The following is a 67,421-nucleotide window of genomic DNA, read 5'->3' as shown; positions in this document are numbered from 1 at the left end:
ACTAAACGAAGTCTAAGTTTTCGCGACGAATCTAATGACAATAATAATCGATGATTTGTACAGTAATTATCTTCTAATCACGCGGTCAAATACCTCATTAGATTCTTTAGGGTTCCTAGCACTGGGATTCTAAAGTTGATTTTGTAATCTGCCTTCATTTATTATCTCTAATTAGCGATCAGTATGTTCTAATTCATTCTATGGAAAAACCAAACAAGGCTGAGGAGCCGCGCGGCGCGGGCACTCTGGTGGGCACTGCAGCGGGGAGCGGGTGCCGTCGGCAGCCAGCAGCCACTAGCATGAGCACGAGCTGACCACAGAGCAGGGAGGGTAGTAATATGATATGAAATGATATGCTTAATAATACACTCGTAAAACTTTTTTCGATAAGGTAAATACACTAGTAGAAATGGGGGAAAAGTCATATACTATACTACATCTCCAAAGTCCTCCTATGACCTCTCTTGGCTTCCCTTCTGTTCTTGTTTGCGCTGTTTTATTTTAATTGGTGGCAAATCCAGCGCATGCCTTGGTTTACAAGTACGAGCGCTGGTGCTGGCTGATGACTGGCAGGTGCCCCTTCTGCTGCATGCACACCACAGCCTCGTACAAGCTCTTCTTCAGCGGAGTGAACTCCAAGCCCAACTCCCTGGCCCTCTGGTTGGAAAACTTGTACGGCTTCGCCATCGGCTTGCCGTCGTCTTCACACCTACACACCAAGACACGCACGAGATCTCCACGAGTCAGCAACAACGGCATCCACACTGCAAGCACGGGTCGATTGCTTGGCGACATCACAGAATCGAAGCTTACTTGGCCGTGACGGGGTACTGCGGGAAGAGCTCCCTGAGCATGCCGACGAGCTGGGCGCGGTGGAGCACGGCGCCGATGCAGAGGTAGCGGCCGCTGGCGCTGGGGCGCTCGTACGCTAGGACGTGCGCGCGCGCGACGTCGCGGACGTCGACGTAGGCGGCGACGGCGTTGGGGTAGGACCTCTTGGTGCCCATGAGGTAGCGCGCCACGTGGTTGCTGCTGAAGTTGAGCGTTTGCTGCAGCAACGGGCCCGTCGTGACGCACGGCACCACCACCGCCAGCGGCAGCCCTCGAGCCTCCGCCGCCATCATCTTGGCGCAACAGTACAGGTTCTGCGCGTTGTTTTCAATTTCGACGCAGGCACGGACGAATAAGATCTATCTGCGACTGAAACGATGGATTAGAGACAAATCAGGTGAAGAGAGAGGTAGTACGTTTGTCTGCTCGCAGAATTCGTAGTCGCTCCAGCAGGTCACGTCGAGGACCGCGTCGGGGCTCCGGTTGGGGTCCATGTGCACGGCGCCGTACGAGGAGGTGAAGACCACGCGGCGAACGCCCTCGTCCGCCGCGGCGTCGATCGCGTTCCTGGTGCCCTCCCCGGCCACCGGGACGAGCTCCTGCAACATGATCGCGCGTAAGCATACATGATCGATGTGCTGTAGCTAGGAGTACTAGAGGGTTTGTGAACACTAGCTACTGAAAACTAACAGGGTCGTTGGACACCGGGGAGGCGACGTGGAAGACGCCATGGCATCCGCTGAACGCGGCGCGGAGGGACTCATAGTCCAGGACGTCGGCGCGGCAGAGGGTGAGCCTCTCCCTGGCCCCCTCCAGAGAAAGCAAGTGCGCGTTCTTGCTGTCAGCTGTGCAGATGCAAACGTTCAGGTACAGGAATGAGGAGCGTTATTCTGAATTTGTGATGGTAGAAACTAGCAAGAAATAGACTTCACTCACCAGGGTCCCTCGCAGTTCCCCTGACACGGTACCCTCGCTGGAGGAGCTCCTTCACCACCCACGACCCGATGAAGCCGCCTGCTCCGGTCACGCAGACCAGCTGCTCACCACCATTGCTGGCGTTGGAATAGGACGACGACGACATGGCTCTGTACGCTTGCTAGTGGAATGTGTTTGGAATCGGGTCAGTATCTGTCACTCTGCTGCTTCAAGTCTCCGACCGAGCTCGTGTGATCTCGGCCCTGTATGGGTGGTGCCCCGTATTTATACGGGCAGGGCAATGGATCGCTAGAGCTACGTGCTGCCGCGAGACGTAGCACGGCGCCGCGCCGCCGCCGACGGTGTGCTCATTCAGCGGCGGTCGGCGGGGGGAGGGCGCGCCGCCGGTGGGTTTCGGCAAATTCGGGGGCGACGAGAGCGCACTGATTTCCCGTACCCTCGAGAAGGAATAACGAAGGCAACTCTGGCACGTCGCGGAGTCCAAAACCTTGAGAAATCTTGGCTCCCCGTACGTCTCCTCCATCACTGCCGTTGAACTGGTGGTAAACAGTGGCCATGATGTTTTGTCCTCAAGCAATTTCATATAATCATCGCTACTACAAAAACGATTTGTAGCAACACCTCAATTTTTTCTTAAGGACGGACCAAAATCTCACCCATCCCTACAAATAATGCACGGTTACTGTAGCAATATGACCGCCCCTAAACATACATCAGTAGGGACGGATGACACCATCAGCCGTCTCTAAAAATGGGTCCGTCCCTACAAATATTATTTTAAGGGCGGGTGAGGCTGTCACCCGACTCTAAAAATAGGCGTCCATTTTCAGAGGTGGGTGACAGCCTCACCTGCCCCTACAAAAATTAAAAAGATTCGGCGCCAGAGTGATTTTCTCTTACTCTCTTTATTATATGTGCAGCAGATTCCCCACTCTCTTATCTCTCCTCTCCACCGCCCACTATCTTCTCCCCATCTCTCCTCTCTCCCACGCCATGGAGGACACCAGCGGCGGAGCCCCCTCCTCCCTCCATAGGCTGGGGGCACAGAGGAGGGCAGCGGCTCGCGGGGCTGCGCCACCTCGGCGGGCGGCGAGCTCTGGCCTCCCATCGAGCGCCGGCGGCAGGGCATCCGCGAGCGGGCGTGCTCCGCGTCGCCGTAAGCGGACGAGCAGCGCCGCCACAGGCGAGCTCCGGCCTCCCCTGCCCTCGAGCACCGGCAGTCAGGCATCCGACAATGGATCTGCGACGACGAGCAAGGAGCGGCGGCGGATCTACGATGAGCAAGGAGCGGCAGCGGCCATGGCGGATCTGGGCTGCGGCGGCACGTTGCAGCGCGGATGCGGCTGGCGGCTTTTTTTATTTTTTAATCAATTACTAGAGGCAGGTGATGGGGTGACCCGCCCCTAGAAATTTATTTTTAGGGACGAGTGATGGGGTGACCCGCCCCTAAAAATATATATTTAGGGGCGGATAACGTACCCGCCTCTGCAAACAGATATTTTTAGCTGCGAAAATGCTATTTCACCTGCCCCTACAAACCTATTTTTTTGTAATAGTGCCTCCTCGCGTGGAATGTGTTGATAGCAAATATGTTGATTAGTTACATGGGTTGAGCTTAGAATTGTTCGGCTAATCAGCAATTTAGTTTTTTTGGAGGGGGATTTGCAATTTAGTTGGATCAATAACTATTTGGGCCGGCCTTTCTCGGCCGGGCTTCACACACACGCTGGGCTGGGCTAAGTTTGCCAAGGTCGAAGCTATTCCCTAAATTCTTAATCCTAAATTATTGCGCTGTACTTGTTCCTCTTCATGTCTCATTCTCATGCTTTCATATCTATATCCATACTGTAGTCTCTGTTTGCAGGTTACGTTTGCGACTAATGGTATCATGTTGTGATGATGTAGAGTAGTTTCCCGCACCCCAACTTTTTTAAATGGTACTTTTGCAGTACTTGGAGTGTAATTTTCTTGGTTGTACATGTAAGCACGACACACTACTACAGAAAATCCTATCCCAAACGCCTCATCACCGCCGGTTCTATTCTAACTAGCGGTGATAGCCGTCATCACCGCCGGGTCTTATTACGACCCGGTGGTGATAGATATAACGGGCATCACCGCCGGTTCGTAACACGACCCGGCGGTGATAGACGTTACGAACCGGCGGTGACAGACGTTATGAACTGGCGGTGATGCGAACACCACCCCATATTATCCTCTCCCTCTCATTTTATTTTTTCCCAATCTTATCCTCTCACTCACCTCCTCCTCCGGTCCAACTCCCCACCGCTAACTCCCAGGCCGCCTTTGGTCGCCGCCTCCGCCTCCGCCTCCGCCCCCAGGCCGCCTCCAATGGCCGCCGGCGGCGGCGGCGGCGACGATGCAGGCAGTGACAGCCGCCTGTTCGCCCCTCCCACACCCTCCCACCTCTCTCTTCCCCCCAGCCTCCCACCTCCTCTAGGCGGGAAATCTTGTCGCCCCTTCACCGCCGCCGGCCACCGGGGATGGATCCGGCCTTCTCCTCGCCGGATCCGAGGTACGCTTAGCCGGATATCAGGGGTCGCCGCTGTCGCTTGCCCCGAGGCGTGTGCTCCTGGTGGTCCCGGTGGCCGCAGGTCCGTGGCCGCCGCCGCCACTCACCCCGGGAGCTGTGTCTCCGGCGGCCGGGGACCTTGGGCCGCCGCTCCCCTCGGGGCGCCGTGCCTCCGATGGCTCGGATGGACGAGGTGTCGTGGCCGCCACTGCTTGTCATGTGAACTAATCTGAGATGCCGCTTGTCTCATTCATGTCAGTTTCATGTTATTGTTTGACTTTCCTTGTGCCCTCTTTCAGTGTTCTCAGCTTGCAAACCAGAATTGTCAAGAGGGAGGATCTGTTCATCACAACCAAGGTTATCTAAATTTCAAAGCCCTACTCTCTGTACTAGGAAACCACCACTTCCTAATTGTGCATGATGACAACTAATGTTTCTTTTTTTCATTCCACTGAAACATCTCTGTTTGTTATGACTGTAGCTATGGAATTCAGATCACGGTCATGTGATTGAAGCGTGTAGGGACAGCTTGAAGAAGCTGCAGCTAGGTTATCTTGATCCCTATCTTGTTCACTTCCCAGTAGCTACTAGACATACTGGTAAATTCTAACTCTTAATTTTGCATAGTATTTAGGAAGATTTAATATGTATGTGTCTCACTGAATAGAGCATTTTGATTTCCTTCAGGAGTTGGTACAACTTCTAGTGCTCTTGGTGATGATAGTGTGCTTGACATTGATACCACTGTCTCATTGGAAACAACATGCCATGCGATGGAAGAACTTGTTTCTATGGGATTGGTCCGCGGCATTGGGATCAGGTAAATTGAAATGACATTTTTCTTGTTGCAGTTGTAGTTTTGTCTACATAGAAAGCATGATTGATCATGTGCCTTTTATATGCAGCATCTCTAACAAGGTATGGTTCTTCCAAATCTTTCCAAATTTGCTGTTGCATTGCATATGTAATAGACAGGCACTTAGACAGATAGAAGTAGCATTATAGATATCGTAAAAAAAATGTATGCAAGACTTCAATGCAATTCTTTCTAGACTTGAGTGTGTGGCACTCCTGGGACATGAAAATTTTGGTAAAAGACTAGTGTTTACTGAATTTCAGTTTGTAATACGCATTCTCTGTCCTAAGTTGAAAGGTCTTTTGGTTCAGAACTAGATATGGGCAGCAGGATGAATTGCTAGTTCTATCATTACTAGTTCTTTTCAATTTTGACAACTTCAACATGGCTGCCATCTGATGTATGAGCTCATATGGTTGAATTCTGCTGTTATAATTATATATTATATATGTTGTACAAATGATGCAATATTATTATATGAAAATATTTTTTATGGAAAAAAGGTCTTCACCACCGGTTCCAGATACGAACCGGCGGTGATGGTGCACATCACCAACAGTTGGCGAACACATCACCGCCGGTTTATAAAAACTCGATCGGGGGGTTGAAACGGTCCCCACCCGTGTTTCATTAAGAGGAAGCGACTGCCTCGGCTCTTAACCCGACCGAGAAACCCCCCGAACCCTGGCCCACCAGCGAGGGGGGTTTTTACCCCGCGGCATCGGAAATTCGCGTCCCCCAGGACTCGAACCCGCGCCGCGGGGGTGCCGCCAGCCCCAGCCGGCCAACTGGTCGTAGGGGCCTTAGGCTCACCGCCGGTTTATGAACCGGCGGTGATGAACCCCCTCTACCACCGCCGGTTCCAGAACTTAAATCCAACGGTACCCAAAATCGTTGGTGATGCACTTTTAGAACCGGCGGTGATAGGGGTGGCTGTAGTAGTGACATGAATAAAAATGTAGACTCTAGCAGATACAGACCTAGAGTGTATAAATATAATACCGGTTCTCTAGTTGTTTCTTGGGTGATTTTCTATTTCTCAAAAAAAATTCTTTTGCAGCATTTGATGTGGGATTTACAGTATTTTGTTGGGCATGCACGTGCACAGAGAAAGCTTGCAAAAAAGCATTTTTATGATACGGCTGAAAATTTCATCTACCTAGCAAGCTTCTCCTTTTTTCCATTACTAGTGGAGATGCGGCCGTGAAGCGAGCCGGCGGAGGGGCGCGCGACGGAGGAGTTGCGACGCTACTGCCGCGCAGGCCGAGATGCGGTGGGTTGCAGGAGCGAAGCGGCGGGGGCCGCGTTGGCGGAGCTTGCGCCAGAGGTCCGAGTCGGGGAGGAGGTTCGCGCCAAGGGGGCGCCGGAGCTGCGCAGCCTCGACGCTGCGCCGACGGGAGGGGGCACTAGAGCTGCGGGCGAACGCGGGAAGAGGAGGGGGAGGACGTGGGAGGGCGTGCAAGCGAGGCGATGGCGAGCCAGGGTCGCTTGGAAAAGAAAGCGACATGGAGAGGAGAGATAGAGAAGAGGATAGGGAGGGGATGGGGATGAAGAGCCTGTTGGAAGATGTTTTTTCTCTCCTTTCTCCAAATTTACATAGCCAAGTTCATATACATAATTTGTTGGAGTTGCTCTAAGAATTAAACTGGATAAAAATGAATATATATACTGGACAAGGTTGTAAGATATAGAGATGAAAATGCCCAGTATGACGGCGTGCCAAAAGGTGATGAACCGTTCACCAATGACGAGTGAAGTTGATACTGCTTCGTACGTCCAAGAGGTGACTACAATGTATTCGATACCCCTTCAGAAGAGGCGAGAGGTCACCTTCCAACCATCATATGCTACATTGGTAATCAATTGATTCAATCATCAATCAATCTATTAATCGATACTAAGGTCGTGTTTGGTTCGGGAGCGGCACGGGAGCGGAGCGATTCTCCCCGGTGAATATTCGCTCTATATTCGGGTTGAGCTCACTCTGCCAAAAATGTCGAACCAGTTCGCTCCCATTAACTCCGTCGCTTCCCGACGCGGCCACGTGCTTCTTCTCCCCCACGAACCTCTGCTACCCGTGAGCTCGGGCGGAGCGCGTCCACCGTCGGAGCTCGGGCAGCGCGGGCGGATCACGGCCACGGGCGGAGCTCGGGTTGGGCGGAGCGAGGCCACCGGCGCAGCGCAGGCCGGGCAGAGCGCGACCGCCGGTGGAGCTCGAGCGGAGCGCGGCCGGGAGGAGCACGGGTGGAGGGCGCCGCAGAGGAGCGCGGGCGGCGTGAGCGGAGCTTGGGGCGGAGGCGAAGCGCGGGCCAGGGCACGAGGGAGGGAGGCCGGCGGCGTGAGGGAGCGCGGGCTCCGGCGGCGGCGCTACGAATCGGGCTGCGGCGCGACGAATCCGGCGGCACGGGCGCGTTGGAGCTCCGGCGGAGCGGGAGCTTCTTCCGCGGGCGCGAGCGGAGCTCGGAGGCGGGCGGCGCGCTCGGAGCTCGGAGGCGGACGATGGCAGGCAGCGGATGCGTCGGGCGCAGAGGCCGTGCCGGCGGCGGGCAGTGGCGCGGCGCGGCCAGCGCGAGCCCGTGGTAGCGGCAGCGAGGCGGCGGCGCCACATGGCGAGTGCGTCGAGCCCGCGTCAACGGTGGGCGGCGGCGCGGTGGGGCATGGAGCCGGCGGCGCCGCCAGGCAGGTGTGCTCATGGAGGGGAGAGGAGAGCAAGGGATGGGGAGGAAGAAGACCAGTGCATGACATGTGGGTCCCACCAATCGGGAGCTAACAGAATAAGAAGTCTGTTAATGCTCATCCTTCCAACCAAACAAAAAATAGAGCCACTCCGTCCCTCCAACCAAACATAAAGACAGAGCCATCCCATTCTTGAAATCTGGAATGGAACCATTCCATCCTATCTCGCTTTCCAACCAAACACACTCTAAATGCATTGCTATATGCATGGCAAACTTATATATATGGTACACATGTGGATCATGGTGATTGCTTTCAATTTTGACTTTGACTTAAGCTAGTTTGAATTATCATTACATCCTTCCATGCATGCAACACATTTCATTCTAAACTATTCTCATGTCACGCGAGAGTTTAATTTATTCCCTTTCTTTTTTCTCCCCTCTCATCACTTGCTTTCCTTGGGTTCTCCTTCCATGCTTACCTTTCCTCCAGTTCTCCATGAGAGGATCCAAATTTAATCCTGTAGAGAGGATAGGATCAACACGTGCCATATCTTATATTAGTAATAAATTGATTCAATCATCAATCAATCAATCAATATTGGTACACATGCGGGATAAGGGTCATTGCCTTCCAATTTTACCTTTGAGTTAGGCTATCTTGAGCTGTCCTTATCTCCTTGCTTGCATGAAACACATTTTCTTCTAAGCTTATTCTCATGTCACATGGGAGTTTAATTTATTTTCTTTCTTTTTCTTCCACGTTTGTCACTTGAGGATCTCCTTTGGTTCTCCTTCCATGCTTATATTTCTTTCAGTTGTCCACGAGAGCACCCAAACCCTCTCCAGCAGAGAGGACATGATCAACACCCGCCCGACGCTCCCAGCTCATCACTCCAATTTGCTCAGAAGCCCAGCTATCCGTGATGATTTATTTTTGTCCATAGCAACGCGCAGCAGCCTTGACGAGCATCCAAAGGGCAAAACGAGGGACCTTCAATTGCACATGCGTATCACAACATTGTTGTTCGTGTCAGATGCCAGTATGACAACTATTTGGAACACTCGCGAACCGTGTTGACACTATATATCACCATGCCGTTGTTTGCACTCCATTCTTATACTGCACTGCCGTGTTATTGTAACACCCCGGTGTTAATTTTAGGCTTAAACCGCTAATCTCAAGCCTAAACAGGTCATTAGTGTTAACTGAGTTGGAATGGTGTACTCCACTTTAGCTAGGTTCAGTCGTGTTTTCCCCCCTAATATAAGCTTCAAATCAAGTTTTACCCGAAACAAAAGTTGTAGATTTTTTTTTCGTCTACAACTTCTATTTTGGCCAAATTTCAAGTTCCAGTATAAATTTTTGAGTTTTGGATCGTCAAATTCGGGTCAAAATCATTCAAATGTGTTCACTGTGCTCCCGTGACCACTGGGCCCGCTTGTCATCTCCTCGTTTCCTCTCGAAGCTCCAAGATCGTTTCCGTCCTCAAGTCGTCCACGGCACCGCTGCTCCTCTCTCTCCCTCGCCTCTCTCTCTCTCACGCGCGAGCGCCGCTCGCTTGCACTGCTGCTGCCGCGGCGCCGAGCCCGCGCGCCCTGCGCCGTCGCCCCTCGCGTCGCCGATGCACGCCACGCGCCGTGCGCGCCCGAGCCACGCCGTTGCCGCCATGGCCGTCGTGGCCGCGAGCCGAACTCGCCGCGTGCCGCTCCGCCCCGCTCGCCCCGCCTTCCAGCGCCGAGCAATGGCCGCCACGGCCACGGGCCGAGCTCGCCGCCGCCGCCAGCTACCGCCGCCACCCGCCATAGTCGCCGCCGAGCGGAGCTCGCCATGGAGCCCCTACCTCCGGCCTCCTTCCTCCCCAAACGACCACCCAGCCGCGTTCCCTACCTCCCAAGGAAGCTCATCGACCAAGCCGCGTCCTCCCTTACTTGCCGGAGCGCCGCCGCCGCGACCTAGCGCCGCCGCCGGCCGCCTGCTCGCATGGCGCCGCCACCACGAGCCACCCCAATGCCGGCCAAGTCCCTCTACAGGTTCGCCTAGACCCCGTCTAGCTTTCCCCCAAGGCCCCCCTCGCCGCTGGCGATCACCGGCGCCGGAAAACGGGCCGCCGCCGCCTCCCCTGTCTCCAACCCCGGCCAAGGGCCATTTTGTAATATCTTTTAAGTTTCCAGGGGCCTGTTTGCAAAGTTCCTTTTCCTTTTATTTTTAAAAGCAATGAACTTCTAAATTCAATCAAAAATCATAGAAAAAATAGAAAAATACAAACTAAATTTTGTTAGGTTTCTTAAATCAAGATCTACAGAGGAAAAATACCCATGCTTGTGAAATGTCAATTTTACCCCTGCTAAAATTTTGGGTTGTGTTTAATCTAGTTTATTTTGTATCTGTTGTTCTATTTGTCTAAAAATATTGAAAATTTTGTGGTAGCCTACTCTTTGCATGTGTAGTTCACTGGAAAATTTTCAGGTGCATAGCCTAGGTGCATGTTTGTGGATTTATTATTGTTGGATTTCCATCCTAGGGCTAAAATAAATGCTTTGGGTCATCAATAAATGTGGGAAAAATTATGTTGCATGTTTTATCATTAGCTTGTCTTGCTGGTAACTTTTTGTTACTAAATCATGGCTGCAAGTTAAGTTTTTGCATTGTTTAGTTCCAACTCTAGTTTTCTTTTATGTTGTTAAGTAAATCCTTTATCTGCATGTGTACTTTTCATAAATGTATTTTGCTTAGTTGTAAATCTTTCCAAATCTGTTATGATCAATCGTAGGTTGCTTTTGTTGGGCTTGCTGAAGTTGCTTGCTGGTTAAATAAATTGTCCTAATTGTTCTTTCTTGCTTTATATCCTTGCTTAGCTTTTTATAAGCAAGCTAGCAATGCTTTTTAGTAGGAAACACTTCAGGCTAAAATAATTGAATGAACTCTCGTGTTGTAGCACCAACCCAGTTTGTCTTGGTGAGTGTGTATGCAGTGCTTGCTCGATAAATGATTGCCCAGTCATGTCTTTCTTTTAATCGCGTTACATTGCTTTGCATCATCAGCGCCCACGCAATTGTGACCTTATACTTGCCTCTGTGTGCTTTTTAAATGCATCGTGTGGTGTTTCCTTAAGTTCGTGTGCTTACATCGTTGCATTTCATCTAGGTATGCTAGATGTGCAACGCGTGGAACTAAAGGATAAAGTCGGAGCCAGGCCAGAAGAGGGTGCACTGGTGGACGCATCTAGAAGATGGACGGATGGATCCCGATGTGCATGACCAAAGGAAGCTGCTCGCCAAGCGAGTATCATCTAACCAACACTGACTTAGTGTTACTCCCAGGCAAGCCCCGGAGCATAACCTCTAGTTTCAGTATTCAATGTTATTATTTAAGTATTGTGCATTAAGTTTTCTAGGAGTTGAATGAAACCCTAGTATGCATGTTTCTCCCTAAGTACCTATGAGTCTCTACTAGTATACAGACACCGTTAGAAATGCTTTGCTAATTAGGACCCGGTAGAAGTCGAGTGATTCCTGTCACTCGCGAGATATAGGTCTTGTTACTTATGGAAAAGTTACTGGAGAATGAAGCTTTAAGAAAAGAAAGGAAAAATGGAGACTGGGCGGAGGAAAGTTGGTTCTGGATATGGAATGAATGGAAAGTGAGCCTCCGCCTGTGTCGATTGAGGACCGTACCGTTGTTGGCCGTGCTGACCAAGTTTGAATAGTACTAACCACATGCCGGAAGTAGGAGGTAGTCGAAACCGGTAAGCTAATTACCTGATTTGCAACGATACTTTGAATCGCGACCCGCTACTCTGGGAGTGGAATGATGGCGGGTGTTGGAGTGTATGTCGCCTCCGGGTTCTCTGGGAGTTCGCCGTGAGGGGCCCTTCACCCGGGTTTTGGCAGGCGTGGTTCAGACGTCGGGGTAATGATGGGAACGGTTGACATATGTGGTCCGGCGTGGCTGCACGTGTCGTGTGAGTTAGGTCCACCTTGCAAGGTTAAATCGGATCGATTCGCCGTCTCTCTCGGTTAAGAGAACCTTGGTCACTTCGTCACATCGTAGTAAAGGATGAAATGAGAATGAATTGAAGACGTTTGAATGGTTTTAATAGAGGTTTAATGTGATCAACCATGCTTGCTTTAGATGTCAGGCAAATCTAGTTGGTACTTGATAAACTTAAATTGAGCTAAAATATTGAAAGTAAGGATCCAGTATTAGTAGCCTTTCAGCAAAACAAACTCCAGAGCCAAAAAGTTTTGCATGTCTAGATAGTGGGCTAAGTATACCCGTGTCGGGTAAGTCTTGCTGAGTATTAGTATACTCAGGGTTTGTTGTCACCCTGTTTTCAGGTAACTACTGCTGGTTGGAGCTAACCGGGATGCACATTGGTGGGCTCAATGTGACGTCCTCACGTCATCGTAGTTATCGTGGTTTTTAAACTAAACTTCTATTTAAATTTCGCTGCATGTTGAACTCTGATAATTTGTTTAAAACTCATTTTGTAAAGCTCTACTTTGTAAATTAAATTTGAGAAATTTTGTCTGCTTGTAATCATCTGTGCTCGCCTTCGGGTGAGACTTCCGGTGTTTTCGATCCTTAACCCAGCAGGCTGCCGGATTACACCGTTTTAAGTGCGCGGTGGCTTGATTAATACTTAAAATAATAGTTAACGCACTTAAGCCGGTTTAATTTGGGTGGTTCTGTCACAGTTATGGATGGTTAAGGTTTTGCAGCTAGCTTGTTACACAATGCCTTGTGGGTCAGCTATATCATATCGTGAGTTCTTTTGGCGTGTTTTGTAGTATATCCGTCAAAAAATGCTAATCAATGCGAATGCTCCTCATAACCCATCCCAACCTATTAGTTCTAGGACTCATGTGAATCACAAGTCAATGTGCTATTGACTTTGAATTAGAGTTCCAATTTTGTTTCCTAATGTTCCCTGGGGCAGTTTTTTGCCGTTTTAGATGCAGAATTAATTTTGCATGATATAAAGAATTTATTGAGAATTTAATTATCTTACTACTACAATAAGATGTAACAAAGCAATCTGCCACACATTTATAACACATAGTATTAAAGAAAAATTATTTAAAAAATGGATTACATCAAATGGAACTAAATTATTTGTTAATAATGTAGCAATCCAGTCCATTCTAAATATAAACTAGTCCACGTTCTCTAACGAACTTTCTACGGTTATGATTCCTTGAAGGCTATTGAAACATCTCATGTAATCATATACGTATTTCAATGTAGATTTATGGCCTTCAGCATCCAAGCATGACACTTCATGGAATTTCTTTAGCTCTTAAGCTCGAGCCACAAACCGCAAATTTAATTTGCATTATTAAATATCAAATTTTACGTGGCGTCTTTAAAATCATGCTAGCAACTTCTCGATCTCTCAGCCTTCATCCAATGGAAAATTTCCCTCTTTTAGCATTCAGCTAATAAGCTTTCTTTTTTCTCGACTAGAAGCTTGCATACTTTTCCCTTGCCCTTTGGCTTTTAAGTTCCCTGGGATCATTATTTCCTTCACCAGAATCACATTAAGTCGATGATACAAGGTTCCATACAGCAAAACCAGACAAAATACAATATTTATTACCATTATATGGATCAGATTCATCACGGCTTCCATTTATTACGATTCATCATTCATGGTATCTCCAAGTGGTGAACGACCATCAATTTTTTTCCCTCTAGCGAAGCTATTGAATTCAAACCCAATGAATAAATTTAAATATTAATCATTAATTCACAGAAGTATAGGATTTCGACGGAAACATTTGAGAAATGTAATCTTGGTGAAAAATTGTTTCAAACGTTTTAACTTTTATAGTATAAATTTAATAAGAAAATTTTATAATACTTTTTATACTACAATATGCACATGGGATTTTAATTTCACACAGATGCATTTTTAAGCTTTGTGTAACGGGAAGAGACATCCTGAAAGATCCAGTATTTTTAAGCACCTTATTACCCATCACATTAACAGTTTTACATGTAGTATGATATCATACAAGAATGCTTACAGTAAGGAATACCCCTCCTGTTTCACCAAATACTTGTAGATTTTTTTTCAAGAATAACTTAAAAAAATATGTACTAAATTTGCAATGTCCTTGTGTTTTTATTTCATCCAGGAAGTCCCCAGCGCGCCGGGCCGGATTTTACAAGTATGCAGGCTGCTCCCTGATGACTGGCAGGTGCCCCTTCTGCTGCATGCACACCACTGCTTCATACAAGCTTTTCTTCGGCGGAGTGAACTCCAAGCCCAGGTCCTTGAGCCTCTGGTTGGAGAACTTGTACGGTTTCGCCATCGGCTTGCCGTCGTCCTCACACCTAGTGTACATCCAGACACGACGAGATTTCCCGAGTCAGCGACGCATCGACACAACACGTATATAGGTGAAGGAAACCGATCGAGAGGTGTTCGCCATGGCGCGAATATAATGAACGACTCACTTGGCCGTGACGGGGTACTGCGGGAAGAGCTCCCTGAGCATGGCGATGAGCTGAGCGCGATGCAGCACGGTGCCGATGCAGAGGTAGCGGCCGCGCGCGCCGGGGCGCTCGTACGCCAGGACGTGCGCGCGCGCGACGTCGCGGACGTCGACGTAGGCGGCGACGGCGTTGGGGTAGGACCTCTTGGTGCCCATGAGGTAGCGCGCCACGTGGTTGCTGCTGAAGTTGAGCGCCTGCTGCAGCATGGGGCCCATGGTCATGCAGGGGACCACCACCGCCAGCTGGAGCCCGCGCGCCGCCGCCTCCTCCGTCGCCGTGATCTCCGCCATCATCTTGGCGCAGCAGTACAGGTTCTGCGCGCGTTGTTTCCCAGGATGAACATGGATTCGCTCGCCTCCACGGCAGAAATCAGAGCAAGAGAGGAGGCTGGCAATGGCAGCTTACATCTGTCTGCTTGCAGAATTCGTAGTCGCTCCAGCAGGTCTCGTCGAGGACGGCGTCGGGGCTCCGGTTGGGGTCCATGTGGACGGCGCCGTACGAGGAGGTGAAGACCACGCGGCGAACGCCCTCGTCTGCCGCGGCGTCGATCGCGTTCCTGGTGCCCTCCACGGCCACCGGCACGAGCTCCTGCAGCATGATCGCACGTAAGCATACGCGATCGATGTGTTGTATACAAGCTTGGAGTAGTAGAGGGTTTGTGAACACTACTGAAGAAAACTAACAGGGTCGTTGGACACCGGGGAGGCGACGTGGAAGACGCCATGGCATCCGCTGAACGCGGCGCGGAGGGACTCGTAGTCCAGGACGTCGGCGCGGCAGAGGGTGAGCCTCTCCTTGGCCCCCTCCAGCGCAAGCAAGTGCGCGTTCTTGCTGTCAGCTGGGCACGCAGGCATCCAGGGAGAAAAATGAGCAACGTTATTCTGAATCCGTGACAGTAGAAACAAACTCTACTTTCAGTAGGAGGAGTAGTAGTAGCTCACCAGGGTCCCTTGCAGTTCCCCTGACACGGTACCCGCGCAGGAGCAGCTCCTTGACCACCCACGAGCCGATGAAGCCGCCTGCGCCGGTGACGCAGACCAGCTTCCCACCACCATTGCTGGCCTTGGAATAGGACGACATGGTGATTCTGTCAAGTCTGAATTGCTAGTGGAATGTGGAGTCTCTCTGTTGCTCGATCTTGTTTTCTTGTGTGACCTTGGCCTGTATGGTAGCTCCGCCCATATTTATACCACCAGCCAGCGGGCAGAGAGAGGAGTCGAGAAGAGAGGTCTTGGTTGTGGGAGGCGCAAGCGAACCAGACTAGAGGTTTCCGGTGCACTCACTCCTCTGTTTATTTTATTTATTTGATAATACTCCTCTGTTTATTCTTATTCAGCGGCGGGAGCAGCACGAGGCCAGGCCGCGCCGCCGGTGGGCCGGTATGGGCGAATTCAGGGGCGTCGCGGCCGCGTGGAGAGCGCGCCAAAGATTCCGTCGTCTTCGTCCTCGGAAGGGGATCAGCAAGGCAATTTTGGCACCTTCGTCTTCGTCGTGGGGTGGGGTAGGGTACTCGTGTCCAAAACGGCAAAACCTTGAGAATCTTCTGCCTGCGGGCCGGAACAAGTTTTTTTTTTGAAGGGTCAACGGGGGGGGGGTAAATCAGGTAATCAGGAGTGAATATTCTGTTTCTGTAGGAGTACTTGATTCCCAAAGCGGCAAAGAGCTGACTAGAATACGAGCCAGGAATGGCTGGGCGTTGACGGCGGAACTGCTTTTCCTGGAACGGCCGGAAAGTGGTTGCGGTTGCCAGGGTTGTACTTCTGTGGTATAGTGGTGCCCCATGTTTGAGAAATTTGACTACTACGTGGAGTACTCTAGTTGAGAGCCGTGGACCCTTTGGACGTGTTTCTTGTCTTGGCGCGGTCAGTGGGCGCCTGCCAGGCTGACGGCGGCAGAGGCAGAGGCAGAGGCAGAGGCCCGCCGCTGGGTGGGGACGAGGAGGATGAGGCGAGAAGCAACTCGTGCAGCTCCTCCTCTGGCGAATAGAAGAGGGCCACCCACCGGTGGGCTGCGCAACCGGCCCGCGCAGTTTCTTGTGGGCGACAAGTCGGCAGTGGAGTGGAGTGGGGGTAAAGCTGCACACACCCACCCATACGGCGGACCAGTTCCTCTTACCGGCCCAATGTCTTTGCAGTTAGTTTTCTCTAAGGCCCGCCCGACACACACGCACTTCCTCATGGGCCTCTGGCCGGCTACGACGGCCCTTGACCACTCCAAGCTTCAAGGCCCGATTCTGTCTGCTGCAGCTCCCCACCCAGGAAAGACATCGGCCATCCTCTTGAAAAAAAAAGAGGAAAGACATCGGCCCATGTGCACAGCCATTTGCGTTCCAAGAGAGCTTGGAGAGGGATGGCAAAAGCCCCTCTTCAGAGAACGCTCAACACCAGCGAGGCAGCAATCTTCACATGACCAAATCATTCGTATCCATCCATCCTTCTTCTCAAAGCTCTCAGCACGGGCATACTTATTCTACCGTGGCAATCCCAGTTTGCATTGGCGTGCAACAGAGAGAGCCAGGCGCTATAATGCCAACTGGTTCGTGCTGCTTCTTTCTTCTGAAAGCACTGCTCTGCCCGCAACCTCCACCTGCACTGCATGCATGCAGTACTAATTACTACTTTCCTAAACTTTCAGACACCTCTTCGACCCTAACAGTTTACTCAATGATGCTTTGCATTAAAAGATCGTTGGAATCATCCACTCCAGGCTAGACATGCTTGCACTTTGAGACACCAGTGCATGCACCGCCGGCCGCCAGATATCATGATCCCGTGACAGCTCGCGGGACGGGACAACAATCAAGCGGAGGGGAACGACGGGCACAGCTCGAAAGCAACACAGCCTTTCCTTCTTCTTCTCCTGTCCCGGCCCCGTCTCATCGACGCCCGGTGTCGTAGTGTGCAAACCCACAGTCGGGTGGCATAGTACACCTGTCTAAACCCAGAGTGTGAGTACTCGGGGTAGCTAGGATTAGCTCAATCTAGATGCAAGAACACAATGAATACAGCAGGTTTAGAGTGATTCGGGCCACCGGAACGTAATACCCTACGTCCACTGTGTGTTGTATTGTTTGTGCTCTCAAGAGATTGAGAACGAGATTGTTCGGAGTGAATCTGAGCTTGTGTTTTGAGAGTGTAGAGAGAGTCTCCAGAGAGTCCAGAGAGACTTCAGAAAGTCCAGCCTAGAGTGTGAGGCGAGCGAGCCCCTCCCCTTTATATCTCAAGGGAGGCGCGTACATGGCCGTTGAGTCCCCGACAGTTGGGCCCAACGATGTTGTATTTAATATGAATGGCCTAGCGTTATTATAGTGCTATGCTTGGGAAAGATCTTATTCCGGGATTTCCTTGTTTTGCCCGGGGGAATTTTCCGTCCGGCATAGCCATGCTCTGTCTTGTCGAAACGGCGACAGGGCGTAGTTTGCGGCGTAGCCTGCCGTGTAACTGAACAGGCAGTGTAGCTTGCGGCGTAGGCGGTATGATGAAAGGGTGCCGTGCCGTCGTATCCATTTAATGCGGCAGATGGGCTCTGCGCGGATGCGGCGCATGCAGCTGCACTGTGTACCTCGGTAATATGCGTCTACAGTGAGGTCTGACAAAAGCTGCCCCGCGTGCTGCGGCGGCAGAGCACGCCTCAACCATTCGCATTGAATGCGGTGAATGGGCGAGTCTTCCAGCGGAAGACTCACGCCCGCGCTTGCGCCTGCGGGATACGTGGCGCCCCCGGACCCCGCTCCAGCGGTATATGGGTTCTACGCGCGTGGGAGGTCCGGACGGACGCGGGGAGATCCCGGACCCCTATGCGGGGTCCGCGCCCTCGTCTGTTGGCGCGGAGCTTCCCCTCCTCAGGGACACGTGGCGTCACCGTAACCGTCCCAGAGTGGGGAGCGGGTCCGGGGGCGTTGGCCCGGTGAGGTAAGAGACTGACCCCTGGGGTCCGGCTGCTCCGCCCCTTAGTTCGTAGTTATAGATAACCACACGAGTCCTAACTTACTAGTGGTTATTCATGCTGTTAGCACCGACACTGCGTTCAACCTATAGACACCTCACGCAGCCTGCAGCAAGTAGCAACAACCTGAGCACACTACAGTCTCCGAGCAATCAACGGGGATCGATCGGCGATCTCCTATCAGCCCTGCAGAAGCACACAGCACCGTCGCTTTCTGACGAAGCGAGGGGAGTGTCGGCGTCTCTGAGCTGACCTGCAGAAGATACGCCCAGCCAGAGCCCTTTAATGGCACCCCCATGCTTCTCGGCATGCAGTTGCAGCCACCACCATCCCCAACGCACGACGCCGGCTGCCATCTCACATCAGGCACATGAGCACCATCACCAAACAGGATTAATGCCCATGTAACCTGCCAACCAAACGAGTCCGCATTCAATTCCATGCTAAGCTACCGAGAGAGCGCCCCCAACAGGCCGATCGGTGTGAAGGGGGATGGCGAGCCATGCCTTCCCATGTGCCCGTCGCTGCCTTCCCGGGTTCTTGCAGCGCCATGCCTGGTGGATGCAGCTGCCTGCTGGACTCGACAGCTCCAGACCTCAGGTGACTCAAAGAGGAACAGCGCTCGTCTTCCAGTTGCAGCTCCAGTTCAGCTGCTGCCAAGCCAGCCCTGCACTGCACATGGCGAGGATTCTGATCCAAGTTCTGCCGGGGCTCGAGTGCTGATCCCAGACCCAGCCAGGTCGTCATCAGGTGGTAAAAGGCGGCGATAATCCGCACAGGGAAAGGGCACGACGATGGCTGGCTTTGGTCAAAAGCCATGTCGCTGCAGAAGCTAAACATCTTTGCCGAAAAGGGGCGTAGGCAAATGATACATACATGGACATCGAAAGAATGAAAGATCCTCTCGCCGATGCAGGTCATCGGCATCCAAGCTCAACGATGGGATGCGGAAGGAAGCACGCTTGTGCCAAAGCAGAAGCAGGCATGGCGCGGGGATTGCGCGGGAGGTGACAATGGGCGGGAACCAGGCGATGCCCACTGTCGCCTTTCTAGGGGAGAAGTAGGCTACCTGCAACAGAGTGTCATTTCTGAGGACAGAATTTACACATTTATCCCCGCTCAGAACCAGATCTGGCTCAACTAATTTGATGCAGAGAGTAGTTGTTAACAAAGATAGAACATAATAAAATGTGAGGACGATTATCATCGACAAACGCTCACTGACGTATCAAACCAGAAGCAGCTGCATCACCATTTCATCCAAGTTAATTAAAGAGAACAATGACTAAAAAAACTGCAGCACGATGACAACATATGGGATGCAAGTTAAAACAGAACTCTTAACAGCTCATCTGGACGAAAGATTTGGTTTCATGCGTTCAACATACCCACAACCACCGTATCACCACAGTGGCTGAACTTTTACAGCAGCAACACAACCAACATTTGCCTCAGTACATACATGCATAAATACACCAAGCTGATCCCCCGTGATCAGGGCGGGAAATCACGGTAGTTGCCCATGAGGGAGCAGCTAGCTATTGACAAAGAAACAAGATACACGCTCATCACAGAGAGTGCAGAAATACCGAGAGATCACATGGCCAATTAGCCCGCATTGAACCTCTGACATTAATCGATACAGCAACCCCCAAAGAATTAACAAATAGAAGCTGACACCTCAAGATTGTTAACAACTCGACTGGAACTCAACTCTCCAATAATAAGCTAATATAATACTTATCCATTATGTCCACAGACTCTGTATGTACATCTAAGCACACCAAAGAACGTTTTTGCATCATATCATAGACCCAGAACGCCAAACCAAAAAACTCTAGACAATTAAAAAGGAGAGGAAAAAATATAGGTGAATACTAGAGACAATAACGAATCCAACTGACACGGTATTAACGGATATTGACGGGCGACGGATGAAAGAAAATTTGGAAAACTCCTTTGATCCATGGGCGGTGATAGGTAAGGTGAGGTAATCTGTGGTGTTCAATCAAGAGACGGTCGGCTTCACAGCCACCGGCTTCGCGGGCTCTGTGCCGAGTACTGCACCCGCCGCCGACATGCCATTGACAGCAGAAGGATACTGGGGGAGCATGCTGGTGTAGTAGATGGCGCGGCCGTTGCTGTCGTACGCTACCTGCGGGGCTGGGGCGTAGGCCGTCGCATTCGACACCGCGGGCGAAGGGGCGGAGCCGTTCCCGTTGGCGTTGGCATTGGGTGGCGCGACGGCGTACACGGCCGGGAAGGAGGTCGCACCTGGGGAGGCGGTGGCGGCGAAGTAGCCATGGGGCGCCGGGATGAAGAACACGGGGGCATGGTCCGCGCCGGAGCCAGGGGCAACGGATGTATACCTGCCCGGCACCTGCAGGTACGCCGTCGCAGGAGGAGCGGATGACGGCGGTGGAACTGGGGGCTTCTCCGGGAACTTGGGAAGGTAGTACTCCGCGTTGGCGGGTGGGGTGGCGGTCGCGGGAGGGTACGCGCGGGTGAGGGAGTCGTCGCTCCCGTTCCTCGGAAGGGCGGCGGGTGCGGGCACCGGGGCAGGAGCGGGGGCGGCGGCCGGAGCAGGCGCTGGCGCTGGAGGTGGTTGGTGGGTGCCGTTTTCCGCAACCTGCAGCTTCTCGAGCTCCTGGATCTGGCGCTGGAACTCGGCAGGGGAGACGACAGGGGAGACCGCGACGTGCTCGCCCGCGGGGTTGGGATGGCGGTCGTCGTTTTTGGCGGGTAACTCGACGGGGACATTCTCCCTCATCGTCGGAGGCTCGCCGGCCGGGTCCTTCACCTTCACCACCGGGGGAGGCACGAAGCCGTTGTCGAGGCCGAACAGGTAGTCGGGGCTCGCCGCCGCAAGCACCATGTGCGGCTGAGGAGGCGGCGGCATGTGCACCAGCGTCTGTGGTGGAGGCTGCTGAACGAACACCATCTCATGCTTCGCCTGCGGCGGCGACGACTGCTGCGCGAACACCGACTCATGCTTCTGCTGCGGCGGCGACTGCTGCGCGGGGACGGGCGAAGGCGACGTCTCCTGCTTCGGCTGCGGGACGTTGTTGAGCGCCTCGACGAACCAGTGGCGCTCCGGCTTGGGCTCGAGGAGGCCGGCCGGCTGCGGCGGCGGCGGGGGCGACTGGACGGGGAAGAGGAAGACCCTCAGCCGGAGCGTGGATCCGCGGTTGGAGCCGCCGCCGGAGCCCGGCGCGGGGCGGAGCAGGTGGAGGCGGTCGTACTCGAGGACGAGGTGCTCCAGATCCTCGTCGTTAGTGACGGAGACGAGCGCGTCGAGATCCTCCCCTGGCAGCTGGTACTTGACGCAGATGTCCCCCAGGTTCCCGGCGAGCGCGGCGAGGCGTGCGGCGAAGTCGGCGAAGCGGAGCGGCCTCTCGAGCGACAGGATCTTGGTCTCGCCGTTGACGTAGGCGAGCTGGTTGTCGTGGGGCCGCGGCTGGATGCGGCCCCCGTAGCTCACCATCAGCCGCACCTTCGCCGGCGGCAGAGGCGGCGCGTGCCCCGCCGCCGTCGCCGCCGCCGCCGCCGCCGCGGACTCCGAGCCGTCATGGTGCGTGTCGTCCGTGGCCGCGGCGGAGTGCGGGGACGAGTCGCCGGATTCGGCCATGGCGGCGGGCGGCTAGGGTTGGGTGGAGAATTTCAGATTGGAAGGGGGGCGCGGGGGTGGGGGAGAAGGAGGGTGTTATAACGTAGGTGGGGAATGTGATTAGCGACGGGTTAGGGTGGAGGCGATGTGATTAGCGGCCGTCGCTGGGATTCTGGAAGGGTGGCGGTTTCGGAGGAGGGGTTTTAGGGGGTGTTCAGAAATAGGGACTTCAAAAAAGTCCTAGGGACTTTTTAGTATTTAGAAGTATTAAATAAATATGAATTATAAAACTAACTGTAGAACCCTGGGGCTAAACTGCGAGACGAATCTAATGAGGTATCTTAATCTATGATTAGCGAATGGTTACTGTAGCATCAATGTAGCAGATTATGAATTAATTAGGCTCATTAGATTCGTCTCGCGAAAAAGCACTCAGCTGTCAAAAAACATTTATAAACAAATTTTATTTAATACTATAAAATAGTAAAATTCTTTTTAATGTGACAGAGACTTCTGAAAAAAGTCCTGGAGCCTGCCTGGGGTGGCGTGTGGGGTGTGGGGCGCCGGGATTTTGGCGGGCCTCGGCTGCCCTTCCTTGCTTGCGTTGGGAGGGAGGCGTGTGGGGGTGTGTTTAGATGTGAAAAATTTGTGAAAAATGAAGTTGAAAAGTATTGTAGTATTTTTTATTTTATTTGTATGTGGTAAATATTGTCCTACCATGACTTAACTAGGCTTAAAAGATTCATCTCGCAACGTACATCCAAACTGTGCAATAAGTTATTTTGTTTACTAATATTTAGTGTTCCATACATACGTCATTTGCTATATTTAATGTTTCGATGTGACGAAAAATTTGGAAATTTTGGAGGAACTAAACAAGCCTGGGACAGTTGGGATTGAGGTGTCCGTGTCAATTGTGTGTGTTGGTGAGGTGGGCCAGGCTTTTCTTTTCACTTTTCCATTTTCTTTCCATTAATCTGCGCTCTTCTTTGTGGGAGGATCTTTTCCCCAACAACCTGGTTGGGACTTGGATGGAAGGAATTGTTGTGGTTACCCGGAGTAACACCAGCGTATCCGTTAGTTATGGTAAGCAGCAATCATCGTAATTGCAATACTAATATAGCAGAATTCTTAAATATATGCAATATTGACATTCCAATGAAGAGATTCAATGATACATGACCACAACAATTACGCATCCACGCATGCAATGTTGTAGTATACGTACAATTTAAATTATTTTTAGAAAAGGGTACAGTTCAAATTATACTATAGTACAAAGAGATTCAGTGATATATATTGAAATGCATCCGCTGCAATTATATGCATGTACAGTGGTTCTAGTAAAGAAATGAATATACAGTGTATGCTTACGATCAGTGCTAGATGTTAACCACTTATAATTTGGGGAGCCCTGAGTATGGGTAGGCTACTAGCATTAGGTATGACCTACAATATATTAGTATCATAATTTGAGTCAAACCTTTAGGTAGGGGGGGAATCAGCCACCTGAAATGCTCATGTTGTAGAGGACCAAGTTATCTGAAAATAGAAACCGTCACGAGTGACGCCGCATGCGACAAGGACGATAGGTGAAACTGGGCCATTGTCATTTAGATCCATGGAGCCCTCTTCCCAAATTATGCAGACGAAATTCAAATATCCCAAAATCAGCTTATGAATCATATAGAGTCGATGCCACTGTCCCGAAAAACACAGCGTGTGCCGTGTATCTGGATTCTGTAGACGTTGCGATCTTAGCACGGCCGGCTCCGCGTTGTTTTCATGTTTGGTGCCGAGCGCGCATAGTCTTCACCGCTCACGGTGCGATGGCGACAACCGGACCGGCCGGCGGCTGCATCTGGTAGCGCTTTACTATGACACGCTCGCCAGACAGGCTGCTCGCTTGCTTGCTTGCTTGGGTGTGGTGCAACCGTGTGAGCTTTACCAGCAACAGCAAGCGCATGCCTGTCCGTGTGCTGGTGTTTTGCCACTGTAGTACAATCAGGTTTGTGTTTATGCAGATTGTTCCTACTAGCATCTTAGACAGTTCTGGGTCTAAATGCTGACTAAGCCATGATTTTAGATTGGATCCAGTTTTTTCAGAGCTGCACACGCGCCGGATGCAAATAGAGTATATAGTTCAAAAAAACTTAATCTACCTTAACGTTAAGTTAATCGTGTATGTAAGCGTCTACGACTTTATTGGGAAAAAATCAACCAGTTCTGCAAGGCGCGTCATTTTCGAGGACTCGTGCGTTCCATGGGCCATGGCACCCGCCGCACCCAAAGTTGCGCTTCCAACCGACAAGGAGCACTCGGGGGAAGCCGGCGGCCAGGCCGCGCGGGTGCCGCCGTTGCACGATGAGAAGAGACGGCAGTGGCCGTCGGCGTGGGCACTAGCCATGGCGGTCGACGCACCAGCCGCGCGGCCGGCCATGTGAGCGGGCGGGCGGGGCTTCGCTGCAGCGCAGGTCGGCCCCTGACTGCCGCCCGGGCTGGCAACGCGCGGCGGCCCCAGCTGGACCATGCGCTCACGCCGCGGGGGCCGTGGGGCTGTGGCGTGGGCGACGGGCGGGGCAGCAGCCACAGGCCAGTGGGCCGCGCACCCAGGAGTTAATTTTGGCAACGTGTTGGGCGGGCGCAGAACCGATCCGTGTTCGCCGGTCAATGCAAACCTGTGCTCGGTCGCAGGCGCGCCCGTGGCAGTGGCACTGCACTGGCCGCGCCTGCCGGCTCCGGTGGGATATATGGCTCGGCGACGCATCCCCTCGGTCGCCCGCCCCCGGTTGCGGTGGCGCCGAGGGATTCTTCGTCGAACGTACCGACGGATGGATTTATTGCGGGCTCCTTTCCTTTTCGTTTGGGGCACTACCAGTAGCCCGGTCGTACCAGACGATGGCGATTGGCGGCACTGCCACTGCTCAGTCTGTGTTTAGGGCTGTGTTTAGTTCCAAAAAACTCCCCCCCAAACTCCAAACTTTCCATCACATCTCCATCACATCAAAACATTAAATATAGCAAATGACTCATGCATGGAGTACTAAATGTAGTTAAATAAAAAAACTAATTACATAGTTTTGATGTACGTTGCGAGACGAATCTTTTGAGCCTAGTTAGGTCATGATAGGACAATATTTGCCACAAACAAACAAAACGTGCTACAGTGCACTACAGTGACTGATGTGACTTTTCGCATCCACTTTTTACACTCTTTTTACACATCTAAACACACCCTAGATCCCTGGGAAAGGTGGGAGAAAAAGTCACATCGGACACTGTAGCACAATGTATCATTTTTTATTTGTTTGTGGTAAATATTGTCCTACCATGATCTAACTAGACTCAAAAGATTCGTCTCGCAATGTACATCAAAACTATACAATTAGTTTTTTTATTTACCTACATTTAGTACTTCATGTATGTGTCATTTGCTATATTTAATGTTTCGATTATGGAAAGTTTGGATTTTGTGGGGGTTTTTGATCTAAACGGGGCCTCACTGATACTACTGCTGGCCACAGCCCAGAGTCTCACGAGACTTGACGCTCATGGCAGACTGGGTTCCAGATCGGATCACATCCCTAGATGTGCAAATTCGCAGCGCCGTACGATCGCAAGGAGGAACATCAGCACCGGTAATGAAGACAAGACAGACAGGTTCTTATGACGAATCTGATGGCCTTTCGAGTTTCAGCAGCTAACGGACGTTGCTAAACCATCTGGAGATACGAATGTGGTGCATTGGGTGGGCATCTGAAGAAAAATAACGAATCCTGCAGACTGCAGTAGTACCACAAGTCCATGGCGCATGCATACAGCCAAATCAGCCGTCAAATCTGAGGCCGCAGATGGTGCTGCGCTGCGCACCGGGAGGAGTTATTGACCGGCCCTCTTTCCGGCGCGTCAATTCTCATGGCCACTTCCGCTCGCATCCAAGGAAATGCTGCTGTGCCATGCCCACAACGGTGGTGGGCTTGGAACACTGAAAAGCGGGACCTACCATCAAAAAGAAAAGGAGGGGCCTAACCTACCGGCACATGGCTACAAGAGCGTGAGTTATTTCGGACAGGTTTTACGTTTATGCAACATCTTTGGCAATGCATAAATACATATAGCCATCATATCGCATCCACGGAAATGCTGCTACGCCCACAACTGGGCCAACAACATTTCAATGGGCTTGGAACACTGAAAAATCGGGACCCACCGGCACATGGCTACTAGTGCATCAGCATAATTTCTGGTAGATTTACGTTTATGCGTCTTCTTTGGACATGTACAAAATTCATATTAATAATATCTCTCCAACAACACAAGTAGCAAAAGATTTACTAGTCAGCACACTCAGAAAAAGGCTTTGTCTTTTTATACGTGATGATTCACGTCGTGCACTTGCGTTGTGATTCCTCCGTAATAAAAATACTAAATGTATCATCTGACCATGTGAGATCTACTCATTGGCTCATTGCTCGCTCAACTGACTAGCTACTCATTGTTTTCAACTCAAAGGTAGTTTAAGATATACGTGTATGACTTAGGTTTATAAGTGACAAGCATTCATCCTTATAGAAGTAAGCAGGATAGAGGCATTACTCTAATGGCAAAGGCATGTGGAAGCCAGTTGGTAGTTAGCAGGCAAAGGGGAAGGATCCAGATTGTTTTATGGATTTGATTATCCTGCGCAATAAGAAGAGGAGAGATGGATGGATATATAGATACTTTAGAGCATGTCTGACGCTCATAGATTTGTTTTGTTTAAGCTTGCCAAAGTACTAATCATCAAAAGCCTCCCAATTGATCGAGGTGCCCAGTGGGCAAGCAATCAATAAATAAGCCGCACCTCTATCGCTGCTGCGACGCATAGGCAATTGTAGTGCTGGAAAGGATAACTATATGTTTAAAAGCTTCATATAAAATATATTGTGCAGTGCTGATAGCGCCGACACGCCATTCTTAGTAGGCGTATTATCACTCTAAATGGTGTGATCGGGTAGGAACATGCCCCTCTAGATGTGAAACTTGACAGGAAAAGAAGCTAAAGTTTCTTTTTGAAAAATACATTTTCGAGTGATGGGATTTTTCTTTCAAAAAGCTAAGTGATGAAGGGGTTATGACAGTTGATAATAAAAGAATAAAATCCAGCAAAGAGTAAAACAGCCCGGGTCTTTACCCACCTGGGGCCCACTTTCAGTGTGCCTTTGGCCCCGCCAGGTGGCCGAGGTGGGTGCGCGCGTGCATGATCCATTCCATTCCCGGTGGGCATGGTCCACGGCGGATTTGGTTGGCGCCGGATGGTGCGGCGGCCTAGCTAGCTTGCGAGCTGGCACGGCATGGCGAGGATGAACGGGGCTCTGGTCCCTTGTTCCACCCTACTGAACCTGGCCTGGCCAAATACTAATGTGTGCGCTACTACCTCTTCCCGGTGATTAATAGTGTAACTGTCGAGTTCCTGTCATGACAAAATCTTCCGATCCATTTTGCAGTGGATAATATAGTTCCTTTTCAACAGTTGATTGGTGATCATGGCCAGCTTTTTTTCCCATCACTGTTGGAAATACAAATGGCACGAGCAAGATAACGATGTGTGAACGGCCGGCGGGCATTGCGGATGGAATAGGTTCCCCTCTCTCTGTCTCCCGTGGAAAAAGAGAGATATGCCGCTGATTTTCAAGGAGGGGGAGTCCACGTAAGTAAAGCGGAGGGGAGAAGTACCGAGACAATATGAGATATTGGCACGTAACACGCACGCTCGTATCCCATCTCTAACCTCTGCTGAACGTAGCAATGGATATTTGATTATATCAAACACCAGCGCAATTATATTTCCTAGTGTTTAAAACTTTTTTACATGCAAAGGCCATCGTCAGTGGGATTAAAGGTGACTTCACATATATCTGTGCAGGACAGGATAACATAACACACATAATTATATTCTTCCTGTTTTCACGATCTAGAATGTGTTTTTTTTTCTGAAAAAGAATTCTTTGTGCATTCTAGAAAATAAGAGCTTCGTCATCCAGGTATATATATATACCTGCGTTATCCAGGTATATATCATTCAAATATATATGCAGCTAGCTAGTCAAGTCTCCCTGGCCCGTTTATCTTATAGATACACCGATCTAGTTTTTTTTTCCTTTTTTTGATCGAAGATAAACCGAGCACGCTAACAACGCATCTCGCCATGTACGTGTCACTTCAGAAGCAAGTAACCAGACGTGCGATTTTCTTGCGGCGCCATCTAAGCTAGCTATTTTTTTCCCCCTTCCATGGGCAATTTGTTCTCATCCCAGTACGAATTGAGGAATTGTTAAAGCTGAGTGAGGATCGGTGCGCTTGACATGCATGCTCCATTTTGAAAGCCTGAAACGGACAGGTCTCTCCGGACTCCTTTGTCCCGGCCACACGGATCTTTCGGCGAGCTAGTTTGAATCCCAGCCACGCGCTCACCGCAACCTGGCTGCACAGTCGCCATCCACCGTTGGTTCGCGCTGCACTTGACCTGAGACGGAGCAAGTGTCCCCGCATGCAAATGCATCCATCGTCGACTGTCGACAGGCCATGGTGTCGCTGTCTCACTGGACACGAGCGCCCCAGCCAGTCCTCGGTCTCTTTTTTTTTTAACGTACCTTTACCGGCCCAGAGGGCAACCAGCAGACCTCGGAGCGAAGGAGCATCGCCGTGCCAGGTGGCAGCATCGCTGCCGTCGGTCGCAGTCACCTACGACGACTACGAGGATCGATACGTACAAGAGGAAAAGGTCACTGAGTCTATGAACTGGTTAACGTCAACCGTCCCGTTCCCGGCAATCATCGTCGCTGGCTAAATTAACAAGGAATCGAAGGTACGTACTACTACGCTCGGAATGCATGCATACTGTGGCCATCGTCACTACAGCCACAGTGACCTCTCGTCGAGCGAGTGGCCTTAACCTAACCGGGAGGGTCATGTCATTAGTAGTTCAAGAGAGCTCCCAACAATGGTCTCGTTTGGTTTTGTAGCGCGCTAGTGAATAGTGACACTTTTACCGATTATTACGATGTTAAATAAATTCAGTTTACAAAACCAATTCCAGAACCCCCGCGCTAGTGACTCTGAAGAATCTAATGAGGCATTTGACCGCGCGACTAGAGGATGGTTACTGTAGCATCACTGTAGCAAATCATCAATTAATTACCGTCATTGAATTCGTCGCAAAAAGTTACACTCATCCCTAAAAATTTTTTACAAATAGACTTCATTCAGTCATTCATAAAAAAAAAATTCTCTTCAAACACTAGGATTTTAGCGCGCATCCAAACAAGAATCTCACATGCGTTAGGAGCGAGTGCATCGAGCCCCGTGGCACCCAGGGCTTAAAAATTTCACGGAGACACATGCATAGCCTGGCAAGCAGCTACCACTACCAGCTAGGTAGTATAGCGGGACCTGTGAATCTGAGGATTAGTACAAGTAATTAAGTTATGAGGAGTGCTAGCAGCCTAGCAGGCAGCGTAGTGCCCTGATCATGTGAGCTAGCCTCGTTAGATTTGGTTGGACTGCCTGTAACTGCTCCAACCGCGGCAAGTGACTAGTCCTGACTGCATCAGATTACTGCGTGCTAATTAAGAGATGGAATCATGCGATGGGAGATGCGGTTTCTTGTAGTTCCTTGTCGGTGCTTAACTGCTTCTTATTACTATGCCGTGGCTGTTGGCACTAGTAGGCGCTGTGGCTCCCTGTCTTGCTATGCCGTGGCTGACTGAGCCCTCGTTTGGATGCCTTCAAAATTCCGAAATTTTATAAGATTTTTCATCATATCGAATCTTTGAACGTATGAAGTATTAAATGTAGTTAAACAAAATAAATAATTACACAATTTGTCTATAATTTGCGAGACAAATCTTTTGAGCCTAGTTAACCCATGGTGGGATAATAATTATCAAATACAAATGAAAATGCTACAGTGATTTACACATAAAACTTTATGCATCTAAACAAGGGGTGAACCTAATCTGGTGGAGTAAACAAACTGCATCGAGTACCTGCAACACGCTGGGCTGCTGCTGAAAATCAGCCTGCTCAAGTGGAAGCACTGACGAGGACGCTTCTTCGCTCAGAAGGCCGCCAACCGGGTTCCATCTTGGAACCGAATAGTGAGGCCCCAAGGATCGGTAGGTCCTCACGTACATGTCTCTAGCTAGGCCCATTGGCTCACTTCGCCCTGATCCATCCATCACACAACAGAAGCCCAACAGAGATAACTTGGGCCCCAGAGGGACAGACGGGCCTCAGTGCGTGACGGCCCTCGCACAATTTCGCCATAGCGACGCCTGCTCTGTTACGTCCTTGCCTCCTTTAATGGCGGAGCAGCAGTCGAGCAGAGGATTCATTTGCAACGGCCAGGTGGTTGTGTTCGGTTCCATTTCCTCGAAACCCTGGCTGCTGTTCGCCCGGCGAGGCTGCCATGTACGCAAGCAACCAGCGTGATGGACGTGGGAACAAGAGACACAGCTAGCTCTGCACGGGCGTGAAGCTGACTGCTGCTGACGGGCAACGAACGGCGCCTTCACACCTGTCGCGTGCGTTCGATTTTGCGCTCTCTGAGACATGGGGCCAGCAGCCTTGTGCCCCACGTGCCAGTGGCGACGCACGCGTCCTCTTTTCATTCGGACTCTCGAGGGCACAAGCGTACAGTACAGGTACTGGCGTGCGCCTGGCGAGGCGAGGCGGCGACGCTACAGTCCAGCCACCACCGGACCAGGAGCATCCGGCCGAGCGGACCATCTGCTGCGGTAGGTGACAGGTGCGCACAGCCACGGACCCACGGTGTCAGTTGCGAGTCGCGAGCGACTCGTAAACCTGGGGGCGGCGGGGGGGGGGGGGGGGGGGGTCCGCTTGCTATGCTACTACTAGTACTACTCCTACTTGCTACCCCCAGGCCCCAGCTGCAGCTTCAGGGGACCGGCAGATGATGCGTGGTGGATGGACCAAATAGAAGCAGACACGACGACGCATTAGTATCATTGATTGATCAGGAGGAGTAGGGCGAGGGCGCAGGACAGGACACACTTCACTCACTGCACTGCACTGCACAGGCAGGGTGTGTGGCTGGTCCAAGAGCAGAATTATTGGGTTGGGACACGACCGCTTGCATTTGCATTTCATGGCAGCGAGGAAATCTTCAGAGGATTAGTTTCAGGATTCAGGTTCAGAACGTCGTCGTCTCCTCATTTCGCCACCCTCCGATTCTCCCTTACTCTCTTAATGTGACGGAATCGCCAAATTAAAACCCTAAATCAACGTAATAGTTGTCATTTGAACACATCGGGCGCATTAGCTTAATGATTTAATTTGGCGATCCTTTCTCAACCCACGGCCCGATCAAAACAACACCGGAAGTCCCACGCGAAGGTGGGCGCAGATGATACAAGCACGACATAATACTTGAAAATACAGGAATGAAAACAATATGAAACACTTATTTTATAAGCCGAGTTCCAAATATACATAAAGGTTACATAAACGAAATAATTTTACAAAACATTACAAGAGTAGCCAATGTTCAAAGGAACAAATTCTACGCATAAACTTTACTCCACCCTATCCTGCCTGCACCCAACCGGTCAGACCGGTTCCTTCAACTGGTCAATCCGGTTGCCACTGCCTGGTCCACACCACCGGTGAGACCGGTCACACAGACCGGTCCCAACAAAACTGACCGGGGGCACACCCTGCCCACAGATGTGCAACCCGACAACTGTCTAGCCTAGGGGTCTCGCTCCACCACTTCCCACCCCTCTGCATCTCAGCGGGAGAACTTGACATAGCAGGGGCAGAAGTCAACATCCGGATGATCTGAAATGATTGTGGCAACAAACCCTGAGTATACTAATACTCAGCAAGGCTTACCCGACTATTAGGTATACTTAGCCCACATATCTAGACATGCAAAGCTTTCTGGCTGGTGGTTTATTTTGCAGAGCATCTATAGATAGATCTTTATTTTCAATATTTTAGCCGTATATTTTATATAGGAAGACTATCCACTAATATTTGCATATCTAAAGCAATCATGTTGGAGCATTCAATAATGATTCAAAGTAGTATCCATCATATATCACAAATATTCTAACTCATTTTTCTACGAGGCGACAAAGAGATCAAGGCCCTCATATCCGCGAGACATGGCGAATCGATCCGATTTAACCTTGCACGGTGGACCTAACCAACACGGCACACATAAGTCTCGTCGGACCACACACACCAACCATTCACCTCCCCGCCTCGAACTACAGGACCGCCCCACCATCATATGGTCAGCCGAGCTCAACGTGAGACCACCAAAAGTAAATACATGCATCTCATTTCTCCGCGACTACTTGACTACCCCAGGAGGTGAGATGGGGTCCTGCACTTTCGAAGTGAGGCAATACTAGGCTTACCGGTTTCGACTACCTCCTACTCCCGGCATGCGGTTAGTACAGTTCAATCCCCGGTCAGCACTGCCGACAACGACCGGTCCTTAATCGACACAGACGGGGCTAAGACAACCAGAAACCCTGTCCTACTTCCATACCTACATATCATCATTATTCCCCGCCCGGTCTCAAATTTCCATCACTTCCACATTTCATTCCATAACTCAAATACTGAAGTATAACGATAATTGTATATTTATCTCGCGAGTAACCAGCAATTACTCGACTTCTAAATATCATGTATCTCGCGAGTGACAAGAAATCACCCGTCTTCTTCCGAGATCTATTAAGCATGACATCGCTATCGACCTATACATACTAGTATAAACTCAAAGAATCCTAAGGTTCATGCAACTAGGGTTCTAAATAACTTCTAAAACGTAATGCACAAATAATAGCTATATATATAGTTAATCATAAGTTAAAATAATAGGATATGCACCGGGGCTTGCCATACGTCTGCTGCTCAGTACTGGGTGAGTTGGGTCTTGGGCTGACTCCACACGATCCTCCTGCTGCGGGGCTTGCCACTGTGGCTCTGCAACCACCTCGTATACTACCTCCTCTGCCGCGGCTGCTACACGTGTGCATATGCATATGACATGAGAATGTATACATGATTTTTTTAAAAAAATTACAAGTAACCAATAGCCAAATTAAATTCTAGCTATTTGCACCAACTAACCCGAATGGAACCCTCTCAGCTCTGCTAGCACCGGTCAGACCGGTGCCCTATACTGGTCAGACCGGTCCTAAATACTCAACCACGCCATCGGTCAGACCGGTCACTCCGACCGTTCAGACCGGTCCCACCCAGACCAAAATCTAGACTTTCTTGGCGCGGCGAAAATCGCCCACAAATTCTTAAACCCTTATAGGCACTAGTCCAGGGATACATTTGGATGTTTTCGACCAGAGGAAACCACCTAAAAACATCTAGAACTAGAGATCGACCATCAAAAGCTAAAATAACTTGGGTGAGTGTTTCCTCCGCGAAGAACTTGGATCCCCCGCTCCCCAGGGAGGGAATTGTGGAGAAGAAGCTCCCCCACGCCGGTTTGATCTTTTCTTGGCCTTGGAATCAAGTGAAAAGGGAGGATTTGAGACTTAGGGTTTCGGTGAGAGGGGAGGGAGAGGGAGCTCGAGCCCGAGCTGGCTCTAGTGAGGGTGAGGGAGTTGGTGGGGAGGAAAAGAGAGAGTGATCTAAATGTTGTGGGCCCAACCAGTTGAACCCAGTTCAGTTCAACTGGTTGGACCGGTAGCTTCGACCGGTCATATCGGTCCGGCCCAAACTGAATGAAAATTTTTTTGGGTTTAGTGATTTGTCGTGTGAGTTGAACTAATGATCATGATTAATTTAATTACCGAGGATTAACACCTGCCTGTTACACTTACTCGAATGTTAAAACGGAAACGCAAGCCATTTGTCATCTAACAGTATGCGATAGCAGAGCAGGGATATTGCGATTAGATAATGCTCATCTGTTTGTACATTAATTCATTCTCTTATGAAGAAGAAGAACAAGAAGATGATATGAGCAGACGAAGCATTAAGCTACAACTATCCAAGAGCGATGCCTAAGCGAGCTCCATCCACAGATGCAGAGGAGCATCGTCACTGCTGGAACGGATCTACTGCCTCTACCTTACCTACCTATTGGAGTCCGGATTGGGGCCACTCGGAACCTCATGCTTGCTGTCGCCGAGCCCCGCCGAGTTCCACCGCCCCCGCGCCCGGAACCGCCTCGACCTCACCGCGGCCGGCTGCGGGAGAGCGCGGCGCCCGCCGGCGCCCCACGACGACGACGACGCCGCCGCGACGGGAAACCTCTCCGTATCCTCTCCCCGGCGAGCCGCCGGCACGAAGAGGAGGACGGCGCAGAGGAGAGCGCAGAGGAGCAGCAACAGCGCGGCGCTCGGTCTTCTAGTCCATCGAGATCCTGCCATGCAAGAACCGGAGCAGCAGGAGGAGTCGCTCGTCTTCCGCGTCCCTCACAAGCCGCGGCAAACGCCCATGAGCGAGCACCAGGCAATGTGAGCGAGACGGTGAGTGAGAGAGCTAAGCAAGCAGGTAATGTGTGTTTGCGTGTGAGAGAGAAAGAGCTCACTCGCTTCGCAGTTCTGGGTGATATTTGTGAGAGATGGAAGAAGCTACCAGGCTAGAACGCGGCCGCACAGCCGCACAGCATGTAGTTGTAGGGGGGATAGCTCGAGAGGGCACTCTCCTATCTGTTGTCTGTTCCCAGTTCTCACGCGGCTGGCTTTTCTGAATCTCTCGGCGGGGTTTGTAGTTGCAGGTGAGAAAACTGAAAACGAGAGGCCACCATGTGCATGCAAAGCAACGGAGCAGGGTGGCTTCTTATCTACTACTGCTCGTAACGCCTGAAAAATAAAAATAATATGGTCAAGCCTTTGTTTAGATGCGTAAAAGAGAAATTGTAAAGTATTGTAGCACTTTCGTTTATATTTGGTAATTATTGTCCGGTCATGGGTTAACTAAGCTCAAAAAATTCGTCTCATAAATTATAAATAAATTATATATTTAGTTATTTTGTTTAACTATATTTAATACTTCATACATGTGTCAAAAATTTGATGTGATGTGAAATCTTATAAAGTTTTGGAATTTTGATGGGAACTAAAAAAAGAGGCAAATAATCCCAGGTGTATCTGACACCATCATCACCATACATTGATGGCTTGTGGAACACATGCCCCTGATTCACCACACAACTGCAATGCTGCTGCTGAGCAACTGCATATCAGAGAATGATTTTTTTTTCAGCAGAATGAACGTGAATGAGCACTGCAGATTCTTTCGAATTGTAGAATTTTTCTATTTGAAGCCTGAAGAAGCTAGCTACGTATGTATCCCAGGCGCCGGCAGCCGAAAAGTTAAGCGGATGATGGGGAGGGCCGAGGCGAGCCCGGAAAGGGGGCAAAAGCAGAGGGAGGAAAAGACGTAGGATGGCATCAAATCAAATGGAAGCTTTGGTCTTGCTAAGGCTGTAAAGCGTCATGCAACAATTTGACGGGCATTGACGGAATAGTGCTGCTGTCTTGCTAACTACATATATCTTGCTCTCCAGTCCTTAAGGGTAGCCCCCCCCACACACACACACAAATGTGGACTTTATCATGCAATGCAAGGCACGAACTACTCAGCTCTCGATTACTCTGATAATGTACAACTAGCTAGTAACTTTGTATAGCACACGCCTATTGAAGGTCAATAGAGGCCGGGTATATGAGTCCAAGGTAGACAAGCTTTTGCATTGACAAGCACCGGCTGCCTCCTCGTTGTTAGCGCAAAATTAGGGTCAACACACACGAATGCGCACGATCATGCAGCAAACGACGGCACAGATGTGGCGCCGATGCTCAAGCCGGTCAGACCCCGTCAGGGCAGGCGCACGTAGGGTTGTTCTAGGATCGGCAGGCCACCTAGAACGCCTTCAGACGTCGCGGAGACGAAGGAAGAACAACAGATTGGGGTTGAAAGAGCTAGGTTTAGAGACAAAAGTAAAGGCAATAAACATAAAGAAGTAATGTATTGATGTGTTTTGATCGATTGGATTTCTCAATCGGCCGTGGCCCTTTATATTTATAAGATGAGTGGACTTGTCCCGCAAGAAATCCTATTACAAGATCTAAATCTATGAAAATCTTTAGTTGTATTCAGACTCTGCTTCGACCGGTCAGACCGGTCGGCTCTTGCCGGATCGGCTACATCGTCACAGACCAGTCAGACCGCCTGGGGCGACCGGTCAGACCGGTTGGTCTAGTCTGCTGCCAATTTTGGTCGTCAACACTCGTGTCCCCAACGTGGCCTGCAATTGTCCCTTCGCTTCACCCGTAGACCCTACACCACACACCAAAACTAAAACCCGAGCATGATAGTCGCAGATAGATCGACATGGGTGAGAACTACGACACAGTCACTGTTCACAATGTAGATTTGTTCAGCTTGATTGTCGCCTGCAACTTTCTCTCATCTCATGCCGTCCGGGCGTGCTTGGTTCGTTCCGTGCTGCTGCTCCTCCTACCACCCTAATATGTCGAGGACAAATGGTGTGACAGAACCGTTGAGTTAAACTGGTTTATTTAAGCGTAACCGCCATTATTTAAACACATTATACGCATTAGCTTAATTAAGTGTAACTTGACAGTCTGTTTTCCACCCACAGGCCGATCGAAACACACCAGTAGTCTCGCACGACGGCGAGCACAGACGGTACCAGCATGATACAATTTCACATAAATAGTAAACAATGTTAAGGTATTTACCAAAATGACTTTTTCCAAATTAAAGTTCACATAATAAATGATAGCAGCGGAAGAGAGTCTAACCTATGGAAAATTTTCATTGAAAAACAAATAAAATAAAATAAAGCAATAACTACGACGGCGCGATGACATCACATCGAGCCCACCGATGTTAATTCTCATTAGCTTCATCCTGCAGCAGCTACCTGCAAGGATTTCTGGCTAGTAGTTTGCTTTGCAGAAAAGCAACTAAAAGTATATCCTTAATTCTAAAATTTTAGCTCCAAATTATAACAATAAATTTGCTACACATCTATGATTTGCATATCTATAACAATCAAGGTGGAAACATAATTGAGTAGATAACATCAATATTTATCATCTCATTTCGTTTCATTTCCTTACTACAATGTGACTCGAAGATCAAGGTGCTCATGTCCGAGAGCGACTGACAACGAATCGACCCGATTTAACCTTGCAAGGTGGACCTAACCAACACAGCACGCATAAGCCCCGTCGGACCACACGCACCAACCATTTCCCTCCCCGCCTCGAACTACAGGACCGCCCCACCATCATATGGTCAGCCGAACTCAACGTGAGACCACCAAAAGTAAATACATGCATCCCCATTTGTCCGCGACTACTTGACTACCCCAGGAGGTGAAATGGAGTCTTATACTTTCGAAGCGAGGCAGTACTCGGCTTACCGGTTTCGACTACCTCCTACTCCCGGCATGCGGTTAGTACAGTTCAAACATGATCAGCAGGGCCAACAACAGTACGGTCCTCAATCGACACAGACGGGGCTAACACACCCAGGAACCCTGTTCTGCTGCCATACCTATATCTCATCATAATTCTCCATTCGGTCTCAATTCTCCATTCATTCCATATTGCATTCCATATCTCATATACTGAAATATAAAGATATTAATATCTCGCGAGTAACAGGAAATTACTCGACTTCTACCCTATAGCTCGCGAGTGACAGAAAATCACTCGACTTCTACCGAGACCTATTAATCATAACAGTGCTATCGACCTACACATATTTGTATAGAACCAAGGGAACCTAGAGATCATGCAACTAAGGTTCCAGACAATTCCTAAAAACATAATGCACAAGTAATAAATATATAATGATTCATAATTTAAAATAGTAGGTTATGCACCGGGGCTTGCCTGGGGTAACACTAAGTTAGTATTAATACTATCAAGGCCTTGGGCCATTCCGACCTTGGACCGGGTCTTCGGTTGCTCCAGCCGGTCCTTCCATCTTTTGGAGATGTCCACCAAACACCGTCTTGTGGTTCGGCTCCTACATCGCTTGCTTCACGTCCATACGTTGTACATCTAGCGCATCTACATGAGATGCATATGAAATGCTGATTAATGCAATGCAAATGTTAGGGCGGTGGCGCCATGATATGATGCATAAGTGCTCATGATGCAAGGCAAACTGAACAATTTAAGATCTAAAAATACACACATAGCTTATGAACATGAAACCTTTACAGTGAATTACACATACAAAGATTAGGCCACTGCGTAAATTTCAGGATTTGTGGACTAATACAACAGGAGATATGAGAAAGATAAAAGCTACAAGCTTAAACAAGCATTAGTCATAATTTTACAACACATTATAAAAATATTAACCAAACATCATGTTTAATATCTTTCCTAAGTAATACATGTCAAAACAAAGCTAACCTAACTGGTTTTACATTTACAGCATAGCCCTAACTCTAGTTATACATTTAACAAGTTATAAAAGCATTTCATCTAGTATAAATAAAACTGCATAGAAAAAGTTATCAAACAACACATTTCATGCTTCTATCATATAGAGCATGAAGATACAAAGCTAACAAAATTAGTTTTGCATTTTTCTGATTTTTCTCTGCTGCTCAGTGCTGATCGGTAGTTCCGACCCAGTGCCGGAAGTTCCGACCCCCATCGGAAGTTTTGAGTTTCCTCCGACAAGAGCCGCTCGGCCAAACCAAAATAAATATGTACGAAGTTCCGATAAAGTGTCGAAAGTTCCGATGATTGTCGGAGGTTTTGGATTTCTTCCGTCAAGGGGTGCTCAGCCTACCCAAAATAAACGTGTAGGAAGTTCCGACAACATATCGGAAGTTCCGATAAACACATTTTCAGCCAAAAACAGAAATCCTTATTGCGGAAAAACTAACCAGTAAAAATCAAAACCCCTTTAGATCCTAGTGAAGGGATGCAAGAGACGATTGACCAAAGAAAATCACTTAGAACCTACTCGAAAGATAGATCGGCCCGGCACAATTTGGAGTGCCTTGAACGAGATCTTCCCCGCGCGAAGAACTTGAAATCCAAGGCTCCCCAGGGAGGAATATGTGGGGAAGATGGTCCTCCATGCGGATTTGAAGCTCCCGTAACCTTGAGATTGATTTGGGATGAGGGATTTGGAGTGTAGGATTTGGGGGAGAGGGAGGGCATGGTGAGAGAGAAAGTGAGAGAGAGTGAACGTGAGGGAGAGAGAGTGAGCTGTGAGGGAGAGGGAGTGAGAAGAGAGAGAGATTGCTTCGTATTTTAATAATTGTGGGACCAACCAAGTCATACAGGTTCAACTGGTCTGACCGTTTACTCATACCGGTCGGATCGGTCCGGCCCTAGCTGGCAGAAAATTTTTATCTAGTGGTTTATCACGTAAGTTTAAAACTAATAGTTGTAATTAAATTTAATTATATGTGATTAACACCTGAGGTGTTACAAAAAAGCTCCCCAATTCGTCTTAATTGTTTCAACAAAAAAAAACTCCCCAACTTTGAAGCTCGCGGCCATGAAACCATGATTGGTTGCAGCACGCAGCACACGTACAAGAGCATGCAGCTAGGCAGGTACTAGCTATATATATGAAGGAAAGAACCGGCCGGAGCCGGCGTAATCTCGCCCTCCCGTCTAATCGCGACTCATCATCATGTCGCCGGGCTGGCCGTGAATAGTGAGCTCGTGATTCAGAATTCAGCATTGATGCAGAGAGAAACACATGCGTTCTATCTGACTGTAGTACATGATCTTTACCTTTTGGGCCTCTGATCAAGATGAAGCAACCGGGCTTTACGGGGGCATCATCAAGAGTCAAGGCTCCTTGTTCTTGGAGCTCTATTGCAGCGCCTTTATCTGCACATTAGGGCACATACAACGGGTCTTTTTAGCTCGTCTCCATGATAGATTTTTTGTAAAAAAAACCCATCCGATCCTTGGAGACGGAGCTCTCATCTTCTCATGAGGCGACGGGACAGGCCCGTGGCCCGTGGCTGAGTCGCCGGCTCCAACAGCGTTGTACCAAGAATCGACGGTATTAAATTAATTTTTACTTCATGCAAAGCACTAAACTGATCTTGACTCATTAAATTGATTAGAGACAGTCTCTTGTCTATGTGTTGTACGACCAGTTTTTTTAACTGTCTGTATCTTAAATTTCAGTCTCTTAGAGACGATCACCTGTCTCTGGTTGTACATGCCCTTACAGCTCTTGCATGCAGGCTTTTCTTATGCGCCTGCGCTGCAGTATTCAGTTTGACGAAGAGCAGTAACACTCGTGCTTTAGCTCATTTCCCGTCACAGATTACAAGCTATAGCTAGCCCTACACCACTATTACCTAGGTTAGTACTCCCTCCGTCCCAAAATATAAGCATTTATCGACTTCCGCGATTCACATTTGACCATTCGTCTTATTCGAAAAATTTGTGAAAATATTATTTATTTTGTCATGACATGTTTTATCATCGTATATATTTTAAGTATGTCATAATTGTTTTTACATTTTCATAATTTTTTTTAAATAAGACGAATGGTCAAACTTTATCAGTAAAAGTCCACAAATGCTTATATTCTGGGACGGAGGGAGTAGCGAATATGCAGTTTGTCCTACTATGAAGAGTGTTTACGCTTTGGAAGGACCACCAACTCACTAGGCCCTCCGCTTTTTTGAGCGAGCTGTCTCTAGCAGTAGCCATGCTAAGCTGCTAGTATTATTGTGGACGGAACAGGTGATGAAACAGCCTCATGATTCGGATACCCACGAAGCTCTGTCAAGAACAAGCAAGAAGCAAAAATGTGATGAGCATGCCGATTCATCGTTGGACTAGCTGAGCATCATTATTATTCCGTCCTCTGCCAGTTAGCCGTCGGGAAGCGTATTAAATTCAAATTGCGCCATGCCATTGCCATGCGGAAGAAGAAAAAGCTTGTCAAAAGACGGACATGCGGCGGCGTTAGCCTTTAAACTTCAACTTTAACCCTAGATCTATTCGTAGATCGTCGAAAGGCTCCGGTTCCTTAGGACTGCTGTATTCTTCTTCATTCATTCGTTCCCTACATCAGCTGGTTCATCCCTAGGCTCGATCTGTACGCGGTTCAAAATTCATTACCAGGGATGTCGCAGTATAAGAATTTCAACTGAAACTCTGAAGAAAAGTCCAGGAGTTCAAATTAATAATGGCACCGCAAAAATCTCAAGTCACCGCAAAAATATGAAGAAACGTACTCGCCATGAGTACGAGGTACTGCTGAGTAACATGCGGTGGCAGGCAGATGACCGAGGGCAGCCCGCACGGCGGGCGACGAGCGCCACCTGTGGCAGGGGCAGCTGCGCGGCTCGTGATGGCGTGCGCTCTGCGCTGCTTGCTCGGTCGGTCAAGCTCCCACTCCGTGCAAGCAGGGTGCAGCCTTGCAGCTCTGCAGGTGGCCAGGAGTGGACGAAGGCAGAATGCGGGCGGCCCGGCGACGGCGAGGATGATGGTCAAAGGACCAACTCAATCCACGCTCACGTACGTACTCCTACGGAGTAGCTAACCTTGCATGAGGAAAGGATAGGAGGCCCTGTTTACTGTTTAGTTCCCACTCCATACACATGTAAACGCAAAAAAAACATCACATCAAATGTTTTGATACATGCATGGAGTATTAAATGAAGTCTATTTACAAATTTTTTTGCATAGATGGACTGTAAATCGCGAGACGAATTTAATGAGACTACTTAATCCATGATTTGCAACAGTAATACTACAGTACCATCCGCTAATTATTAATTAATTATGGATTAATTAGCATCGTTAGATTCGTCTCGCGATTTACAACCCATCTGTGTAAAAAATTTTATAAATAGACTTCATTTAGTACTTCAAATTCGTAAAATTCCATCGCAAAATTTTTTGCGAAACATCTAAACACGGCCTGAAATGAAAGGCTGTGGTGTCTGGCAGTGCCAGCTTGCCCCTTGCCCGTATCAACGTTGCTCAACTGAATCATCACCATCCGTGACAACTGGCTACAGCCGATACGAGCGTCTCCACGAAGACGAACAAGCAACCTGAAGCCTTGTTATAAAAAAAAAGCAACCTAAAGCCCAGTTCGGCCTGGGATGTCAGGTCCATATTCAGTGACGAGCGTACCAATTATAGCCCAACTGCGCGATGGACCTCCTCAACCGTGGCCTGCCCAAATATGGGCCATAGAGGGCCGCTGACTCCGGTCCGTTTCGGAACAACGACAGCCCAGAAAATGATTGTTGATGGTTGGTGTGTGGTTTATGTCTGCTGGCACATGTTTAAAATCGTGGGCTAAGATATTTAGCGGAAGTCCTTCCAAAAAGCTAAGAGAGTTATAGCGAAAGTTATAGCGGAGCTATCCATTTAGTGGTTTGCAAAAAAATATGCATAATGTGGCCAATAACATCAGTAATGCAACCAATTTTAACAAACTTTTCATAGCCATACATCTATAATACATACAAAATTAGAAGCATCATTGGTCTAACATTCTAAAATAGACTCAACACGTCTCTTGACTGCCTAACTGTGTCTGTGCTGCTTTGTCTATGGTCCACCCTAGTTATATTGATTCTTTATTTTTTTGCTACATCTTTAGCGGAAGTAGCGGACATTTATTATCATTAAATCTTATAAAAACCCTTTTAGTGAACATAGCAGACAAATATTGTATAGCGTAGCGGTAAATTTCTTAAAAAAGTAATAGTGGACTATAACGGGCTATTTTGTACAGCTGGTTGATTCTCTGCCTGCTTGCTTGCCCAACGGACGGATCACACCTTCTTTGCAAGCCCACAATCCCAAATCCAGGCCAGACCACTAGATTTTTTTTCCTGCAGAGAAAATTTCCGGCCTCTCACTCTCAGTCGGGCAACCAAAAGAAAAAAAAAGAGAAAGAAGGAAAACGCTTCACCTGATCAATCATACGGTCTGCACACTTTGCTTCCCAAACACGTCCCAGCCCCGGCCTGATTTGTAGAACCCCATCATGGACGTAGCGAGACGAACAGCTTCCATGAACCAACCTCATGCCACCACGACCTGTCATGATTACAAGACGCCGCGGCGGCCATAGCAAAAAAGAGACCAGGAATCGCAGCTCCCGGGCCGGCCGCCGGCATGGATGATCCAACATCCAGCCGTTGCGGGGGTCAGCAGCGTGCGCCAAAAAAACGTGACGCGCCGCTCTCTGGCCTTTGCCCGGAGACGCGGAGGCGGTTGGGCGTCACGTCACCTTTACCACGCGAGCAAAGCCGTGGCCGCACCCGCACCGCTCCGCTGCGCACGGGCGTCGCCTACCCAACAAATCTCACCGTGCACCGCGCGCCCCGCTTCGCTTCGGTTCCGTCACGGGCCCCCCCACGCGCGCGCACCGGAGCGCGGCATGCAAAGGCGGACGATGACACGCGGGGCCCGTGAGCCCCCACGTGGCGTCCTGCGCGCCACTTGTCAAGCCCCTCGCGCTTCCGCTTTGCTGGGTCCCGCACCTTTCGCCTCTCGGAAAAACTATATCACCCTTTCAGCTATATAATCCCCCAACCCATAAAACAAACAATATATATCACATTTGAACTTTCCAAAACCGGTCAAAATACCCCTAAAATAATTTTAAAAAATTATAGTAAATCACATAAAAATCATATAATAAAAAATTCAATTGTGTTGGACTCCAAATAAGTAGATCTACACAGTGAACATATAATATGATATGCTTTAGTACATTTTTTTACAGCTATGAAGGAAAAGTATAGATCTAAAGGTACAACAAAAAAATACTAAAGCATATCATATTATATATTCACTGTGTAGATCTACTCATTTGGAGTCTAACACAATTAGATTTTCTATTTTATGATTTTTCTGTGATTTATTATAATTTTTCAAAACTGCTTTAGAGGGTAATTTGACTGGTTTTGAAAAATTCAGTGGGTGATATAGACCGTTTCATAAGTTAGGAGGTTATGTAGTCGAGTTGAGTGGGTGATATACACTCTTTCCTTCGCCTCTCGGGTTGTACTGTACTCGCTCCTGATGATAGCTTTGCAGCAACGCAGGCAGAGAGTGGGTAGCAGACTTCTCCGTGTGGGGGGGGGGGGGGGGGGGGGGGGCAGCCGCTAGACACATCACCAGCCAACAATTTCTTCTGCTCTCTCAAGTGACACAAGGCCACTTCCCTTTCCGAAAACGGCGACTTCATTGCAATCACCGAAACAACGCTAGCTACCATCTTGAGAAAACAAAACCACCTATCTAATCACTTCAATGGCACTCATATTATGCATCGTATAGGAAAGAAAGAGTAATGGATACTCGTACCTTTTTCTTCTTTTTTGCTTTTTAGTTCGTTTTTATTTGCTGGTTGTTTTCTACCCCTAGTCCTTGAATCTGCCAATTCCACATTTACTGGGTGTCCAATGGTTAGGGCCGAGTTTCTATAGGAGTATCTACTAGAGAATTGGTTGAAATCGTAGGTCTATGATTTATCCCGTGCTTCTGATGAATTGTTAAAGGTTGACCCAACCCAGTCCTCTCTTAGGTTGGCTCCTCGCTACTGCACATTAACGACGTGGATTGGCCTGTTGACTTTGCCCTTCCCCAATCAATTCATTAGTCGAAGATTTCACTATAGAGATCGGAGGAGATTCAGATTCAATTTTTGAAAAAGCTTAACGGAACGCGAAGGGCTCGGGCCTTTTCCACACTCTCCCTTTCATCTTGCTCGAGCATATAGTATCTGCTAGTGCTAGGAGAGGCACGCAAGCAGTAGTGTAGGGGGCCTGGCCTGGGCACAAAACAACAGCCCCTTCACTCTCATCCTTGTAACCATCGAAACGAGTTATCGCTGAGTTGATTCGCACAAGGTCCTTTCTCCTCGATCTTGCCTTCTTTCGGTTCGACGAGAAATTAGGGTGAATCGGCAGCTCAGAAACCTCGGCAATTGGTACGTGCTTCTTCTTTCTTCATATTTGAGCCCAACCTCTTGAATCCATGGACTGCTTTAGAGTGCATGTGGAGATCATTAGGCTGACTGTAGGATTCATCTTCTTCTTTAAACCCCCTGCTCTTTTCCAACTCCTGAAGAAAAAAAAAATCCTCAACTGAATCTGGGTTGCCTTGTCACTGAATCGGAGCAGCTCGGTTTGATACTTGCATGACTCTGATGAGGGTGCTATCGAGGAAGGCTATGCAGGCTGGGAGCTCTGCCCCTTGTAAAATCTGGGCGACGGGCTTCCTCTGCGGTGTCTGCATTATGTTTCTGTCCGGTGTTGCTCTACCTCCACTCCGAGTCCCGCAGAGCCGATCAGTCGATCCACCGCTGCGGCGCGCAATACTCTGGAATTTTACATTGACCGAACATGGTAATTGCTCTATCCTGTTGCACGTATAGTGATCATTGCTCCTAAAGAAACCATATTTTCCTATTTGATCAATCCTAACAGAATGGAACTTTTCCTATTTGCTCTATCCTATTTCCAATGGCTGCATGCAGTGCATCATTTATGTTCATCAGAACTCAGAAGCTACCAACAACTGTGTTATATGTGTCAGCTACTACTCGCTTACTCAGCTTATATTCTACTGAAGAAAACAACTGTGGGTCCATTGGCCATACGTACTAGATTAATAGCCCCCTCTGCAACTCATGCTTGCTGTATAGTTCTCAATGCACTACACTTCCTTGGCAGTTTCATACTTCTGCAACTTGTATCATTGGATAATTCAGGTTCTCCTTTGTTTTGCTGTGTCCATGCCTGCAAACCTGCAATTATTGTTCTTTGGAGCAGATGGGGTTGCAGTAACTGGTGAGTCGGCTTCTGCACAGGAGAAGATAGAAGAACGAAAGAGAGACAATCACGCCACTGAAGCTAGAATATTGCAACTGTACAGCGCTTGGAGCTCTATGCTAAACACTGCCAGTGATGAAGTTCTGAAAAGTTCAGATGTGCCGTGGCCGCCTCATCTGGATGACTGCAAGCTTAATGTAGAAAGAAATAAACGATTTGACAGCTATGGAGAAAATAGAACATTTCCTCATTGGACATTATGGAAAGGGTCACTTGGGCTTGAACTTTTGAACCAAAAGTACTCAGAAAATGCAAATCAGTATAGACAGTATCCTCCTTGGGTATGCAAACTTACCTCAACATGTTACCATTCTGTTGATATTGCACTCACAAACTCTAACTTAGGAACTTAAAATAAAGATTCTAGGATCTGATGAAGAAAACTATCCATTGACCAGACGGGTGCAGAGAGATATATGGATTCATCAGCATCCTCCAAACTGCAGCGATCCAAGCTTGCGGTTTCTTGTTGCAGATTGGGAGAGGTTACCTGGATTCGGTATTGGTGCACAACTCGCTGGAATGGCAGGACTTCTTGCTATTGCCATAAAAGAGAAAAGGATTCTGGTTACAAACTACTATAACCGAGCTGATCACAATGGTTGCCATGGTAATAGTCCTGTCTGCCTTGTGGATCCTGATTTAATACTAAGTGCAGGGCTACTTGTTTGTTACACTAGATTTCATTTTTATCTTTTAGGTGCTTCAAGATCTAGTTGGTCTTGTTACTTCTTTGTTGAGACATCTTCAGACTGCCGCAAGCGGGCTTTTCAGCTCATGCAAATTAAAGCCTCCTGGGCCGAGGGATCTGTAAAAGTGAAGGAGAACTATACCTCCAAGCAAATATGGGCTGGACGCATACCTAGGTAGAATTTCAGTTTGATGTATCTTTTTTCTTTCTGAAGTGCAGTCTCTGGGATAAATAGTAAGGAGTTCTTTTCTGCAATTATTCACATCTTACGCTTTTCAGACTCCACATGTTTGCTAGTTATCCCAGAGATAACTAGAGCTACTAATTTTGCCTTACTATTTATCCTTGCCTGCTACTATCTCTGAAGGAACGCCATTATTGTAAGTTTGTAACATTTCTTTTACTGTAGAATGTGGGGGGAGCCATGGAAATATTTGCAACCGACAACAGAGATAAATGGTAGACTGATCACAAGTCATCGTAAAATGGATAGAAGATGGTGGATTGCACAGGTCCGTTTGCGCGCTATCATTAATAAGTTATGCAATACGCAAAACACTTGTTCATGAATTCTCAAAAAAAAAAAACTATGTGTAGGAAAATTTACGTGCGTCTTCATAGATGTTAATCAATCAATACCCTCAAGGTCCTAGTTATACTTGTGTTGTCTGGATCTCAACTTTTCTATAACCTTCCATCCAGGCCACAAGGTACCTAATGAGGTTCCCAACAGAATACATGTGCGGACTACTGAATGTGGCTAGGCACTCTGCATTTGGTTTGGAAGCAGCAAAGTTGGTTCTCGAAAGTATTCAGAATGACTCACTGAAGGTTTGAACAATTTGAAAACTGGTTTCTTGATCAGACGTTGTAGTGCAAGAAGATTTGTGTGAATAATCATTCAGATATGGTAACATCAGCCTTAATGGCATCATTACTTTTTTTAAAAAAAAACAACTGAAGGATTTACGCATTGCAGGTTGGCACAACTAGAACCAAATCTGACATCGAGCGGCTTGTATGGTCAGACCACCAACCATATATACCTCGGCCTGTTGTCAGCATGCATGTAAGGATGGGAGACAAAGCTTGTGAAATGTCAGTGGTTGGCTTTGAGGAATACATGAAGCTGGCTGGCAACCTCCGCAGAAGGTTTCCAAGTCTAAAGAACATATGGCTTTCTACTGAAATGCAGGCAAGTAAAAGGGCGGCCTGGTGCAAGTGGTAGTGCTTGCCGCCTATTAACCGAGAGGTCACAGGTTCGAGCGGTGGCCTCTACACAATGCACGGTGTATGGGAAAGACCTCCCGCTAATAACCTCCCCCAGACCCCGCACAGTGCGGGAGCCTACGGCACTGGGTACGTCCTTTTTACTGAAATGCAGGCAAGTCAATTCGCTCATCCAGCGTAAATCATCTGTTAAGTTTCTGCAGTGGGTTTCTTAAAAAAAAAGAAGGTTTTTGCAGTGTCGGTGTAGCATGCTACATTATGTAGTTAGTATTTTTTAGGTGAATGGTGATGAAATCCAACTTCTCTAATAATTCTGTATGCAGGAAGTTGTTGAAAAAACTAAACTTTACCATGATTGGAGTTTCTATTTCACAAATGTGGCACGTCAAGGTGGCAATATAACCATGGCACAGTATGAGGCCAGTTTGGGCCGTGAGACTAGCACAAATTACCCCCTTGTAAATTTCATGATGGCTACTGAAGCAGATTTCTTCATCGGAGCCCTGGGATCAACTTGGTGCTACCTCATTGATGGAATGAGAAACACAGGAGGAAAGGTAATGTCCGGCTATCTGTCGGTGAACAAGGACCGGTTTTGGTAAGCGATTCAGAGGTTGCTTGCCCCCTCGATTGTCTTGTAGCTCCACTAAATAGAGAGATTCTCTGGCCTTAGTTTGCTTGTGTCCAGCAGTAGCATGGATGTACATGTACCTTCTGAGAATCTGAGAAGACATCTTTAGCATGAACCTTCAGGCCTAAGTAGGAGAGCAGTGCTTTGTTATATCAAATCAGGTCCATGTCTTTTGATCTGGTCTCCACTGAAAGCTAGATATATTATCACTTCTCTTGGTCCAACTCATTGCGAAAAGAGGATGCACTTACTCTATTTTTCAGTGGCACTCATAATTGATGAGTGGTACACGAGAAATCCAATTACTGATTTTTTATACTAGTCGTTGATAGCAAAATTTGGCATCTATGGTATGAGCTTAGGCCCGGTTGGGAATTGAAGGCCGAATTGTTGTTCGGTTTAATTAGGTTCATGGTTGAATGGATAGCTGGATGAGGTTATTTCTCTTTTGTTCGGCTTTTGTGATTAAAGTGATAAGTTAAAGGCAAGATTACAAAGGTGATGTATTCCCGAGAGGAGAATCTTACTATTACTTATTGGAGGCATCTTTGAAGCCTCCATGGGAAGCCACATAGAATCGGGGCACGCTAGTTTACGGTCGACCGTAAGGAGGGGTTTCTTACGATCTTCCGACCGTTCCTTTTTTTTCATTTTAAAAAAGTTTTTTGTCATTTTTGATTAAAAAAATCAAGAAAGATTTTGGAGAGATAGAAAAATTTTCAAGGAAAAATTTGAAGAGGCAGAAAAAAATTTCAAGAAAAATGTTGGACAGATAGAATAATTTTTATCATTTTGTGATAAAAAATAGAAAAAATTCAAGAAAAAAATTTGGAGAGCTGAAAAGATTTTCCAAGGAAAAATTGGGGGAGAGGAAAAACTTTCAAGAAAAAATTTGAAGACACAGAAAAAATTTGAAAGAGAAAATTTTGAGAAATAAATTAAAAAAGTTTCAAGAGAAAACTTTTTGCATCCAAAATCTAAGAAAAACTGTATGAAATAAGTTTAGAAAACTTTTGCAACAAAAAGAAAGAGAAAAAGCCACGAACCTATAGACGGCGAGCCGCTGCGCCAGGCATCCCCGCCAGCACCGCCCGCGCCGCGCCGCCCCCCTGCTGCCGCACCCCCCCACCGCGCCGTGCCGCACCCCCTGCCCTTGCCTCTGCCGTGCCTCCCCGCCTCCGGTCGCCATGGAGCCGCCGCGCCTTCCTGCCGCTGGCCGCCATGGAGCAGAGGAAGGGAGGGGAAAGGGAAACAGGAGAGAGGAAGGGGAAGGGAGCCGCGCTGCCTCCCCGCCGGATCTCGCAGTGGGGATCCAAATGGAGAAAAAAGTGAAAGGGAAATGAGAGGGGAGGCGGAAAGACAAATCACGTCGCATGGGCCCCGTGCACGTGGGTCATCGACCGCGCGTTCCCTTGCGTGCTGGCGATTGTAAAATCAGGATTGGGCGTAGAATCCTAGGTGGACACTCTAATACAGAAATTCTCACAAAAATCAGAAACATCCAGCCATCAATCTGATAACTATAATCATAATAGTTATTGGATCTGTTATTTTTTCTAATAAATTACCCACCTCTTTCATTATTAAAAAATTAATGTACTCCCTAATCTTCGTGTAAATTACTCACCTATATCACTATGAAAATGATGCAAATAACTCCCTAAATTTGCATATAGCTTATCCAATTATATCATTATTAAAAGTTAAATTAACCCCTAAATCTGAATCTAATATATAATTATAACAAAATTTTAAAGTGCGCCAATATAAAATTCTAAATTATTATTTCTATTGTTATCAATGTATTATTTATGTTATTTTTATATAAAAATACTACCCATAATATGTGTCACTATGTATCTATGTATGAATTATGATGGAAGAAATAAGAATACCAATTTGTAAAAAATCAATTAAATATATATCAAACACACATGGAGGTGTGATGCAAAATAAAATCTATCACAATTAGATAATGATAAATATGTATTTTCAAGTATATGTTAGAATGTTTAATAGATAAAAAAATGTGTGAAGTAGATAATTATAATTATTAACTATAAGTCTTATTTTATATTAATTCTAATTAGCCCTGTGCAAGAGCATGGGTTGATATGCTCACGGTAAATAGTTGAAAAAGGGTGTTTTACTCAAATATTTTGAAATACAAGTCTTGCCTTCACGGCAAATACTAGCGGTGGTGATAGCCGATTGATTAATCAATCACAATCAAACCAAACATAATTTACTTTTTATCTTTTCTCGTTCTCCTCTCTGTCCTAGATTTTCCAGTCTCGGCATGTTGTTCGTCTCTCGTTTCCATGAGTACAGGCGGCACGCAAGCCGACCTAGGGCAAACGTGGCGGTGCTTGTGTGCTGACGGGATCCTTCCGGGCTTTTTCACCTGAACACTACTGGTATGAAAAGTAACAGCTATTCCATGTAAATGAAGTTACAGAGACAGGTTTGTCACGCTCTTCTTTGTCAACCGTTTGATTTCTTGAAGATCTGACGGTTGTGATCTCCACTCACCGTGGTTCACAGAAGATGGTGAGCTACAACTCCATGTCTCTAGGCAGAGGATAGAATGGTATGCATGACCACTGGTCTGGTCCTGAAACAATTTTTTGGAAGAAGATTCAGTGAACCGGGCCTATGTCAGACATGCCAAACTAATGTCAAGTGGGTCATTTCTACATGGAGTAAGGAGTGCTGTAGCATGTGCCCAAGCACTCAGAGTTGTGCTGTATTGATCATCTTTATCCAGCCTTTTCCAAGTCATCCTGGAGGTGGTACTGGTTTCCCTCTCCGTTGGTTGGTTCTCTCCCCTGATAAGGCACACCAAGTCTCTAGCTAGTGCTTCGATTTGCAATTCCTGGCCAAGAGTGATGCTCCAGTTCCTGCTCAGCCATCCATCCATCCATCCACTGCTGGTGAGAGGTAGATGCTGACCCGAAAGGGACCCTGTAACAGTTCCCTGAAGAAAAAGATGAACAGCTATGTGACGTACGTAGCAGTGATCGACTGCAACCCATCACAGGGGCAGGTAGTGGACACGAGCTCAATGCATTTCAGCTTGCTCCCCACTCTCGAGGGAGTGGCGAGATTCCTTTCGGATCCCATCAGCAAATGCGGCAGCTCCAGGGAGGGCTCCGCGCACGAGCAATGGCGCTCGCGGCTCCCGTTGCTCTTGCGGTTCGGTGGGGTGGCTTTACCCCGGAAGATCCATTGACTTGGTGATTCAGATTGGATGAGGGGAAATGCTGAAATGCAATTTGGATTCAGAAATAGTTTGTCATGGGTGGAACTGTGTGAAGTGGATGCATATGCATGCAACTCTGCAGCAGTAAAAATGCACTACTGCATGGCCTGAATGGCAATTTTAGGTATCAGAAAGTATATTCTGGGCAATACCATTTGGATGCCATCCTTATCTGAATTCTGATGCTACCCTAGAGGTTCTATAGTACCCTAGCAATGCATCATGAAACCCAACTTCCCTTATCTCATACACTGTTCTGAATTCATGGGAGTATGATTGTATGAACTCCCTTTTTCTCTCTCAAGGTAACTAAAGGAGAAACTGACGTCAGATGGCAACGAGGATGCGAGTTGGTGATGGACTACTGATGGCTAAGAGGTTTGGGGGCACTCTGCTGAGTGTGTAACAATGCTCATCTTTCTCGTGATGCATATGGGTCATGTCATTCAGAGAGGCACCATTGTTTCCTAAGTCAACTCCTTCGAGCATGAAATTCATTTATAATGTGATGCATGCTGCTGACGAATCATGCAAACTAGCAACAGTTGCGGTGTCACCGTGGACAAAACCCATGATCAGCAAAATGCATATGGGTCATTTCTGGTTCCAACCTGAACTATGAAACTGACGACCTGCAGTGAACATCTTCATCCCATACCTGACCATCCCATTCTCATGACACCCACACAACAAAAGATGTAGAAATCAGGAAAAAGAAAATAAAAAATAAATATGACGGCAAAAATAAATGAAAAAGAAAAGGCGAGGGAGGAATAAAGAAGAAGAAGAAGAAGAAGAAGAAGAAGAAGAAGAAAAGGTGGCTTTTGTGGTTTCTCTTTACAGCTGAAAACCGCTCTCATATGCCCCTTTTCCGTGTATCATCCAAAAGCAGGAGAAAATTGCTCCGGAAAAAATCGTGATGATCACAACCAAACAACCAATTGATAAGGAGGCAGACGTCAGCGTCCACCACTTGACCCCCCCTGCAGGCCTGCACTGTTTATTTCATTCTGACGGACCTCTGAATTAAGAAGACACGCACCGGCAAATCACCATCACTGTCACAGCTTGCTTACAGGCCGGCAGGCAGGAATTGCAAGTTCATGAATGCCCTTTTTCTACCATGCAAATCAAATCGACAGATCATTTTTGGATCGAAGAGATTTGGGATCCAGAAATCTGTGTGATGGCGACCTGTTCATGCCCACTAATTCCTTCTTGCTTTCTAGTGTCAGTGTCCATAAGCTGCAGCAGCAATTGTGGATCTCTGAGCACACCAGCTTGTGCACTGCACACTTATGGACCTTGGTTGTGTATGCATTTATGCATCATCACAATCTATTTTTTAAAGTGGCAATCCTCTGCCTCCACTTAGATCCTGTATATATGCAAAGATATAATAACTTCAAGAGAAAAAAGGTTTGGTAGGGGAGTATGTAGTATACTACTTGTGAATGCATACAGCAAGACAGCAAGGTTGACATTAATGCTGCTGAAAGTAGAAAAAGAGTTGCACTCACAATAGCCTAGATTAGGAAAACGCAACCCATGCATGTATATATATTCATAGATGCTCTTCTTTTCAGATAAATAAAAGCAAATTCAATGACCATTTAAGATGACACTATGCGCTTTTTTTTCTCCAAAAAAGAGTACCCAAAACGTAGTGCTCATAATGTATTATTGGTAAAATACTAGTATTAGCTTGGTCCAAGTATCAAATTTCCATTTTTCCGGTCGGGAAAAAAAATCATTTTTTCTCAAATTTCTTTTTGTGGACGACATAAGTATCTATCACTTGGAGCTTTCCCTAAAGCGAAAATCGCATTCACATGAAGCTTACTTGGCAAATCTACAGAATTCGAGTAAGCCGTCTCATGATCAAAACCATTCCATCTCATGATCGCAGTTTATGCGCCGTTAATCAAGCTCAACAGGTATGATAAATTAGGTGAGATAAAGCCAGAAACAGAAAAGGTACTTGCCAGTTTCTGTTCAAAAAGAAAAAGGAAAAGGAAAAAAAAAAGAGAAACAGTAAGAACATGCAGTAAAACTGACTTGATAGGTAGCAACGCCAATGTTTAGGTTTTCCCTCATAGCGAACGACATTAATTTGACAAAGCCGCCGAAAAGATGCTTGGCTTTTGCGTCATGGAGTCCAACGAGCCTCCGATCGATCATCTTTGTGTCTTCTCGCTAGCTTCCAGAAACGTATGAAACTCTCCCAGATCCATGCAGGTTATCCGGTGAAAAGATGCACGAGTACTCAAGATGCGCATTCTTAGGTGGAATATCTTTAAGCACGCAAAAGCTCATGTACTTACGTGAATATTACATACTCCTTAATTAGTAGGGTAATAAATTTTGAATTGGCATACACTGTAAAAATGAGTAGTAAATTCCTCGCATTCCATCCGTTAAACACTAAGAGCATCTCCAGCAGTTCCTCAATAATCATTTCCCAATAACTGGTATTGTGAGATATCTCAATAGCCGTTTTAGGATTATTGGGAGAGTTGCTTTTGCAGTCTTCCAATAATTTTATCCCAATACAACAACATATTGAGAGAGCATGAAACCTCCCTTTATTTGAGGGGAGTTATGGTGAAATATCGGAACAACTCAAGAGTTATTGGCGAAAGAGAGATGTATTGGAAAACTGCTGGAGCACATCCTTTTCCCGATAGTAGGAGCTTATTGGGGAATGAAGGACTGTTGGAGATGCTCTAATCCATGGTGACAACAATGGTATATAAGGGATTACGAGTTTTCTCAGTGGCATGTAAGGAAATTGCATAATCGTTTTTTTTTCAAAAATTAGGGAAAAAAGAAGGTTTGGACCCTAAACCTATGCACACAAACCTCATGCCACTGACAAGCAGCCCAAGTCATCACAGCAGATGTTATTATGTCCCAATCTGTGATGTTATATACAAGTATGTAGTGCACTAGTAAATTCCCCCCAAAAAAAAAATGTAGTGCACTAGTAATGCAGTAATTGTGAACAAATGGCGGCTTTGATCAGCCGAATCGCAGATAGCACCATTTAAATAGAGTTTCAAAGTTCCATTCCTAGTTTCCTACCCATGACAAATTAAAGTTCAAGAGAAAGCTGTTTGTGCAATCAGCCATAGAATTCATTCTTGGTGCTTTCTGAACTTACCCACTACATATATGCGCACGAAAACAAGGCGTGCACGAGTAAAATTCAGACTGACTCATACTGCAATTACATGCATGACTCCTGCTGACCGCTGTCCTGCCAGCCTAAAAATAATGGAATGAACATGGCAATTGACCAATAATTAGCCTAAACATGGACCATACCAAGAGGTCAAGTATATACAATTCAACACCATCGATCGACATAGTGGGGGTGAAGCTTTCAGATCAGCCTGCCTTTTCTCTTATATTTGTATAAGCATTGACCAATAGGGGAAGGCTTAGGGGGAGAGAAAGCACCAATGGTTGCAACCCTGCAATGATCTTTCCATTCTGGAAAAAGGGAGGCCTCTCAACCTCTCTTTCATTTTAGGTCACATTTGTGCTCGAGTGGACACTCATGAAATGGCAACAGCAGCAGCAGAAGCAACACCACCACCAACAGCCACAGCAAAGGAAAGAGGCTTTATTTTTTTCCCCCATGCTGCATTCATGTTGAGGAGCATTAAGCCCTGAAAAGGAGGCGTTAGCCAGTGTCGTGCACCCTTGGTGAGGTTTCTTCAGAATTGTTTAAGCTATCTCTACAAGCCTCCTCAGACGCCCTGAAGCTTTTTCTCTGGTTTGTGCTCGGTGACTAGGTTGCATGAAACCAGGATGAAGATTCCAGCGAAGAACAGGAGCGCGAAGTAGTGATGCGTGCGGCGGCCTGTGCCAGTGTCTTGGCTGATGGGCAGTTGAGGGTTTTGACCCTGGCACAGGATCGGATCGGAGCAGCTGAAAGGTGATGAACAGCGTCCTGAGGAAAGGCAGATAGAGATGTGCTTCCATAACTGACACCTGGTCTTGGTAACACCTTTTGATCATCGTCAACTTCTATATATCATGCATCAGCCAAGCACGCAGAATGAGTCCGGAAGTTTTACAAGGCATAGCATTTTCACCACAGTTTCATCTTTCTTTTTTTGAGGGAATAGTTTCATCTTTCTTGAATAGACCTTTCCTACTAATGAACCTAATATAAAAATAAAGGTTACTATATATGACTGGATGACTGGAGTGAACCTCGGATTTCATAAATGAATTTAACTTGTTACGGAGACAAATCATCTGATGAAGCTAAAATGTTATTCTGCAAATAATGTACGTTCAACTATATTTACTAGTAGACGATCGAATCAAACTAGTAGATATATTTAGATTGACAAAGTCACATAGACCCCTCAACTATTACTGGTTGTCGCCTCTTCACCATTGACCAGGCCAGCAGGCTGAGTTCTAATAATTTGTTTACGAACGAGCCTAATGTCAACGTGGTGGGAATGGTCCTTTGTGTACTTTGCCTTAGAGTGTGTAGGCACTGATGTATTTTGTAGTAGATTTATATCTCTCGTCGTCGGTCCTATGAATGTACCATATATATACACTTTTATTTATTATTTCTTCTGCAACCGTGCCGGCTCCCAACGTACATCAAGATCGATGTACATGCATGTTACAGTAGTACTGATTCCTTTCAGGAACGAATAAAATTAAATTAAAACAGGTAGGTAAGTAGCTTCCCTACCGCTATGTTGTGTATGTCTTAAGCGCATCCAGGCCGATAGATGTTAATGGTAAATTTCGGTAATTAATGACAACTGTATGCGACTAACATATATTTTGAAGAAAAAATCAATGATTAGGTTAGTCTCATATGAAATATGAAATGAGACCCCTCAATTCGAAACAATCATGCGTGCCAAGGACTCAATTTCAAAGATTAGGGACATTTCTAGTCTCAAGTGTCACAAAGAGATGAAGGACACTTGATTTAGCTAGAGTTTATAGTTTTTAGTTCTTGACTATATTATTAAGAGGGGTTCATGAGTTAGTAGCTTGACCAAAATTGAGTTGGCCTTAGAAATCTTGCACACCCGCTCAAAAACAGTTCAAGATAGTCAAAAGAAGTCAACAAAACACTTGAAAGAAGAAACAATCGAAGTTGAAATCAAATCCAAGTCAATTCAGCTGAAAATGAAGAAAAACAGTAGCACCGGTTTAACCGATGCCTTATCATCAGTGCATCCGATGCTTGATGGAAGGTCTGATGCCCTGTCGGCCTATCTTCTCTGGATGCAAGCTGGAACCAAGTCAAAGAAACCTTTGTCACCGGTTGAACCGATGGTAACAAGATTAGCACCGGTGTATTTGGGATGCTATGTTCCAGAAAGCATGTTTGGTGGACGTCAACTAGTCTTCTGCACCGGTTGAACCGACACTTCAGAATCAACCATCGGTGCATCGGATGTACTATGTTCCAGAGAACTTGTTTGAGTGGACGTGAGAACTTCTTCAGCATCGGTTGAACCGATGCCTCTTCGGAGCATGCACCGGTGCAATAACGCAAGCCTGGATACTGTGTCAGAACCCCCAACGGCTACTATTTGGACACAGAGAGACCGGTTGAACCGACACCTTCAATTTCTCACCCGTCGGTTCTTCCAATGGTCACGATTTTTCTGCAGTGGACTTCCAACGGCTATGTGACCCTCTCCACTCTATATAAGGGCACCCCCTGCCTCATTTGAACTGCCTTTGACGCATTGAATACCTGAGGCCACCCTTAAGAAGAAGAGAGATTGCTTTGACCAAAAGAGTGAAGATCTAGTGCATTGATTGTGCTTCAACCTTGAAGAATTCAACCTTTGCAAGTGTAGCAAGTGTGCTTGAGCTAGGGCCAACTGAGTGTAGGTCAAGTGAAGGCTTAGGAGCTGGTTACTCTTGGTGTTTGATGGCACCTAGACGGTCTTGGTGATCGGGAGGTTCTTGGTGAGCTCTTGGAGTTTGTGGGAGCCCCAAGACAAGAAGCTTGTACACGGTGTGAAGCTCGTCGTTCCGGAGATGGAGAAGGAATATTCTTAGTGATCACTTGCTCCTTGGTGAAGCAAGGGAGCGATACCCTTGTGTGGGTACTCCAACATGGATTAGGGGGAGCGTCAACTCCTTGATACCACGGGAAAAAATCCGGTTGTCTCGTGCCTCTTGCATTTACATTCAAGCAATTAATCTCTTTCGTTGTGATCCTTATTTTCCTTTGCTTGTTTGTTTGACTAGGACAATCGCATGTTAGTTTGATCTCTTGACTAGAATTTGTACTTGCTAGTGTGTTTCTCCCTTGGCAAGATGATCATGTTAGTGTGTTTTCCTACCTAAGGATCCTTTGTTAGTGTGCTCTAGTGAATAGATTTCAAATTTGTAGTTTGAGCAATACTAGTCTAGGTCAAGGACAAGTTAGAAATTTGAAAGAGTCCCAATTCAACCCCCCCTTCTTGGGTCTCGATCCTTTCAATTGGTATCAAAGCTTAGGCTGTCTTTAATAGGCTTAAAATCCTAGAGATAGCCTCGGGGAGTAGTGGACCGCCCAAACTTGATGGGAGAAACTATAGCTATTGGAAAGCCCGCATGACGGGTTACCTTGAGGCTCTCCATGTCATATGTTGGGAGGTCACCGAAAAATCTATTGTTGGTGATTGGAGTGAAGACTAAATTAAGTAGCATGCTAGAGCCAAGAATGCTTTGTTTGATGCTCTTAGTGAGGACATCTTTGCGCGTGTCCATAGCAAGAAAACGGCTCACAAAATTTGGAAAGAGCTTGAGACCATTCATGTTGGGTCTACAAAGCTTCGTGAGAAGAAGTACCAAGTGCTTAAGAAAAAACTCAATGATTTCAAAATGTTCCCCAATGAGTAAGTTGAACAAATGTATGCTAGATTGAATGTACTTGTTGAGGACATTAATGCTCTCGAAATTTCTCCTTTGACTACTAGTGACATCATCCGAAAGGTTCTACATTCTCTACACAAGTCCAAGTACAATATTGTCATCGCATTGCTTTATGAGAAGGATTTTGCAACACTTGAAGTTGGTGAGGTCATTGGAAAAATTCGGTCTCATGAGATGTTTTTTATGGGTGAAGTTGATCCTCCAAATTCCAAGAAGTATCTTGCACTTAAAATTAAGAGTGATCACAAGTCCAAAAAGAAAAACAAGTGCAAAGCTCCCTCACCAAGCTCAAGTGATGATGAAGCTAGTGAAGATTCAAGTGATGAGGATGGTAATGTTGAGTTTGCACTTCTCATGAGGAAGACTTCCAAGATGATGTCAAGGCTAAACAAGAAAGGGTACAATTATGATCCCAAGAAGAACAAATTTCGTACCCGGAAAAGTAATGACAATGCCAAGAAGATGTGCTACAATTGTGACAAATATGGGCATCTCTTCTATGATTGTCCCGAACCCTCAAAGCTCAACAAAAAGCAAGATGATGATGACAATAATAACAAGCACTCAAAGAAAAGCCATGACAAGAAGGACTTCAAGAAGAAAAGGTCTTTCAAGAGAAAAGAAGATATAAAGGCTTTTCTTGGAGAATGGATCACCGATGGGGAATCCTCAAGTGATGATGAATTCAAAAAGAAGATAGTTGGGATTGCCATGCATGATGATGGTGATGATGAGCCACCTCTACCTCCACCACCCATGTGTCTCATGGCAAGAGGTAACTCTAAGGTGAGCGATGATGACAACTCCTCTAGTGATGAAAGTGAACATGATTTATCTCCTAACGAAGTGCAAACCATCCTAGATGAGTACCAATAAGTGATCAAGAAATACAAATCTAAATGCAAAGTTCTTAAAAATGAATATGCTAAGCTTAAGGCCTCAAATAATGAGTTGCTTATTAGACACAATGAGGTAGTAGAAATTCATGATACATGTATTGTTTCTAGCAAGCAACTTAGAGGGGAGCATGACAAGTTACTTGCTAAGCACAATGAATTGAATGTTAAACATAAGGAAGTAGTTGTGCTTAATAAGTCACTTACTTCATGCAACAAGAAATTTAAACTTGATTATGCCAACTTAAGTATGAAGTATCAAGAACTTGACCTTGCCTTTGATGCCTTGGATGAAGAACTAAAAGAAACTCAAAAAGAAGTCATCAAAGTCAATATACCTACTTCTTGTGATGATCTTGTAGAGTTTCCTCACCCTACTACTTGTCATCATACTTCTCCTTCTTGTTCAAAGACTAACCATGATAGGGAGAAACAACTTGAGGAGAAACTTGAAAGCATGACCAAGTGCATGTTCAATGTGACAAGGGGAGAATACTTGCATAAGGAGATTCTCTTCCACAATGCAAGACACTTTGGGACAAATGAACTTGGATCATTTCCCAAGCCTCCAGAAAATTGTCCCAAGTCTCCGAAACTCAAGGCATGCTTCAACAAGGAAGTTGGCTCATATTGCCAACGTTGTCAAATCACCAGGCATCATACAAAGGAGTGTCCAATTCCTACTCGCCCACCTCCTACCTTGCCTCCTAATTACAAGTCTCAATTCAATGAACATCATTTCTTGTTAAGTAAGCTTAAAAGTGGCAAGGTTGAGGCAAAGTTCATTGGCACTCACATGAAGGGAAAGCTACCACGCCAACTATGGGTTCCTAAAACTTTAGTAACTCATGTCAAAGGACCCAAACTTGCTTGGGTTCCCAAACCTCAAAAGTGATTCATTTGTGTGTAGGTGAACTACAAAGCCTGTGGAAAGCATTGGGTGCTTGATAGCGGATGTACACAACACATGACCGGCTATATAAAGATGTTCACCTCACTAGATGAAGATGTGGGCGATCATGAACATGTCACCATCACGACGAGGCTCCCAGGTTCCCTGTCTACCGACCCACAGCTCCACAGGACAGGAGGAGGGGCAGACACGCAGATAGAGCAGCGATGGCTCGACTGTCACCGGAGGTTCAGGCACGAGTGGCAGAGGAGGATGAGGCACTCCTGGCAGCCGAGGCACAGCTTCCCGGGGGAGATGATGAGATTCACTGGTCTGAGCTTGAGTCAGACTCCTCCGACGACGTAGAGTACTTTCCTCCAGCTGCCCCAGCCAGTCACGACCACGAGGCAGGAGGGTCCGGAGAGCCAGCTCCTCCGACTTCAGCAGCTGCTATAGTCTCTGAGTCTCAGGTGACTCAGCCGTCCGAGCTCACTTCACTACTACAGCAGCTCGTGACTCAGCAGAGGGAGGACAGACTTGCTCAGGAGGAGGCCAGGAGAGCCCATGAGGCCCAGATTGCAGCTATTCAGAGAGAGTGCCATCAAAATTGCTAATAACCCAGTTCAACACTCTCGCACCAAGGACATAGATATTCGCCATCACTTTCTAAGAGATCATGTGGCAAGGAATGACATACTACTTTGTGGTGTTCGTTCCGAAGATCAATTGGCGGATATCTTCACAAAACCTCTAGATGAGAGCACCTTTTGTAGGTTGCGAAGTGAGCTTAACGTTCTAGATGCTTCTAACGTCATGTCATTTCCTTGTCATATAGATGTATTTCATATGTACAAATGCTAGGGGCTTGTCTAACCTTGTCAAGATAGTGATGAACATGGGTCTTGCATGAGCCGGTGGTCTTTGGTTTCGCTCATGGCATGAAGAATGGTTCATCATGAAGAAGCTTGCCAAGGGTTCAAACTTGATAAGATAGATTTAAATTCTTGCAATGCATATGCTTGTCATATAGAATGCATCCATGTTTAATTTCTCGCTTTGCATTGGCATTGCATCACATTAGTAGCATCACAAGGGAGCAAATCACACTTCGAAAAAAAGATATTCATGCTAAATATGATATATCAACTCTACAAGGGTGATAAGATCAATGTTGTGCTTTCATGCCTATTGAGCCACGTTGTAAGCATCTAGGCCCTCAAGGTATGTTTCGGTGATTAATGACAACTATTATTGTGACTAATGAGTTTGTGCAGCTTAATAGATCATTATCGCTCATTTGGTCATATGTCAAAAGAGGCCCCTCAATTTCGGTTATTCTAAAAGGCGATCTCGGTTTTCAACTTATATATGTCAAGGCTAAGGATCTTTCTAGTCCTAAGTGTCACAAGGTTGAGAAGGACACTTAGGTTAGTATAGGTTTTATAGTTTTGTAGTGATCGCACTATTAAGAGGGGTTAAGGCTTAGTAACTTGAGCATGGACATGGTCATTTGAAAATGGATGCACACTATGGTCACTCAGGTTTCTAGAAGTTCAAATAAGTGGTTCTCAAACTATATCTCAAGAATATTTGGATTTCATTCAAGACTCAAATCAGAAAAGACAAAATCAGAAAAAGTCTATACACCGGTTTAACCGACGCTCTCAATTTTCTATACGTCGGTTAAACGAAGTCAGCAGAGTCTGGACAATTTCAATACACCGGTTAAACCGACGTGTTTGAAATTAACGTCGGTGCATTAGTCCAGAGTTGGTTTTTCCAGGGTATTTCAAGATTCTATACACCGGTTAAACCGACGCTGTTTAAATCAAGACGTCGGTGCAATTGACCAGTGAGATGGTTTTTTCAAAGGAATTCAGAAGTTGTCCTCACCGGTTAAACCGACGATTGGTTTGAGTTAACGTCGGTGCAGTTGTCCAGAGACTTGGTTTTTCAGCTGATCAGTGGACAACTACACTCACCGGTTAAACCGATAATACGTCGGTTAATCTGCCCAAGTTGTAACGGCTAGTTTTCAGAAGAGGCAGTTTACATTCACCGGTTAAACCGACGATGACTATTGGAGGGACGTCGGATTAACCGGCGCTACGCAGTTTTCTGGCAGCTTTTCTCCAACGGCTCTATTTGTGTGAGCTGCCTATATATACCCCTCCAATGGGTCATTTCGCCCACTCTTGACACCAGGCAACATCCATACACTCATACTATAGTCAAGAGCCACCTTGAGCTTCATCATTCACATACGTGTGCATTCAATCAATCAAGAAGCAAGATTAAGGACTTGAGTAGAGAGAAGCTTGTGTGCATCCATTCTTGGTGATCGGTTCTTGCTCAAGTGAAGGCCTTAGCTTGTTACTCTTGGTGATTGGCATCACCTAGGCGATCTTGGTGATCGAGGTGTTTCTCGCAGAGCTTGCCAAGGATTGTGGGAGCCCGGAGAAGAAGATTGTACGTGGCTTGATCTCCACCACGCCGGGATGGTGAACAGAGACTCTTAGTGAGCGCCCTCGTCTCGGTGACTTGGGAGGTGACAATACTCTTTGTGAGTGTCACAACGTGGATTAGGGGTGTGTGCCAACACATCGATACCACGGGAAAAAATCCGGTCGTCTCTTGTCCACTCTCTTTATTCAAGCATTTTCTTTCATGCAATTTACTCATGTGCTTGACTTAGAGATCATAACTTAGCTCTACCTTGCTAGGCTTGACTTTGTTTTATCTCTCTTAGCTTGTGTTGGTAGCTTAGTTATCCGGTTGGTGAATTGGTGCCCTACTAGCATTGCATAGGTTAAGGTTGCTTTACTTTGTTTTAGAAATTGAAAAAGGCCCAATTCACCCCCCCTCTTGGTCCATCGATCCTTACAATTGGTATCAGAGCCTCGTTGCTCATTTGGATCATTAGGCTTCACCGCCTAGAGCTATGGCCAAGATGGGTGGTTCGCCGCCTCACTTCGAGGGCAAGAACTTTGCCTATTGGAAAGTTCGCATGGCCGCATATCTTGATGCAATTGCCCCCGAGGTGTGGTTGGCCACAAAAACCGGGTTCACCGGAACTCCCTCCACGGAACAACTAAAATGGAATGCCAAGGCTAGAAATGCAATTTTCGAAGCCATTAGCGAGGAAGTCTTTGCTAGAGTAAATGGCATGGACTTAGCAAGTGATATTTGGAAGGAGCACATTGAAATTCATGAAGGCTCCACTAAAGTTCGTGAGCAAAAATATCACTTGTTTAGAGCTAAGTATGATTCTTTTAAAATGCTAGCTCATGAAAATTGCAATGATATGTACTCTCGCTTGAATGTCATTGTCAAGGACATTAATGCACTTGAAATATCCAAAATTGACAGTGCCTCCATCAATCGCAAGATTCTCATGCTCCTCCCGAAGCCCAAGTATAACATCATCAATGCTATACTTCAAAAGGAGAATCTTGACACAATGGAAGTAGGAGAACTTGTGGGCGAAATTCGCGCTCATGAGATGAGTATCCTTGGTATGTCCGAAGAGCCAACTTCAAGCAAATCAATTGCTCTAAAGACCAAGGCAAACAAAGTCCGCAAGCTCAAGATGATCAAGCAAGATTCAAGCTCAAACAATGAAGAAGATGATCATCATGAAAGCTCATCCGATGTTGAAGATGATGGAGAGCTTGCTCTCATGATGAGAAAGTTCACCCGCTTGAATGACAGGATCAACAAGAAGGGTTTCAACTTTGACTCAAAAAGGGGAATGTTCCGGCCAATGGATGTCAAGAACAAAATTTGCTACAATTGTGGAGAAAAAGGTCACATCCGTCCAAATTGCCCCAAGCCGGACAAAAGAAACAAGGACAACAAGAGCAAGCATCGCAATGATTCAAGCGATGATGAAGAAGAAGAAAGGAAAAACAAAAACAAGAGACTTGGGAAGAAAAAGAGCCATGAAAAGAAGACCAAGCTCTTCCCAAAGAAGAAAGGGCACACCAAGAGAAGCTTCTTGGTGGAAAAACAAGAGTGGGTGACCGATGTCTCATCAAGCGAAGAGTCAAGTGATTAAGAAGACATAGTCACCATCGCCCTCACAAATGAAGAACCATCACTACCTCCACCTCCAATGTGCCTCATGAGTATACATCCGTTATCAAGAGGGAAAAGGGCAAAGTCAAGGTTCTTGAGAGCACTCGTGCCAAGTTAGAGCTTGCCCACTCCGATTTGCTTGGCAAGTACAATGACTTGCTCAAAAAGCACAATGAGTCACTTGTACTTGCTAAGCAAGTTGAAGAGAGCCACAAAAAGCTTAAACAAGAGCATAGGGAGTTGGCTCACAAGTATCAAGAACTTGAATTTGCCTATGAAGCAATTGACCCAAGTCTTGAGAACTTTGCTCATGAAACTATTGAGAAGGTCAATGCTTCTACTTCATGTGATGACCTACTCATTAATGCAAATGCTACTAATGCTTTGCCCGAGATTGCACCTTCTAGGGAAAAGGAATTGATGGATCAAGTTGCAAGCCTCAAGAGTAGTGTGGAGAAGCTCTCAAGAGGAGAATACATCCACAAGGAGATTCTCTTCAACAATGCCCGTGACTATGGCAAGAGAGGTCTTGGTTCATTTCCGGAGCCAAACATAGCTACTACTCCTTCTCCGGAGATCAAGATTAGCTTCATCAAGGAAGTTGGATCATATTGCCAACATTGTCAAGTCACCGGGCACCACACTAGGGAGTGCACTTTACCATCACGTCCTCTTCCTAAATTACCCAAGAATTACTCATCAATGTTTCAAAATAACCATTTTCTCTTGAGTAAAGTGAAGGGCAAAGTGAAGGCCAAATTTATTGGCAAAATTGCTAAGGAGTCAAAGAAGAAGCTCCCCAAGCAACTTTGGGTCCCAAAAGCTCTTGTCACACATGTGCAAGGCCCAAAGCTTGTTTGGGTTCCTAAAACTCAAAAGTGAATTCTCATGTGTGTAGGTGAACTACAAAGCCGGTGGAAAACATTGGGTACTTGATAGCGGTTGCTCTCAACACATGACCGGCAATGATAGCATGTTCACCTCTCTTGAAGACCCCGGCGATCATGAACATGTCACCTATGGTGATAACTCAAGGGGAAAAGTTTTAGGTTTGGGTAGAATAGCAATCTCTAAAGATTTATCTATCTCTAATATTTTGTTTGTAGAAGCACTTAGTTTTAATCTCATTTCTATTGCTCAATTGTGTGATCTTGGACTAACGTGTACCTTTGACAAGAATGGTGTTGTAGTAACTCTTGAAGAAGACAAGTCAATGGTATTCACGGGGTTTAGGCATGGCAACATCTATTTAGTGGACTTCTCTTCAAAGCAAACAAGCACCATGACATGCCTCTTCACCAAGTCTTCTCTTGGGTGGCTTTGGCATAGAAGAATTGCTCATATTGGCATGAGCAACCTCAAGAAAGCCCACAAGAGAGGGATGATCACCGGCTTGAAGGACGTCACTTTTGACAAGAACAAGTTATGCAAAGCATGTCAAGCCGGGAAGCAAGTTGCAACTCATCATCCCATCAAGACGATGTTGTCAACCTCCAAGCCGCTCGAGCTACTTCACATGGATCTCTTTGGTCCAACTACATACAAGAGCATTGGTGGTAACCTCTATTGCCTAGTAATTGTTGATGATTATTCACGTTACACTTGGGTCATGTTCCTAGGCGATAAGGGTGAAACTCCGGAACTCTTCAAGACATTTGCAAGAAGAGCTCAAAGGGAGTACAACTCCCCAATTGTGAAGATCCGGAGTGACAACGGCACCGAGTTCAAAAATATGAAGATTGAAGAATGGTGCGATGAAGAGGGCATCAAGCATGAGTTTTCCGCCACCTACACGCCTCAACAAAATGGAGTGGTGGAAAGAAAGAACAAGACACTCATCACCCTAGCTAGAGCAATGTTGGATGATTATGGCACGTCCGAGAAGTTTTGGGCGGAAGCAATCAACACGGCGTGTCATGCATCCAACCGAGTATATCCTCACCGACTCCTCAAGAAAACTCCATATGAGCCCATCACCGGGAAGAAACCAAATATATCATACTTTCGAGTCTTTGGTTGCAAATGCTTCATCTACAAGAAGAAAAGGCTCGGTAAGTTTGAAAGTAGATGTGATGAAGGTTTCTTTCTTGGTTATGCATCAAACTCCAAAGCATATAGAGTATTCAATCAAACCTCCGGGTTAGTTGAAGAAACATGTGATGTGGAGTTTGATGAATCTAATGGCTCCCAAGAGGAGGTTGTTGGCTATGAAAATGTAGGTGATGAGGAGATTGATGAAGTTTTGAAGAATATGTCCATTGGGGATATCAAGCCGGAAGAGGTGCATGAAGGCAATGATCAAGGGGGAGGACCTTCCTCATCTACATCAAGCACCTCCATGGCGCCCCAAGTGGATAAAGATCAAGAAAAAGATGATACACAACCTCAAGAAGATGTGCCAACGCCAACACCCCAAGTCCAAGAACAAGAAGAGCAAATTGTTCCACCACAAGCACAAGTCACCCATGATCCACCCCAACAAGCATCCACGCAAGTACCGCTAGTGAAGCATGGTCGCATCTCCAAGGATCATCCAATTGGTCAAATCATTGGTAGTCCATCAAAGGGAGTAAGAACTCGCTCTAAACATGCTTCATTTTGCGAACATCACTCGTTTGTTTCTTGTATTGAACCCACTAGCATAGAGGAAGCGCTTGAGGACTCGGAGTGGGTGATGGCCATGCAAGAAGAGTTGAACAACTTCACCCGCAATGAAGTTTGGGTCCTCGAAGCTCCTCCGAAAGACAAGAACATCATTGGCACCAAGTGGGTCTTTCGAAACAAGCAAGATGAACATGGGGTGGTGATACGCAACAAAGCAAGACTTGTGGCAAAAGGGTTCTCTCAAGTCGAAGGTTTGGATTTTGGTGAAACTTTTGCTCCGGTCGCAAGACTTGAAGCTATCTGTATCCTTCTTGCTTACTCTTCACATCATAACATTAAGTTGTATCAAATGGATGTGAAAAGTGCATTCTTGAATGGCGTTATTAACGAACTTGTTTATGTTGAGCAACCTCCCGGGTTTGAAGATCTGAGG

At 47.1% G+C, this 67,421-nt stretch overlaps 5 protein-coding genes across 5 annotated transcripts; 1 reads left to right on the top strand and 4 right to left on the bottom strand.

The window, feature by feature from the left end:
* Window positions 1-366: 366 nt before the first annotated feature.
* Window positions 367-1,912, bottom strand: LOC120657571 (cinnamoyl-CoA reductase 1-like). The gene is made up of 5 exons (XM_039935915.1): window positions 1,768-1,912; window positions 1,522-1,676; window positions 1,248-1,430; window positions 814-1,145; window positions 367-709 (listed from the first exon to the last, which is right to left on the bottom strand). The coding sequence occupies exons 1-5, from the start codon at window positions 1,910-1,912 to the stop codon at window positions 535-537; spliced, it is 990 nt and encodes a 329-aa protein (XP_039791849.1). The 3' UTR covers window positions 367-534.
* Window positions 1,913-13,794: 11,882 nt separating this feature from the next.
* On the bottom strand, window positions 13,795-15,480 carry LOC120657572 (cinnamoyl-CoA reductase 1-like). Its single transcript, XM_039935916.1, has 5 exons — window positions 15,281-15,480; window positions 15,023-15,177; window positions 14,745-14,927; window positions 14,301-14,653; window positions 13,795-14,177 (listed from the first exon to the last, which is right to left on the bottom strand). Exons 1-5 carry the CDS (start codon window positions 15,417-15,419, stop codon window positions 14,006-14,008), a joined length of 1,002 nt encoding a protein of 333 aa, XP_039791850.1. The 5' UTR covers window positions 15,420-15,480; the 3' UTR covers window positions 13,795-14,005.
* A 4,249-nt stretch (window positions 15,481-19,729) lies between these two features.
* LOC120657569 (leucine-rich repeat extensin-like protein 1) lies at window positions 19,730-22,040 on the bottom strand. Its single transcript, XM_039935914.1, has one exon. The coding sequence runs from the start codon at window positions 21,910-21,912 to the stop codon at window positions 20,293-20,295; it is 1,620 nt and encodes a 539-aa protein (XP_039791848.1). The 5' UTR covers window positions 21,913-22,040; the 3' UTR covers window positions 19,730-20,292.
* A 9,295-nt stretch (window positions 22,041-31,335) lies between these two features.
* Window positions 31,336-34,665, bottom strand: LOC120657568. The gene is made up of 3 exons (XM_039935913.1): window positions 34,009-34,665; window positions 32,812-32,928; window positions 31,336-31,731 (listed from the first exon to the last, which is right to left on the bottom strand). The coding sequence occupies exons 1-3, from the start codon at window positions 34,299-34,301 to the stop codon at window positions 31,716-31,718; spliced, it is 426 nt and encodes a 141-aa protein (XP_039791847.1). The 5' UTR covers window positions 34,302-34,665; the 3' UTR covers window positions 31,336-31,715.
* A 9,266-nt stretch (window positions 34,666-43,931) lies between these two features.
* LOC120657567 lies at window positions 43,932-48,520 on the top strand. The gene is made up of 9 exons (XM_039935912.1): window positions 43,932-44,877; window positions 45,071-45,295; window positions 45,722-46,062; window positions 46,142-46,391; window positions 46,482-46,647; window positions 46,882-46,984; window positions 47,175-47,303; window positions 47,452-47,667; window positions 48,026-48,520. Exons 2-9 carry the CDS (start codon window positions 45,088-45,090, stop codon window positions 48,302-48,304), a joined length of 1,692 nt encoding a protein of 563 aa, XP_039791846.1. The 5' UTR covers window positions 43,932-44,877; window positions 45,071-45,087; the 3' UTR covers window positions 48,305-48,520.
* Window positions 48,521-67,421: the final 18,901 nt, after the last annotated feature.

This window comes from Panicum virgatum, chromosome 1N (assembly GCF_016808335.1).
Source record: "Panicum virgatum strain AP13 chromosome 1N, P.virgatum_v5, whole genome shotgun sequence".
NCBI classification, from domain to species: domain Eukaryota; kingdom Viridiplantae; phylum Streptophyta; class Magnoliopsida; order Poales; family Poaceae; genus Panicum; species Panicum virgatum.
Note: the sequence above shows the minus strand (reverse complement) of the source record. Positions and strands in the feature narration are given on the sequence as shown.

Bases quoted from the DNA above. Each gene is read 5' to 3' on its own strand.
- LOC120657571 (XM_039935915.1), bottom strand. From the start codon at position 1,912: ATGTCGTCGTCGTCCTATTCCAACGCCAGCAATGGTGGTGAGCAGCTG. The intron at 1,677-1,767 runs GTGAGTGAAGTC...GCATCTGCACAG, and splicing joins GGGAACTGCGAGGGACCCTG to CTGACAGCAAGAACGCGCAC. The intron at 1,146-1,247 runs GTACTACCTCTC...AACAACGCGCAG, and splicing joins AATTCTGCGAGCAGACAAAC to AACCTGTACTGTTGCGCCAA.
- LOC120657572 (XM_039935916.1), bottom strand. From the start codon at position 15,419: ATGTCGTCCTATTCCAAGGCCAGCAATGGTGGTGGGAAGCTGGTCTGC. The intron at 14,928-15,022 runs GTTAGTTTTCTT...ATCATGCTGCAG, and splicing joins CCCCGGTGTCCAACGACCCT to GAGCTCGTGCCGGTGGCCGT. The intron at 14,654-14,744 runs GTAAGCTGCCAT...CAACGCGCGCAG, and splicing joins AATTCTGCAAGCAGACAGAT to AACCTGTACTGCTGCGCCAA.
- LOC120657569 (XM_039935914.1), bottom strand. From the start codon at position 21,912: ATGGCCGAATCCGGCGACTCGTCCCCGCACTCCGCCGCGGCCACGGAC.
- LOC120657568 (XM_039935913.1), bottom strand. From the start codon at position 34,301: ATGGCAGGATCTCGATGGACTAGAAGACCGAGCGCCGCGCTGTTGCTG. The intron at 32,929-34,008 runs GTAGGTAAGGTA...CACGTGTAGCAG, and splicing joins CCCAATCCGGACTCCAATAG to CCGCGGCAGAGGAGGTAGTA.
- LOC120657567 (XM_039935912.1), top strand. From the start codon at position 45,088: ATGACTCTGATGAGGGTGCTATCGAGGAAGGCTATGCAGGCTGGGAGC. The intron at 46,392-46,481 runs GTAATAGTCCTG...TTTATCTTTTAG, and splicing joins TGATCACAATGGTTGCCATG to GTGCTTCAAGATCTAGTTGG. The intron at 46,648-46,881 runs GTAGAATTTCAG...CTTTTACTGTAG, and splicing joins TGGGCTGGACGCATACCTAG to AATGTGGGGGGAGCCATGGA.